This window comes from Magnolia sinica, chromosome 19, assembly GCF_029962835.1.
Source record: "Magnolia sinica isolate HGM2019 chromosome 19, MsV1, whole genome shotgun sequence".
Classification (NCBI taxonomy): Eukaryota; Viridiplantae; Streptophyta; class Magnoliopsida; order Magnoliales; family Magnoliaceae; genus Magnolia; species Magnolia sinica.
This window is the reverse complement of record NC_080591.1, coordinates 32,625,107-32,697,195: the sequence shown is the minus strand read 5'-3', so window position 1 is coordinate 32,697,195 and position 72,089 is coordinate 32,625,107. Positions and strand designations below refer to the sequence as shown.

Below are 72,089 nucleotides of genomic sequence, written 5' to 3'. Positions count from 1 at the left end.
CAACCTACGTATGACCCCATTCTTGACTCCCGGCAACCATATACCAGGATCCGATCCTGGAATCCTACATGGAGGATTTTCAATATAAATTTGTTTCATAATAAGCATAACCATAAGATAACCCACAAATAATAACAAGAACACAATCACAAATTCCACTATAATCAAAATCTTTAAGGTACAATGCATAAGGGAAATACAATGATAATATCGGGACTCCAAAAGCTTGGCTGCACGCTCCTACTCCTGCTCAGCTATATCCTAGTGTCCCCTACACACAACGGTTGTGCATAAGCTTATAGAAAGCTTAGCGAGTGGTGAAAGTGTGTGCGCAAGGTAGAAATGCAAGTTTGCAATATCAGAGTAATGTAGAATGCTGGTAAGTCCATGAATGCTATCAGGCGTACCGAGGCTATGCGATACAAGGCATGAATGTTATTGGCCATACTAAGGTCATGCGATGCGAGGCATATATGGCCATTATCATATGCGAGATGCAGCTCAAGCATGTCAGTCCTCAATTGAATCCACATACCAATACAGCTCATCTCTAGGATATCACTAGGGTCTAATACACTCTACATCAGATCGTTGCCCTAACTAAATGCGCAACCATGTAAGTGGAAGAGACATCACTACCTACCTAACTAGTAGTCTGATAATATCTACGTGGCACGTCGATAGCGGACCCATTTACGAGCTGGTCAGACTCAACCTAGCATTGCTCTCTACCCTCGAGCGGGTAAGGCCACACCTCCTTCCAACCGACCATGACACAGTGGGAGACGCGGCCTAATGGTATTCGACACTCGTGCGCTCTTACCTCCACTTTGTCTCGATGTTGGAGTATCTTATTGGTACCATAAGGGTTTGGAGACTTTCACCGTGGGACATCTATGGCACCCCCGTGCTTTAACAAGTATTTTTGGTATCTAATCCTGCCATCCATGCTATACCCGCAGAGGTTATAGCCCTGATGTCGCTCGGGCATATAGTAATCATAACACACAATGCAAGATGCATGACTCACACAATCCAGTCATGTATCAATCCCGCGCGTACCATGCGCTCATGTGGAACAACTCTGCCTATTAGGGAGTCTCATAAACAACCTGCCCAATGGTATAATGCTATGAACAGTCACTCCTCGTAACAAGCATGCAGATGATGCGTATGGGCATGTATCATGATGTTATGCTATCACATGCTGTAATGCCCCGATTTTTCAGGACCCAAGTATACGACCCATTTCCCAAAAATCCAAGTATTAATATATAAAGAGCCAAAATCCACCTATATATATTTTTCTTTCATCAGAGTTAACAGATTAGCGTATAATGGATAAATCATACATAATGAGAAATTTACATTTATATTTAGAATGTGCAAAAGATTGTTCATAATGACATAAACAAACAAATGTCCTAAACTTACAATTACAAAGTGAAATGATGTTACATATAAACAAGGCAATTTATAACAAATCTAGAACTGTAAACCACGTAGCAACACTTGACAATACAATCATGCATCTTTAACATGGTAACCTACACCTTATCAGTCTGAACTTGAAGATTAATTAAGCCACCTGTGCTACCTATACAGTTATATATTTGATGAATGAGTGGCCAACTCAGTGTGAATTCCCTCAAAATTACACAACACCGCATTAGGTAAGTATAGTTATAAAACAAAGCATACAAAACAATACATGAGACAAGTCTTATTAGATGCATGAATACGTGAATGCAATCATCGCCCCTGGGATGCTCATCCGTGCAGACAATGGGCTCATCACCCATGCAATCATCAACCTAGGAAAAACATCCAGTCGGACAAATACGTACATCACGTACGAAAGTAATAGATGCTAGTCTATGTCATGTATGCATGATTAGCCATCCCGTTATTAGTCCAATTACAACCAGCCAATTTAAATAAGCTCAAAGGTCACTACGGGTGCTTGTCACTAGCAAAGGCCGATAGCTCGGGCATAGGTCTCATACCACCATCCCCAGCTTATGAGACAACCATCTTAGGATGTTTAATGGAAACCCGTCGACTAATGGCTAATCACATTACAGTATATGGGGCTTACCACCACAGGGTTGTATAAAATAAAATGTCAAACCCATCTAGGGCAAGTACCAAAATAAAACCACGTAGGGCAAATATCAAAACTAAGCCACATAGGGCGATTAATAAAATTAAGCCATATAAGGCTAATATCAAAACCATGCAATAAGAAACCATCCTTAAAACCATTGGACACAATAACCCTGGATGGTAGGCTCACATCATTGATTAATTTAAACTACCACTCAATAACCATTAAGTCGAAGGCCCATTACAATCTCAATCAGCCGGGTTACATCCCAAGTATGGGTGTACATTTTTAAGTTGGAGTTTCCCACTAATGTACCAATTTAAGTTCCATTAGAAATCCACAAGTAATCCACAAGCATGAGATAATATGCAAGACAAATATTAAACAGAAAACCTAACAATTTGATTCCAATAATTACACATGTGATTATAAGATGGAAATATCAACTATCAATTAAAATTAAAATAGAAAACTATCACTTAAGCTAATGGGAAAGTGGAAAGCCTAAGGGGAAGAAATCATCACCTTACGACCTGGTCCACTAACTAATGTTGTTAGGGAGCGCGCACACCTTAAGAATCAAATCCTACCATGAATTGCAAATCGCATGGTTAGATCAAAGTTTACAAACTATCTATGATTACGTTCAACGTCAGGATCTTACTTATGCTACCTAGTGGACATTTACTTACCATTTAACCTAAGGTTTGGATTTCTTATTTTTAGGGTTTTGATGTACAACTAGGTTTTTATCCTAGAGTTAGTTAGTTACAATTCCACATTAATGATATAACTAATATTTGTGACCATGGTAATGGTTAGAATTACAATTGTAATAAAATAGTATAATCTATGATTAATGATAATATTTTCAAGTGATGGATACTATGCTAATATCATTAGTAGTAGTTTCATTTATAATACTCACATTAGCGTAACATGTTAATAGTAATCATTAATATTATGTTATACTATTATGATAATATTTAAGAATGACAAAGCAATACACTAGTATTTAATAACGATATCATTCTATTTTCTTGTCTATAATAACTATAGAGAATTTACTAATGGTTATGCATTTCTAATATTAACAATCCTACTAATAATAGAAATGGTAACAATCGTGATGGCAACGACTCATTTATTTACAAGCTTATTTCGGCTTATTCTATTCTAACTCTCAGATCCAATACAACCCGGTGGACTTGAGCACATACCTATCTAGGCCCGATTCAATTCGGGTTTTTCTTCCACCCAATGACGATGAAGCCTATTTTCATATGCCCCAAGTCACATGCATGACTATCATTGAGTGACCCACTATGTTTCTACACCACCACAAGTAGTTGGGGATTATAAGGACCCAAACAGTGGAAACTGGGCCCACACCTATCGTGATCCGGCCTAACAGTTGTGGCCCAACACTGACCCAAAACTGGGCCTGGTCCCAGCCCAGTTCAGCCCAGTACTTACTGCCCAACTGTGGTATAAAACTGGGCCTATGTTTGGCACAGTTTGCCCCCACAATGGTTGTCCCATGGTGGTCCAAAACTGCACCTGGACTCCATGCCTCTTGGCCCAACAGTTGTGGCCGGTTAACAGCCCAGACTAGCTATATATAGCTTAGGTGAGGTCCAACGTGATATGTGGTGTGGCCCACTGAGATTCGACTTAGGTGCACCCCATCAAGAAGGTGTCGTGGCTCGCCGAGATTTGCATCAGGCGGGCCCACTGTGATTTACGGTGTGGTGCTACCAAGCATCCAATGGACCAAAAACAAAAAGAGGACGACAGTAAAGAAAAAAAAAAAAAAAAGATCAAATATATACGGATAGAAATCTCCAGTCAAGGGGATTTTCTTTTTGTACACGGACGACCATCATCAGATCATGGGTCCCATTTGTGAATACCGTACAATCTCTCACTACAGAACATGGTATGATTCCAAAATCGCTCGCATCACACCCGAGATCCAGCAGCGTGGAATTTCAATCGAGGCGATTTACAGATCCAATCACCACCATCGGATCTGCCCAAGGAAAATGCGATCAATGAGAAGAAGAATCGCATACCTTGGATACGGACACAGAAAAACATGGATACCCGATCAGACGACGTTAGAGAAAGGAAGAAGATGGTGTCTGTTAATGGTATTTTCACCATTACTACATTTCCTTCCAATCTAACTTTTGCAGGAGGTCTGTGATGACCCTTGAGAGCTTGCAGATGAGTTTCTTCAAAGCTTGGAGAAGTTTTGGGTGGTGGGTTCGAGCGAAGGAGAAAACGGTTGCTATTGCATTGCCCTAACATTTTTAGACTGTCAGATGAAGATTAGAAGGCTAGGATTAAATCCTGTTGTTCGGTTTCGAGAAACCGCTGTGCAAAACAATGGTCTTAGAGCCGATTTTCTACAGGAACCCTAAACCAGGTGAGGGAGAATAGACGGCTGATATTTGTTCGTTTGGAGGGTCGAGATTTTGAGAGTCTCCTACGACGCGAATCGCCAAGCTGGAAAGAATTTTCTATTTTCAGCAAAACAGCCGCACGCAGCCCAGTTTGTGGCTGAGATTATGCGCACAACTGTGAGATCTAATGGATGGGATCGGGCAGGTTCTAGTCGTCCTAGGGTTCTATACAATATGGGCAGTTCAGATCGTCCAAAGGGACGATCATGGTGGGCCATGGTCGGTCGAAAACGGACACTATCCATCCGTTGTTTGAGATTTCAAATAAAGAAAAGGAGGGAAATCCCTACCTCTTTCAGTTTTTCACGGTCAAACTCGATTTGACCAGGTCTGGCCGTTCTGGTGAGACGCAGGAGTACGTAGGCAGTGTACTCTCTACTTAAATGTGGGGTCCACCTGGATGATCTCGATTGATCTACCCTGTCCATCAAGTTTTGTGGATCCTATCAGGACTTCCGGCCAAAGATAGGGCAGATCCAAAGCTTAGGTGGGACATACTTAGTGATAATTGGGTTTTCCCATTGATTCCAGTCAATCCAACGATCGGATTAGTTCCAATTTGACCATGAAAGGTCAAAATGTCCTAAAGGATCTTTTGTATGTGTCTAAGCATACCATCATATGTTATTATTTAAATAATATATAGATTTTTAATTTTTGATTTTAAACTCTTATTATTATTATTACATGTAAGTGTATATGTGTGTGTGTGTGTGTGTGTGTGTGTGTGTATCATAATCATGTTGTGGGCCCCATGGAGGTATTTCAACAAATCTAGTCTGTTCATTCATTTAGCAGTGTTAGTTAGGGTAGGGGATTTGAAGTGTGGTCGATCACTAAGTGGCCACACCACTGAATTCCAACTTAAACTATGAGTGTCCCTTGCTCCAACAGCTAATTCCTTTCTAATTCAAATTCATATTGGTCTTAAGGTCACCTATGGCTACCTGATTGAACTCATCAGTCAAATTCGTCAGCATGTGGCCTACAATGAAATTTAATGGTGGTCTGGCCTGACAGAGCTATGTAGACTTGATGTGCGATGGATCTTGTGACTTTGATCCCTAATATACTCTATTATAAACTATCTATTATTATCATTATTTCTTTTACTTTATTATTATTTTCATTATTATCCCCCTTACGTATGCACGCATTTATAATCATGTTGCGGGTCCCACTCCATAGGTTATTAGGACTATCTGTCTCAAAATTTTTACATTATTATTATTATTATATTACCTTTATATGAACATACATATATATATTGTATTCATTTATTGTTTATTAATGTTATTATTATTATCTTGTGTGACTTTCCTTTGAGTAGAGTTGTCAATGGATTGAATCATGTCCTAATGGCCATGGATCTAATACCACATGCAACCTTACAGTTGATTTTACAATCATATGGCCAATTAGGGAAAATCAATCATTACATTAATCAATGAAACGTTGCGATTGATCTACAGTTTACCTAGGGAGTCTTTATTGTAGTTGTATGGTCCGTCTTTAACTATTTAAGAGATTAATATCCTGAAATAAGTTCTGTAACTATGTGATCGCCCATCTTAAGGATCAATCTAATGGAGAGCTCGATTTATAGGTGAATCCCACTCCCAACGGTCAGGTGACCTAATATAGGGATGAAGATTGTACTAGTCGATCAGATGAGTAGATTGTGGGCCACTAGATGTGATGCATAAGGTGAGTCACGTACGTTTCCACACACATACGAACAAATCTAGATCTTCATGGTACCACCCGAGTATTGAAAAGTACAGGGTGTTACATACTACCCCCGTTAAGGAGAATTTTGCCCTTGAAATTCAGCACTTTCTCTATGAACATGAACAACAATCTACCTTATGGTGTCTGCATGCATCTACTAGTTCTACTCTAAGTTTGTCTATAAAAGCAAGTGCTCATGACTTACTACTAGAACAAGGGTCATTACAACCTACCCCCCTTAAAGAAAATTTTTACCCTTGAGACATGATGATGTACGCCCAACTACTAATATTTTAGTATTTACTAGGATTACAAGTTCATCTAAGTGGGGACTAGTAATATTGTATCCTTCTCTTTATTTTCTTTTACATTTAATGATAGTTCCCTATTGTCTAAGGTATGTTATGATTTTTCATTTTCAACGTTCGAGCTAACATGGACAGATGGTTACAGTAGGTTTGAGCCCGATACATCGATCCTTTGCCTACGTATAACAAAGGATTTGGGTATCAATTCTTAATCCTATTAAATCTCGATCCTTTCCTTGATCAGGGCATTGGAATCATGAGATTTGCTAGGATTTAAAGTTGAGTCCAACCGCGTAACCTCGCTTAAACAAGGTTCCATCAGTTCGTGATCCTGATTGTTCTAGACTCTTGGGAATTATCATGTGATCGTCTATTTTCATAACAGATAAGACTAGGTGGCTCATAACGCTTCTAATGTGCACTCTGATTATCTAAGTACTACTTGTAAATTTTAAGGCAAGGATTTCTACCTGAAACCTGGGTTTAAAAGTTTCAAAGTCCATTTAAGATTTCTAATCTAATTTCAATATGCTTAGCCCAGGGTTGAAATTTTACCTAAGATCATATAACTTCTCCTCTAATTAATTCTTACGTGCTACAATTTTTGGAAAATGTTATTTTTTAGTAAAAGATGTATTGAGAGATTCAAATGACAATTTCTAGCCTAATTCCTTAGATTTAGGAAGTGCTTATGTTCAATATAATGTATAACGTGGTGGATCCTACAAAGTCTAAGTTCAATCCATTTGATTGATTATTGTGATAGTGTTATCCCTAACCATGAAATGTTAGGAAAATTCATATCCTTAATTTCTAGAAAATTTTCATTTGGAAGTTAAGTATAACGAATGTCCTTGTTTAGCCTTACGTACATCATAGTAGGTATTTGTTTTTCAATGATGCCTAGGTTTAGTTTCCAAGTTCAATAACTAAACCTGAAATTTTCAAAGGAACCCAAGATCATTTCTAAGTCCAATCTTTTCGGGAGCCTGACAATTGAGTTTTCGTCTTCCCATTTCTTCCTAGTTCTAAGGGATTTCTACATAAGTTAAGGTCTGAAAGTCTAACCTAAAAATTCCAGGGGAGTCTAAAGTTTGAAGTATCTGTGTTCTCCAAATTCTCCAAGGGAACTTTTCATAAGTTCAAATAACTAAATGTTCAAAGGGGACTAACTTCGTTTCTAAGTTCTACGATCATCCAAACAATTATTTAGGGGGCCTAAGTTTGGGTTTCTACATCCTCGGATCTTCCTAAGTCTAAGGGAGGTTTACCTAAGTTCAAATTTCTAATTTCAAACAACCTAACTTAAGACATTTAAGGCTTCGATAAGATCACTTTCCAAGGCCAAGTTTGTCTACACTATGCTCTAATACCAACTATAATGCCCTAACTTTTCAAGACCCAAGTATATAACCTGTTTCCTAAAAACTCGAGTGTTAACCTATAAAGAGCTAAAATCCACCTATATTTTTTTCTTTCATCAGAGTTAGCAGATTAGCGTAGAATGGACAATCGTACATAATGAGAAATTTACATTTATATTTAGAATGTGCAAAAGATTGCCCATAATGACATATACAAACAATTGTCCCAAACTTACAATTACAAAGTGAAATAATGTTACATGTAAACAAGGCAATTTATAACAAATTTGGAACTATAAACCACGTAACAACTCTTAATAATACAATCATGCATCTTTAATAGTGGCACTCTACTCCTTATTAGTCTAAACCTGAAGATCAATTAACCAACCTGTAGGACCCGTATCCTAGCCCGTACCGTTCCGTATGCCTCTGTGATTCTCCCGATTAGATTTCGGTGGCACGTGATCTGTTATCAGCATTTGCACGTGATCCTAAGTCGTGTACCATATATCAGAGTCGGCTCGACTCAAAACTTATACCCTTGCGACCGCGCCATCTCCGCGGTTCCAACACCGCGTATTATGCGCTAAGGCAATACCCGGCCTAGGAGGTGTGGGCTTGCATTCAGTTCAAGAAAAACATCACGCGTTGCAAATACCAAGAGAATCTCTAATCAAATCAATCCCATCAATCACCACATCATGTTAAGTACAACACCATCCCCAAAGTTAACTCTCTCTTACACACCCTTACATGTCAAGTACACATCACTCACTCCATCACCCATCACTCAATCACCCATCACTCCATCACCCATCCCTCTCTCTCTCTTTACATCCCATCCTCTCTCTCTCTCTCTCATCTCTCTCTCTCATTTTTCCCAAGTAACCCAACGTCTAAACACTTTCCATGGGAGAGAGCTAGTGTGGCCCACCTTCCTACATCCCATCTCCACCATCCAAGCTTCATCTCGACTATTGAAATGCATTACATGGAGCTCTAGGACGCATCGATGGGAGAAGAAGTCCAAGGAGATCTTTAGGTGGGTGTTCTATAGGTTTAGATTCCATGTTTTGATCATGGGCCAAGTGGGGTCTACCGATTGATGGTATGGATCTCACTTTGGACCCTAGATGTGGCCGATGGCCCACTATGATTCTCATGATCATTCCATGATGGGGCCATTCTCCATGGACCCCATCATGATGTTTACTTTTTAGTTTGAAAGGGATCATCTAGACCTTTCATTTTGGTGGAAAATGAATCTCCACCGTTGATTTTGATTTGGTGGGGCCACATGTATTAAGACCCACTTGATGTATGATTGAATGCATGAAAGGGAGGGCCCATAGTGTCAAGGTCACTCCATCGCACGTGTCTCTTTTTCTCTCTCTCTCTCTCTTTCATTTTTGTGTGATAAAGTGGCTATGTGGCTTGCCCGGATGGACCCCACCATGAAGCATGTATTCTATCCAAGGCATTTAATAGGTGGGGCCCACCTTAAATATGTGTTGTATGGAAACCGTCCAGCATCCAAGGATGCTGGATGTGGCCACACAGTGAAGTGTGAACTAACAGTGTGGTGTACTGACGAGTAAACAATATATATATATATATATATATATATATATATATATATATATATATATATATATTAGCTTGGTTCAAAGCTTTAGGGTGGGCCGCTCATGTAGGCCCCACCTTGATGTATGAAGTTAATCCATGCCGTCCACCCTATTTCCCAACTCATTTTAGGCGTTGAGCCAAAAAATAAGGCTAATCTGATTTTCTATCGGGCCATAGCATAGGAAGCAGTGATTTCTACTATTCAAATATATTAGGGGCTACTTTAAATTTTCTACACACCAAAACATGCCGAATATTGGGATTGTTTAGTCCATCTTGAGTCCTAGGATCCAATGGATGGAGCGGATCCACCTGATTCGAGCCCCACCTAGGAAAATCCTCAAGAAAATAAAAAAATAATTAAATAATTAAATAAATGAGGTGCAGCAGGCACTGCTGCTGCTCATCCAGAGGGCGCTGCAGTAGGCGCTGCTGCTGCTCGTCCAAAGGATGCTGCAGCAGCGTCCTACTGTTGCGTTACTCAAAGGGGTTGGGATGTGGGTCCCAACCGTGGGCCCCACCGTGATGTGTGTAGAACATCAACACCATGCATTGATGGGGCCCCTTTTGTTGTGGGGCACCTTAGAAAAATTAGACGTATGCGAAAGTCAGGTGGACCACGCTGCAATCAATGGGTTTGAGCGTCTACCATTGAAACCCTGTTTGGGTCACAGAAGTTTTGGATCGTTATGAAATTTATTTTTCCTCTTTATTCAAGTCTCTGTGACCTTATTAACAGATTGGATGGAAGATCAACATTATGGTGGGCTCCACATGGGACCCACTGATGTAGTGTTTTACCCACACCGTCCCCACGTCTGGGAAGTGGGACGGCTGGTGTACCTCACTCCATCTATATAGCTGCTGTAGTGACGTCACAAGGTATGTGGGTCCCATCCGCCATCTATATGATCCATTTATATGGACGTTGGCTAGTGGGGCCAACCGTGATGCATGGGCTTCATCTGCACCATCCATGCAGAAGGCCATGTCAGGATATATGTGTTTCATCTATGTTGTCCATCCAACAGCAACATGGTTGTTGTCATGCCATCAGCAAGTTCTGGGGGCTTGTGGTATGTATTATAACCACAACCCATCTGTGTGGGATCCTCTATGATGTATGTGTTGTATCCAAACCGTCCATCCCATTGGCAAGCCCATCTTAGGCTTAAGACTAAAAATGAGGCAGATTTATCAGGTTAACCACACCACAGAAAACAGTGGAGAGATGAACGCCTACCATTGAAGTCCTTTTTGGACCACAACAGTCTTGGATTAAATTAATATTTGTTCATCCTCCCAACCGGGTCTTTGTGACCTTACTAATAGACTGGATGGAAAATAAATTTAATGGTGGGCCATGGAATTTTTAAGTGGTGAAAATCATTATCTCCACTGCTATTTGTGGTAGGGTCTAGATAATCTTTCCATTTGTTGTATACGTGGCCCAGATGAGAGGCCTATTATGATATATTTAAGGCCCACGGGATAAGGGCCACTACGATGTAATTGTGGCTCAGATATGAGGCCCATGGTGATATATTTTCGGCCCATGGGATATAGCCCATTGAGATTGTATATGGCCCATTGATGCAGCCCACTGGATGTATATGAGGCCCATTGGTGCGGCCCATGGACGCGGTCCACTTGATGTATATGAGGTCCACTGGTGCAGCCCATGTCATATGGCCGACTTGATATATATATGAGGCCCATTGGTGCGGCCCGTGGATGCGATCCACTTGATGTATTTGATGGCCCATGGGTTAAGGCCCAATGTGATGTATATAAGGGCCACGAGTGAGGCCCAATGAGACGTATGTGGGGCCTTTATATAGGGCCGAATGTGATGTATATGAGGTCCATTGCGATGTGTGATTACTCCATGATGTATGTAATGATGATTATGGTGGGTCATGCCTTAGGAGCAATGATGGTTTAATGTCCACATTGTCGATGCCAATTGTCGATGCCGATTATTGATACCGATTATGAATATGTGACAGCATAACATCATGATACATGCCCATACGCATCATCTGTATGTTTATTATTATATATGCCATAGTACAGATGGTTTATGGGACTCCCTGATAGGTGGAGTTATCCCACATGAGCGCACGGTATGTGTAGGATTGATGCATGATTGGACTACATGACTCATGCTTCTTACATTGTGTGATTGTGATTACTGTATGCCCTAGTAACATCAGGGTTATGACCTCCACAAGCATGTCGTGGATAGTTAGATGGGACACCAAAAATGTTTAGTTCGAGCATCTAAGCACTTTGGATGTCCGTGGGTGAAAGTCCCTAAACCTCCAAGGCCAGGAGACGCCCCAACGTCAAGACCAAGTGAATATATGAGCGCCCGAGTGCCAAATACTAGGAGGCTGCGTCTCCCACTGTGTCATAGTCGATTGGGAGGAGATGTGGCCTTATCCGCCTAAGTGAGGGGGTTGTAAGATAGGCTGAGTTTGACCAGCTCCCAAATGGGTCCGCTATCGTTGAGCCGGGTAGGCATTGGTATACTATTGGTAGGTGGGTAGTGAGGCCTTTTTCACTCGTTGGGCTATGCTGCCGGCTTGGGCGGGATCCAGCTTGGAGTGTACTAGACCCCGGTGATGATCCTAGAGATGTACAGTACTGATATGTGGACTTATTGAGTAGGAGTTGCATACTCATTCATTCGTTCATTCACTATCCACTCGGGCTGGTGGTGCGCAACTATTTGTTATGTATACCTTTGCAATGGCCGGGATTTTGGTTGGGGCACACGACTAACCTGAGATCAGGATTTTACCACATTAAGTTTGACTATCCAAATTTAAGTATGGGACTAGTTTAGATAGAAGTCCCTTGTGGTGGACCCCATAGCCTGCGATACTACGTACTATCACCCCAACTTCACACTCCAGTATGGTCATTCTATTCGCACCGCATATTGCATTGCATCCTTGGCATCTGATATTTGGCTCTTTATGACTCCTCATTTGCATAGTTGATCTGTATTTTTCTTACTCTGATATCATATGATTCATGATCTTACCAGTAATTCCGATATTGTATAATTATGGCATTGTATTGAATACTTGGCACTTACCTTGTACGCACACTTACACCACCCTTTAAGCTTTCTATAAGCTTATGCACGATAGATGTGTGCAGGTGGCATTAGGTTGCAACAGCAGCATACAACGGTCTTCTGGAGCTTTGATTTTTGACATATGTATTTCCCTTTCAGCATTGTATTCAAATGTTTATATTAGTGGATATGTGATGATGATATTGCCTTTGTGATTTGGGTATACTTGTGGTTATGCTTCTTATGAGACAAATGTACATTGAAAATCCTCCTTGTAGGATCCCAGGGTCGAAATCTGGCGTATGGCACTGGAAGCTAAAAATGGGGTTCTACGGAGGCTGTCAGCACCCTGTTCAGCGATCAGGAACTTTGTGGGCCCGGTTTTCGAGTTTGGGGTGTGACACAACCTGTGCTACCTATACAGTTATATATTTGATGGATGAGTGGCCAACTCAGTGTGAATTCCCCTCAAGATTACACACTGTCGCATTAGGTACGCATAGTTACAAAATGAAGCATACAAAATAATACATGATGCAGGTCTTATTAGATGTATGGATGTGTGAATGTAATCACCGCCCCGGGGAGGCTCATCCATGCGGATAGTGGGCTTGTCACCCATGCAATCATCGACCTGGGAAAAACATCCAGTCGGACAAATATATAAATCGCATATGATAGTAATAGATGTTTGTCTGTGCCATGTATACATGATTAGCCAACCCGTTATTAGTCCAATTATAACCAGCCAATTTAAATAAGCTCAAAGGTTACTACAAGTGCTTGTCACCAACCTAGGCCGACAGCTCAGGCATAAGTCTCATACCACCATCCCTGGCTCATGAGACTACCTTCTTAAGATGTTTAATGGAAACCCGTCGACTAATGGCCAATCACATTATAGTATATGGGGCGTACCACCGCAGGGTTGTATAGAATAAAATGTCAAACCCATCTAGGGCAAGTACCAAAATAAAATCACATAGGGCGAATATCAAAACTAAGCCACATAGGGTGATTAGTAAAATTAAGCCACGTAGGGCTAATATCGAAACCAGCGATAAGAAACCATCCTTAAAACCATTGGACACAATAACCCTGGATGGTAGGCCCACATCATTGTTCAATTTAAACTACCACTCAATAACCATTAAGTCGAAGGCCCATTACAATCACAATCAGTTAGGTTACATCCCAAGTATGGGTGTACATTTCTAAGTTGGAGTTTCCCACTAATGTACCAGTTTAAGTTGCATAAGAAATCCACAAGTAATCCACAAGCATGAGATAATATGCAGGATAAATATTAAGCATGAAACCTAATAATTTGATTCTAACAATTACACATGTGATTATAAGATGAAGATATTAATTATCAATTAAAATTAAAATAAAAAATTATCACCTAAGCTAATGGGAAAATGGAAAGTTCAAGGGGAAGAAATCATCACCTTACGACCCGGTCCGCTAACTAATATTGTTAGGGAGCGCCCACACCTTAAGAATCAAATCCTACCATGAATTGTAAACCGCATGGTTGGATCAAAGTTTACAAACTATCTACCATTACGTTCAACATCAAGATCTTACTTATGCTACCTAGTGGACATTTACCTACCATTAAACCTAAGGTTTGGATTTCTTATTTTTAGGGTTTTGATGTAGATTGCATTCCGAGTTGATTGTATTCTGAGGACATCAATAACTGGTGTCCGATCTCAACAAGGTGATCTCGATATATCGGAAAAGGCTGAAAACTTAGAGATTTTCCTGATTTACAAAATAGTTTTCATACTTTAATCTTATGTTGTTCTATTCATTTTTAAGGGTTTTATGTATACCTGGGTGTTTTGGGACATGGGATATGAGGTTGATTTTACCTTTGACGAGTTCGGGGCACACGTCTAGTTAAGGTAGACGCTTGAATGATCTTACTTAACTTGCTGACTCAACACTCACGCCAATTGACAAACTAGGGCACTTTCACCCAACTATAAATAGGAGTCCTTAAGATGTTCCTAGGCATCTTTTAGAGTTTAAGGAGTGGAGAAAAATGATGGAGAACCTTCCGCCAAGAGTTTTTTTTCTTCTTCCTTAGTTGTTTTCATGTTTTATTTAAGAGACTTTAGTTCAATCATGTCTATGGTTGGCTAAACCTCTTAGATAGGGCTAAGAGGTGAAGCTTGTAGCGTGATTGGGATGTTTTCTTTGCTTTGATTCATGTTTATGTTGAACTTCATGGATTTTAGTTTGATTTTTAAGGAATACTTTTAGTTTTAATGGTTTGTCATAACTTGAATTACAATAGATCTGCATTGGCTTTAAGTATCTTCTTCTTCCTATTTTGAGAATATGGGATTAGTAAATCTTGTTGTTTGTCATCGTCTCCTGGGCATGGTTTGGTGATGGAATCCCTTCGAACCTTCACAATTCTCCTCCATTGAGAATTAGGTCAATGAAAGTTTAAATTTGATTTGATTGCTTTATCTTCCAATTGGATAGGATAGGACTCCAATTCCAATTGTGCTTTTTGAATAAAAGTAAGTTAGAATCCCAAGAGCAACAAGTGGTTCCTTGGAACACTAGTTCCCATCTTTAAATTTACAAGTTTTAATTACTTTAATTACAATTACTCTCTCAATTACTTTAGAATTAGATTCACATCTTCTCCTAGTTTTAGGTCTAGTTAAATTCAAAAGCATACAGGTTCAGTCTTTATAGATTCGACATCGATCTCACCGAGATTATTACTACATCGCGACCCTACACTTGGGGTTGTGAACAAGTTTTGAGTGACGTTGCCAAGGACTAATGGTTGCGTTTTTCTGAGAGTAACTAGTTTTTGAATTAGGTTAAGATTATGGTATATTTACTTTCTATTTTTAGGTTAGGGTTTTTCTAATTTATTTTTAGAAGCTAACTTACTTTCTATTTCTAAGTTAGAAACTTTTCTTTTTTTTTTTTTTAGAAACTAATTTGTTTTCCTGTTTTTGCAAGATCTTAATATAAAAACTTCTAATTTGGTAACTTCTTTTTAATTCTCTCTTTCTTTTTAGGTTTAGGTTATATTCTGAAATTGAGGGCTTAAATTGTTTTTATGTCCAAGTGAGTCCATGATAACACTTGACATCTCTTGAGTGAAGGAGGATTGGTTGAGGGGTTATCTACCCATTACAGCATTAGACACCATTTGAGATCCACAGAGTTAACTGAAGTTATGGTTGCCTATCAACTAGCCAATCAACCTCAAAATCCTCCTCAACCTCGGGTTGAGGAAATCTAAGATGAAAATGAGGTGCATCAAGCACCCCCGCCTCATACTTTATGAGATTACTTGCAACCGGCAGGGGTGAACACCCCTTCATGTATGGTCTTTTCAGAAAATACAAGAAATATGGATATCAAGCTAGGAGTGATCCAACTCCTTTGAAAGTTCCTTAAACTTGAATCTAAAAGTCCATATCTATACTTAAAAGAGTTTGACGAGATTATAGCCACTTTATACTTTCCTAACGTGTCTGAGGACATGGTCAGGCTAAAACTCTTTCCTTTTTCCTTGAAGAAGACTTGGTTGCACTCACTACGTTCACGATCTATTGGCACATAGAATGACATGATAAGGGATTTCATAAAGAAATTTTTTTCAATATCATAAGACGAACACCATTAGGAATTCAATCATGAACTTCACCTAAAAGGAAGATGAAACATTCTTCCAATATTGGGAGTGGTTCAAGGATCTCGTCAGTTCATGCCCACAATAAGGTTTTGAAATGTGGCGCATGACAATTTTTTTCTATGAAGGACTGACACCTTCCATGCGCCAATTCGTCGAGACGATGTGCAATGGGGAATTCATGAACAAAAATGTCAATGACGTGTGGGATTACTTTGACAAACTTGATGAAACCGCGCAATCATGTGACATCTTCCCAAGACCTAGCACCACATCTAAGCCTATTCAACCAAGGGAGAGGGGTGAAATATATTTGTTGAAAGAGGATGATGATATAAATGCTAAAGTGGCCGGTCTCACAAGGAAGCTCAAGGCCATTGAACTTAAGAAGGATAAGGCTAAGGAAGTTGTTTGCAGTATTTGTGCTTGCAATATATAGACAACTAAAAATTTCCCAACGATACCTGCTTTTTAAGAAGTATTGAATGAGTAATCAAATGTTGTAAATAACTACCAGAGGCCTTTCAAAGGAACCTCCTCTAATACATACAACTCCAACTGGAGAAATCATCCAAATTTCAGTTGGAGGAATGGACAAACTGTTATTCCTCAAGGGATCCTTAACCAATTTGTGGGACAAAGGAAACCTCGAGAGGACCCAAACATATTTAAGACCAAGTGCTATTCAATCAGGACATCAAATCTGCATTGGGAACACTTACGTCTTCCATTCAAAAGATAGAGTAACACTTAGCGATTAGGGAGAAAGTGACACTTCCAGCCCAACCTCTCCCTAATCCAAAACCATAATATGAGATTAGTGGCTCAAGCTCTTCAAATCAATTGGAACAAGCCAAGTCTATCACCACTCTTTAGGAGTGGGAAAACAATTGAAAAATCTATTATGGTAAGGGCTGATAAGCCTAAGGACCCATAAGTGGATGAGACAGATAGAATAAACAATGCTCCACATGAGTTAGAACCGAAACTTCAAAATAAACCAATTGTACCATTCCCCCAACGGTTGATAGCACCAAAACCTCTCTCTAACTCTTAGGACATTCTAGAAGTCCTAAAGCAAGTAAAGGTCAACATTCCTTTATTGGATGTTGTAAAACAGATTCCTTCATATGCCAAATTTCTGAAAGATCTATGACAAAACATCTAAAAGAAATTATTTTTAACAGAAAAAGTGAGTGCCAGCTTAAAGTAAGATGTTCCATAGAAATATAAAGATCCCAGTAACCCAACCATCGCTTATGTAATTGGGAATTACCGGATTAAGCATGCACTTCTTGACTTAGGAGTGAGCGTAAATCTGATCCCTTACTCGGTCTACAAACAACTGGGTCTAGGTGAATTTAAACCCACCCGGACTACATTACAACTTGTCGATCGCTTAGTTCGTGTACCAAGAGGGATAATTAAGGATGTGTTAGTCCAAGTTGACAAGTTCTACCACCCAGTGGGTTTTATTATCCTAGATACTCAACCCATTGTGGACATGAGCACTCAAATTCCCATCATCCTTGGTCACCCATTCCTTGCTACATCAAATGTAATCATTATTTGTAAGAATGGAGTCATGAATCAATCTTTCGAAAATATGACATTGGAGCTCAGTATCTTTTTCCATATGAGCAAACAAGCAGAGGATGATGACAATACCCACGATATTAACATGATTAATTCTTTTGTGGAGGATAAAACTCTGATAACCTTATCCTTTGACCGTCTAGAGACATGCTTGGCCTACTCCCATGATCTATAGGATGATATGATTAGGGAGACGGGTGCCATACTTGATACTGTGCCGGTACTTGAAGTTAACCAGTGGAGGCCACAATTTGAAGTATTACCCCAAACCACTACAAGAAATTAGCCTTTTACCAACGAACTTATTTCCGACGAAATTGATTTTGTCGGTAAACATGACTTTCCCCGACGAAATCATATGTCAATGGCAAAATATTCTCGCCACAACCAAATACGTTCCCACCACCATTTACAACAATGGCTTGGAAACTTTTCCCGACGATTATTTCATCAGTAAATTTAATTTTTCCCAACAAACCAAATAGTTAATCGGCAAAAGGTCCTTTGGTGTCCTTGGTGATGATGGAGAGGGTATTTTTACCGATGTTATACAATATCATCGGTAAAAAGTCTTTTACCTACAAAATAGATACATCCTCAGATAAAATGAATGGTGGACATATTATTTTACTTTGTGTGGTTGATCATGGATGTTGATTTATAATTTTTATTTTTGGTGTAGCTAAAAGTATATTTTAAAAATATGTACGAAGTGGATGGGGCTGATAGAGCACGAGTGGGCCCAAATATTTTTGAATCTTTTTACCGATGAATTGTTACAACTATCACCGACGAAAATATTCATCGGTAATAATGTTATGTTTTAAGTCGAAACGACTCCAATGCCCATCCCTCACTGTCGCTCTCTCTCTCTCCTGATGTTACTGCCGTCCAATTGTCACTGCCTTACGCCATTCGGCCACCACCCAAGTCAAGTCTGGCCGTCACTGCCTTACGTTGCACGCCGCATGTCCAGCCGTCAGCACCTCCGATAACCCCCCTCCCCTTTCTCTCTCTCTCTCTTCGTTCTCCCTCTATTCTCTCTCTCTCTTGTTGTCCATTGCTTGTGGGGCCCATTGCTGAAATCCATTACCTGTGTGTCCCACCATCACTGTCCATTGCTTATGGGGCCTACCATCGATGTCTAACACTTATGGGGCCCACTATTGATATACAGTACTAGTGGGGCCCACCGTAGCTGTCCACTATTTGGTGGGGCCAACTGATTTAGTAAATTGTTAATTAGGGATTTTAAAATTAAAATCCTTAACTAGGGATTTTAATTTGGGATTTTCAATTTAAAGGGCTAAAATACCTAATTGTGAGGTCCACCGTTGTTGTCCACTACCTGTGGGACCCACCGTTGATGTCCACTGCTTGTGGGGCCCACCGTCGATGTCCACTGTTTGGTGGGGCCCACTGTTTTATAAATTCCTAATTAGGGGTTTCAAATTTTTAGAAATTAAAATCCATAATTTAGAATTTTCAATTAAAATCCTTAATTGTGGGGCCCACCGTCGATGTACACTGCTTGTGGGGCCCCCCATCGCTGTCCAATGTTTGGTAGGGCCCAGTGTTTTGTAAATCCCTAATTAAGGGTTTCCAATTATTTGAAATTAAATTCTCTAATTTCAAATTTTCAATTAAAATCACTAATTGTGAGGCCCACCATTGTTGTCCATTGTGTGTGGGGCCCACAGATGTTCACTGCTTGTGGGGTCCACCGTCGATGTCCACATTTTGGTGGGGCCCACTATTTTAGTTAATTTGTGGGTTGTACAATGATGTATGTATGTGTTGTACTCCTTCCATCCACTTTACCATCTCGTTACAGGGCATGAGCCATGATGGGGTGCACAAAACAATCCGAATTCATCCATCCATTTTGACAGATCATTTTAGGTCATGGTCCCAAAACTTAAGTAGATCCACATCTTAGGTAGTGTACTATACCACAAAAAACAGAGGTTATTGACCATTAAAAACTTCTTGTGGGCCACTAAATTTTTGGATCAATTTGATATTTGTTTAGTCCCTTCATCTAGGTATTAACAAGTTGGATGGTAAATAAACATTCCTGTGGACCCCAAGGAGTTTTTAATGGCGAGTTTTCAATCACCACTGGTTCTTGTGGTGTGGTCCACCTAAGATTTAGATATGCTTCATTTTTTGGGACCATGACCTACAATGAGCTATTGAAACGGGCATGGATGTAAGGAAAATACATCATGGTGGGCCCCACACTTAATTGTTCACAATATAGTTTCTCAAGTTTACAAACATCTAATTAGGTAAGTGATTAGACTTAATTCATGATCTTGATGATTCTTCCATTTTCATGTGCTTGTGTATTTAGAATTGTCAGAGCAAACCCGGATGTGCGTTGGAGCTATCTGTGGTTAATTTCTGTGGATGTGTGTGGATGTATGTGGATGTATGTGTGGATGTTGAGCGGGGGTCCTAGAAGGTGGGAACTACTATTATGACCACGATGAAGTTGTCCATTTCCTATGGACAGCAATATGGGTGCCCTGGCTATTTGGATAGGCCTATATTTATGTATTAGCTCAAAATTGATGGAGCAGACCTGGATGTGCGTCGGAGCTATCTGGATGTTGAAGGGGGTCCTTGGAAGGTGAGAACCGCTGATATTTATTTTTTCCCTTCATCAATGTCTGTGTGATCTTGTGAACAGGTTGGATGATAAATAAACATCACTACATTGGATGATAAATAAACATCACTATAGGCCCTAGAAAGGTTTCAATGATGGAAATCATTATACCCATTGTTTCTTGTGGTATGGTCCACCTGAGTTTTGGATATGATTCAATTTTGGTTTCAACCCCTTAAATGATCTGGAAACGCAGATGGACGGTGTAGATAAACTACGTATATTTACATTGGACCCAACTGAGCGTATTGAGTAACTCAAGATGCAATCTGATTTCAAGCATAACTAGCTTAGTGGGTTAGGCCTTGACTGTGGGACCCAACTCAATCTATGTGTTGGACATCTACGTCATCTATCTGCATTTGCAGCAACTCATTTTAGAGGATGTCTCAAATTGAGGCACATCCAAATATCAAGTGTGGATCACACCACAGGAAAACAATGGTGATTGAATGCCCAGTGTTAAAAACTTCATCGGGCCCACTATAATGTTTATTTGGAATTAAACATGTTGATAAGGTTAAACAGATCCCTAACCTAAACCTAAACTTGATCCCGAACCCGAACCCGAATTCATAAACCTAAACCTAAACCGAAACTCAAATCCCTAAACCTAAACCTAAACCTATAATCCTAACCTAAACCTAAACCTAATCCCGAACCTGAACCCGAATTCCTAAACCTAAACCTAAACCGAAACTCAAATCCCTAAACCTAAAACTACACCTAAACCTAAACCTATAACCTAACCTAAACCTAAACCTAAACTCGAAAACCTAAACCTAAACCCGGTCCTGAACCCGAATTCCTAAACCTAAACCTAAACCAAAACTCAAATCCCTAAACTTAAACCTATACCTAATCCTAATCTCAACACCCTAACCTAAACCTAAACCTAAACCCGATCCCGAACCTGAATCCGAAAACCTAAACCTAAACCTATTCTCAAATCCCTAAATCTAAACCTACACCTAAACCTAAACTCGAAAACGTAAACCTAAACCCAATCTCGAACCTAAATTCCTAAACCTAAACCTAAACCTAATCTCAAATCCCTAAACCTAAACCTACACCTAAACTTAAACCTATAACCTTAACCTTAACCTAAACCTAAACTTAATTCACTTAACTTAAACCTAAACCTAAACCCAAACCTATAACCCTAACCTAAACCCGATCTTGAACCCGGACTTGAATCTGAATCCCTAAACCCTAAGCCTAAACCTAAACCTAAACCTATTCTCAAATCCCTAAACCTAAACCTACACCTAAACCTAAACCTAAACTTGAACCCAATCCCGAACCCGAACCCAAATTCCTAAACCTACACCTAGACTTAAACCTATAACCCTAACCTAAACCTAAACCTATTCTCAAATTCCTAAACCAAAACCTAAACCTAAACCTATTCTTAAATTCCTAAACCTAAACCTAAAACCTAAACCTAAACTTAATTCACTTAACTCAAATCTACACTTAAACCCAAACCTATAACCCTAACCTAAACCTAAACCTAAACTTGAAAACCTAAACCGAAACCCGATCCCGAACCTGAACCCGAATCCGAATCCCTAAACCCTAAGCCTAAACCTAAACCTAAACCTATTCTCAAATCCCTAAACCTAAACTTACACCTAAACCTAAACCTATAACCTAAACATAAACCCAAACTCGAAAACTTAAACCTAAACCTAATCCCAAACTCGAACCCAAACCCGAATTCCTAAACCTAAACCTAAACCTAACCTCAAATCCCTAAACCTAAACCTATTACCCTAAACTAAACCTAAACCTATTCTCAAATCCCTAAACCTAAACCTATAACCTTAACCTAAACCTAAACATTAACTTAATTCACTTAACTTAAACCTACACCTAAACCCAAACCTATAACCCTAACCTAAACCTAAACCTAAACCCGAAATCGAGCCTGAATTCCTAAACCTAAATTTAAACCTAAACCTAAACTTAAATCTCTAAACCTTAACCTACACCTAATCCTAAACATATAACCCTAACCTAAACCTAAAACTAAATTTAAAAACCTAATCCTAAACCCGATCCCTAACCCGAAACCGAACCTGAATCCCTAAGCCTAAACTTAAACCTAAACATAAACCTACACCTAATCCTAAACCTATAACCTTGACCTAATCTTAAACCTATTTTCATAAACTGACTCTAATCTTTTCATTATAGAGATGGATAAGAGTTGGATGCAAGCTAAAAATAGGTTTGGCCCAGAGTATAAATAAGGGGTTCAAGAGTTCATGGAATTTGCACGATATCGAGTAGATTTAGGCAATAGGATTAGGTGTCCATGTCGAAAATGTAAGAACATGGTTCATAAGACTTTAGACAAAGTAGAAGACAATTTGTTCATAGTTGGGATTGACCAGGGTTACACTTGGTGGATCTATCATGGTGAAGAGTTCCACCAAAAAGTTGAGGCCACTTAAATCCTTGGTGACCCAATTGTACCAGATGACGAGGATAAAGACGTTAACAAAATGCAAGATATCATAGGGGATGTGTCCAGGGGAACAATTGCGGATAATGATTTTGCAGCAACAAGTAGTAGCCAGGATATTCCTCCTATGGGTGATGTTGAATTAGAAAAGTTTAGCAGGTTGTTGAGGGATGTATAACGTCCACTTTATCCGGGGTGTGAGAACTTCTCCAAGTTGAATTTTCTTACAAGGTTACTTCATTTGAATACAATAAATCATTGGAGTAATAAATCATTTGACATATTTCTTGACTTGTTGAAAGAAGCGTTACCGGACAGTGAGACATTGCCTAAGTCTCATTACGAGGCAAAAACTTTGATGCGAGACTTGAGCCTTGGTTATATCTCATACATACATGTATAAATGATTGTGTATTGTATTGGAAAGAGCATGAAAATGTTGAAGAGTATCCAGAATGTGGAGAGTCTGGGTGAAAGTATGACGAAGCTAAGAGTAAAAAAATTCCACAAAAGGTGTTAAAGTACTTCCCATTGAAACCCATATTGCAAAGATTGTTTACGTCTAGCAAGACAGCTGAAGATATGAGGTGACATAAGTAGAAACGCGTTTATGATGATAGTACACTAAGGCACTCTGGACTTTGAAGCCTGGAAAAATTTTGATAAGCAATATGACTGGTTTATAAAGGATTCTCGCAATGTCTGACTAGATCTTGCAAGTGATGATTTTAATCCATTTGGTAATATGAGTAGCTCATACAGTATGTGGCCAGTGGTACTTATGCCTTACAATTTACCTCCTTGGTTGTGTATGAAGGAGTCATTTTTCATGACGTCATTGCTTATTTCTAGACCCAGGTCACCTAGGAATGACATTGATGTGTATTTGTGACCATTAGTAGATGAGTTAAATGAGTTGTGAAGTCAAGGTGTGCAGACGTATGACACATTTATAGGACAGACATTTTGATTGCAAGCAACGGTCTTGTGGACAATAAATAACTTCCCCGCGTATGGGAATTTGTCTGGGTAGAGCACAAAGGGAAAGTTGGCTTGTCCTACATGGTAATAAGCATGTTTCTAAGAAATTCTTATAAAAGAATTCATATCTAAATAAATAAAAATAAAAATTTATTCACCAAATAAGTTAAAATTATCATTAATTAAGGCGAGATACATATATCAAACAACATAATGGATGGTCAGATAACATGTCAAAAATAGAAAAAATTAATGGTTAGTATTCTGACCATGTATGTAAGTGGATGTACGGTCAGTTTTGTAAATGAATGAGCACAAAGTGGGTTTTTGGAGTGATTAAGAAGTAGAACATATGTACTGTTAGATTCAAGTGACTTATTCACATATCTAAGTTCCTCCGATTGTAGTTTTAATGGTGGGTTAAGCATATTTATAAGTCGTGAACAAGATGAATAGATCAACATCTCGATTCGATACATGTTAAGCAGATGTAGAGATCACGTAGTTAGTTTACTATGATCGGCTGGTACAAACTCAAAGTAGACAGTCAGATATTTTATATAGATGATGATCTTGTCTTAAAAATTAACAGTCGGGTGACTTAATCTATGTATGAAGATTATTCCCAACGGTCAGATTCAGGATAGAGAATAGATGTAAAGTTAGGATATGATAAATTGGTGACATACAGATGTATATACTAAAATAAATTTCATGGTAACACTTGAGTATTGAAAAGATCGATGTGTTACAATTGCTGTCGAATTGTGCACTCTACTTTTTCTTTTTCTTTTTTTAAGAAATAACTTTTTTCCATTAATCAATATCATATACAACCATTCGGGTGGGTCCCTACAAAAAGGAAGAGGACCACACCTATCGTGTAACCACAGACAGAAAAACCAAAAAAGAAGGCAAAAGGTCCCCTCATGGGACGTGGCACAATGCTATGCAACACAGACCCTCAGCTTCGAAAGAGGAAAAGGGCCACGGGAGTCTAACGGCGCCCAATCTCGTGTTGTCCAGCAAGAGTTGTCCTCTTACAAGCCTCAGGAGAGAGGAACGGCTTGTGTAGATTTGATCCAGGCACTCGTCACTTTCCAATCTAACTAAAGCATCTGCCATTGAGTTCCCCTCACGGAAGATATGTGAGAAATGCAGATTGAGGCTTCATCTTTTTGTCTGATTGCACCTATAATATACCAAACTTTCCAGGGAATAGAAGTTGTGAGATCCTCCGCTGCTTCGACAGTAACTTTGGAATCTAATTCAACGAAGATGTTGGCGAGCCCCATGTTGGAGCAAATGATCAAACCATCAAGCATGGCTTGGGCTTCTGCTACCGTGTTAGAGACGGTCCCGTAGTATCTATGAAAAGCGAAAATAAGCTTTCCAGAGCTGTCCCGACACACACCTTCCCCTCCGCTCTCCCCTAGATTGTTTCTCGACGATCCGTCTATATTGAGTTTTAGCCAGTCCTTTGGGGGTTTTGGCCATCGAACAATGACTGGTTTACCAAGCTAAGAAGGAGAGGGGTTGGAAATTTGCAAGGCGCTGAGATAGCCATGGATTGCCTGTCTGAGGTTGGGATGTTCGAGGTAATCTCTCGCAGCTAGCGGGAGACCCTGGTGATGATGGATTTTTCTGACATGTTGTGGCCTTCGAATCTTACTACGTTTCTGCTTAACCACAGCTCCCAGATGAAAATGCAGGGAAGGATGCCAGTTAGGATGGCAAAGCAAGATTTTTGGCTGGCTAAAGAAGTCCAAAGTTGGATACGTTGAAGAATTGTTTGGCCTTGGATATAAGGAATGTCAAATAGCCTGCTGAAGAATCCCTGGGCCCTCCTAGCAATACGACCATGAGAGAAGAGGTGATCTAGAGTCTCCATCGCGCCCTGCTAACTGTCAACGTCCCAAACATGCTGCTGGTTGCTGGGAAGCAGAGTATCAGTGCAGTTGCTGTCAATTGGTGGAGGAGCGTGAGGATGTGGCTAAACAGGGAGCTGTCCGTTATGGGCCAGACTCGTAGAAGATGAACCTGCCGAGTGAGGAAACCTGCAGCATTTACATTTTAATACAATAGAGACACCAAATCTTTGTAACGCTGAATCAATTGGGACCGCCCTGTGAATCGTTTTCCACACAAAAATCGCTAATTTAGGCAGAAGGTGTTTATTCCAAATCCATGTGGTCCATGGAATCTGGGATTGGTGCCTTCTGATGTCATTCCATGTTGTTTTAAGGGAGAAGACTCTAAAAGAAGATAAGTCCCATATTAATTTATCAGGGCGGTCAGAAATAGCTACCTCAGAAGCTAAGATTGTCTGCATCGCTGAAGGGGTTATAATATCTTGGATATCAGAAAATTTCCATGAACCTGAAATGGGATTGAAGTCGCTGACTGAGGCATTGAGTAATTGATTTGGGATGGTTGTCACTACAGCTCCAGCCAGAATCTCGTTTCCCGACCAGTTGTGGAACTAAAAAATGATGTTCCCTGCTCTAAGAAGCCATCTAGAATGAGAGAGGGTGAATGGTAATACCCTTTTAAGCTCCTTCCATATCGAAGATGTGGCAGAGTCCACCCGCCCATAGTTGGAAAAGAATTTCCACAGATATCTGGCTGAGAAAAATTTAGCCCAAAGGGACGTGCCTTTCAACAGATTCCAGGCCATTTTAATTCTAAGAGCTCTCATAACTTCCTCTACTCTCCTGATTCAAGCCGCCTTCTTATAGAGGAGCACAGAGTTTCTCCCATCTGACCTAGTGCCGCTTGTTACCTTCCTCTGAACTACCCCAAAAGAAGTTAACAAAAGCTCTGTTTAGTGATTTACTTACTGCCTTTGGGATATTGGTTGTTGACAGGAGGTGAATGAGGACGCTTGAAAGAACATGTTTGATGAGAACCTCTCTAGTAGCGGGATTGAGGAGTTTTGCTTTCCACCCATCGATCTTGTTAGTGATCTTCTAGACGATATGCTGCAGAAGTTGAGACGTGATTTTTTCCTTTGAATAGTGGAACGCCCAGGTAAACTGTTGGGAAGAAAGCTTCACTGAAGCCCATCAGGTTGCACAATCATTGGGATTTTCTTCGAGACGTCTTCTTTGGTGCAATGAAGGAGGTTTTAGCCGCATTGACCTTCTGGCCTGATACACTTTCGTATTCTCGAATAAATCTGAGGAGAGTTCTCACGTTAGGAAGCCTGCCATTAAGATATAGAATAGCATCATCAGTGAAAGAAAGGTGTGTGATTGGGGAAGGTGGTAAGGTTGACAGCTTCCGAAGGAAAAGAGATTTGTGATGCCTCTGCTAAATGCTTCTACTGCTAGGATGAAGATGGATGGAGAGCGAGTCCCCTTGCCTTAGGCCTCTACTGGACTTTAAAAAGCCAAAACTCCTACCATTAATGAGAGTAGAAAACCAGACGTCTTTCCAGCAGTGTTGTAATTGGGCAATGCAGCGGGAATTGAACCCAAATTTCTAAAGCAGTTGCAAAATGAAGTCCCATTCCAAGCGATCATAAGCTTTTTCCATATCTAGTTTGATAATGAGATTACCTCCATACACTTTTCGGTCTATCTCATGCGCCATCTCTCTAGCTATGGAGATGTTTTCAGCTATCGATCTTCCCTTAACAAATGCTCCTTCCTCTTTGGATATTAGCATGGGACGAATGCGAGCCAGCCTTGAAGCCAGAAGCATCGAGAAAATCTTCATAATGCAGTTGCATAAGCTGATCAGTCTAAAGTCTGTGACATATTTTGGGTTTTTCTTCTTCGGGATGAGACAAATCTAGGTGCATTGGAAAAATTTATGAATCGGGCCTCCTTGGAGGAAATCTTTGGCTACATCGAGAATGTCGTTGCCTATCACTTCCCAGCATGAAGTATAGAAGGCCCCTCCAAATCCATCAGGCCCGGGACCACTGTCAATTAGGATGGAATGGGTTACAGCTTTGACTTCTTCCAGAGTCAGCTATCGAGTGAGCCATTCATTCATGCGGTCATCCACCAGACTTAAGATACAGCTAAGAATTTGGGTTGAAGAATTGCTGCCTTCTGAAGAAAAGAGCGCTTGGAAATAGTTAGTGGCTTCTTCTCCAATGGCAACCGTGTCCTCAATAATTTCACCTGTAGGTTTCTTGAGGTGGTTGATCGACGATCTGTTATGATTGTCAATGACTGATTTATGGAAAAATTTTGTGTTTCTGTTTCCTTCTTCCAACCATGTGATCCTCGATTTTTGCTTCTAGAAGATTTCCTCTTTCAAGTAAGCCTTCTTCAGTTTCGCCTGAGCAAGATTGAGATTAATGAGATCATTATGAGTGTGAGAATTAAGGAGTAGAAGCTCCGCCTTGTTAACCTCGTTCTCAGCCTCCTGGATGTTTCTAGCCACGTTGCTGAAGACCTCATTGTTCCAAATTTTCAACCTTGATTTTAGGATTTTCATATTTATATGGAGCTTATAAATAGGACTGGCGACTATCTCATTGTTCCAACCATCTTTTACTAGCCGCATGAAATCGTCATGGACAGTCCACATTCTTTGGAATTTGAATGGTTGGGGGAAGTTTGTAGACTCATCTTAGATGCTGAGGAGAATTGGAGATTAATCTGAGTAAGCTCCTGTGAGATGGTCAACCTTGAAGCAAGGGAACATTGATAACCACTCAACGTTGGTAAGCATTCTGTTCAGTCTGGCCCATCTTCAACCTCTTCCCATTCGATTGTTAAACCATGTGAACGAGGAGCCTGAGTAACCAGCATCGATCAGGCCGGTATCATTGAGAACTTCCTAGAAGTCAGTCATGGAACCAGTCATCTGCAGTTGGCCACCAAGATGATCGTCGGGTGAGGTTGTGACGTTGAAGTCACCGCATACCAGCCAAGGGCCCCTTGTGGCTCTGAAAGTCCCTTTAAGCTCTTCCCAAAGATGATTTCTATGATTCTTGGAGCAACTAGCGTAGACGTTGGTGATGGTTGCTAAAAGGGGGCGAATTCTTAGATTTTGCTTCGAAGGTGATGCATTATCTAAAGGATCGAACTGACTGGAAGTGAATGTGACTCTTCCCTAGAATCCAGATTTTATTCTCAACTGCGTCATCAGAAATCTGATTGGTGAACCCCAACTTCATAGCCACTGCTGCTTTCATGGATTCCCTGATCATTGGCTCCTGCAACAAAAGGATTTCAATTTTGTATTTTCTGATCAATCTTTTCAGATAACGGGTAGCATGAGCATTGCCTACCCCCCTCACATTCCAGGATGAGATACTAATCATCAGTCACCCATCCTTTTTGCATAGCCCATTTCTATTTGTTCTTCACCCTCTGGCTTTTCCTACTAAAGAGGGTTAGTTTCGGCAAATTTTTCATTTTCTTTTTCTTACTTAAATCATATTCTTGTACCTAAGATCCACTGTTGGAACTTGAGCTAGACACTACCATGTTGCTGGATTTGGCTTGTAAATCAACCCAAAGGTTCAGCTCCTCATTTGCCTTATCTTGTTGAGTCTTTCCTGAAGGGTCCGTGGTTTGTTCATTCGCTGCTGCGTTCTTTAGGCTTTCCTCTTGTACATCAATAGTCCCTCCATCAGGTTCATCATCATTTCTAGTCAACAGGTTCTTGTAAGACCTCACATTGCAATCTGCGCCAGTTCCGTTTAGGCTCGGAGAAAAGATCGTCAGCGGCCTGACTGGGCTATCCTTGGACATTTCTTTCACTCTAGAATGCCACTTCTCTCACACCTCTAGAATGTCCGGTTGAGGCTGGATCCATGGGGCTGGAGTGGAAGGGTAGTGTTGGGTCACCTGGTTTATGAATTGGGCTAGGATCTGCATGTTAGTATTAGTTAACATGAGTTCACTACTTATAGGTGAGTTGCTAATTTGAGGGACCGCTGATGTGGCTGGGTCATTGGTCTTAAGCTGCACGACTGATAAAGTATTCACTGTTGGAGGCAGTAAATCAAGAGTTTGGTAGTTGAGCAGGGGAGAGAAGGCATCGGCAGCTGTAGTTCGAGTATCCAGATTAGAGTTGGTCCCAGCAATCTGAAGTTCTTCAATGTTCGAATAACTCAGGTTGGCATTTTGACGAACAGGTTGAGGGTTCCCTTGTTGCTGAGATTGCTCCCCTTCCTCGGGAGGAATTTGGTTCCCGCCTTTCTCTATTTAATCTTGCTGATTACTTGTGAACGTTCTGACGACCTAACGTTTCATTCCTTCTCTCGCAGATGGAGTTGGGGCTGCAATGTTCCTTATCTTTGCTCCTAGATGGGAGTAGGTTTCAATGTAAACGGTGATGTAATAAGCTCTTCCCTCCACCAAGAGAGTGGTTTTCTTAAGGCAAGTGATGTCATGGTGATGGTTGATTTTGGCCCTAGCAAGCCAACGGTTTGGACCCTCAATCGATTACCTGTCCAATTCAATAAGCGATCCCATATCTTCTACAATTTGTCCTATGGTGTGCTCGCTCCAATCATGAATGGGGATACCCTCAATTCTGATCCATGTTCCCTTGCCAGGAATCAACATGGATGGACTCCACGTGCGAGTATTTTTTAGCGCCATTTTGAGGTGAAGAGGTCAATCTTTTAAGAAGGCTAGGACTTCTTCCCTTGAATCAAATCTGAAGATGTAGGCAGTTTCTGAGATTCGGAATATGAGAATGTGATTATTGAGAAATGAGGAAGATTGTAAAGCCTCATAAAGATCGTTTGTGGCATCGTTGGGGCTGAGCACTTCTCCCACAAGGGAGTAGTTCATGTTCTCCTTTCCTTTGTCCGATATCCATTTAGGGACGATGATTGATTTGGAGGTGGCCGGTGGTTTGGGAGGATTGAGGACGTTCACATAAGTTCGATTAGTGGATACGCCAAGGGAAATCTATTCTCTACCTCTTCTGTCCCTGGTAGATTTCTCTATAGGATTGGGGATCCAGCTGTCTTACTTTTGATTGTTAGATGCAGATCTGGGTTCCGGTCTTTGCTTGGGGGTGGGGTTGGGGGTTGTCCTTTGGACAGCATCGTTGACATACATTCTTCGTCTGCCCAAGAATCAGTCATTGAGCATTCTTTCACTATTAGGGCTTCCCCTTTTCGTTGAAATCGCACTAATGCATATCCTCGATTCCTTCCAAACTGTGTTGCATTTGGAATGTAGACATCGGATAGATCCCCAAACTGGCCAAACCTCTTTCGCAAGTCATCTTCAGTTATGTCGAATCCCAGGTTTCCCACAAAGAGACTCCATTCACCGACCTTGTGGCGTTTATTTCTGACCGTTTTCCATTCGCCTTCCTTAGGGGCCTTTTCAGCCCCTCTTTGCTGCTCCGGAAGCATCTCTAATTCATTATGTTCATTTGAAATCGTGAAAAAGGGAGCCCTAGAATTAGTAGAAAGCCGTTGCCCTTATAAAGTAAGATTCAAAGGCAAGAATATGGCAGCAAGATGGGATGATACAGAAGAGTCTTAATCTGTTTCAAAAGACTCCTCTAGTTTTGAAGACCTTAGTCACGTGTTTTAATGACCTACACCATGGTATCCCTCCCTGGAGACTTGTAAGACCATAATACTATTGATAGGTGACCTCAGAAGGTCCCTTTGGGCTGAATAGAAAATTAGAAGATTTTATTCTCAATCTTGTGCTCTATAATTAAATCATAGGATTAAGTCCCATTAGTGAACACCATATGAAAATCTGAGAGAATCCTCATCTTGTGTTGAATGGTAAAATTCAAATATTTTAGCCTTATTTATATTTTATAGTTTTAGTTTTAAAGTTACTTAATTTTGAGTATCATATGTTTATTACTAGACTATCATTGGTGATTCCTAATTTGATTGGTATATCTATTGAATGACTATAGTAAGCATGCTCCATGTTTGTAATGATTATATGCATTCTTTAATCTCTTATTAATATGAGTCTTATAATTGGTATATCCATGACCGATAAAGTTTTTTGAGATTGTGCTTTTATTGGTATATCTATGGAACTAACTCTTTAACAAATATTGAAAAAAGTGGGGAGAAAGATCAAGTTCCACTAAAACAACAAATTCTGTTTTGCAGGATTTATTTGTTTTATACAGGATTGATGAAGATTGAGGGGGGGGGGGGGGGGGGGATGGACATGTAATATGTCGAGTTGTTTTGATATATCATTGGTATGGATTATGACATTGTCTAGGTTAGGTTTTTATCACATAATTGATAAAGGGGGAGATTGTTTGTGCATTGATTTTTTTCATCTTATTTGTCAAAACATAATTCCATGTGCCATGTAGTCAGTTGAGCCATTGGAAGTCAAAGACCAAAGACACACGAGGACATGAGCATAAAGGAGAAAAGAATAGATAAATGAGGTGCCTTGGTAACTCTAACCCTTTATATAAAACAACCCCTTGAACCTCTAGTTGATCATGGCTTAATAGGTAAACCTTGTTGATCATCCCTTATCCTTAGTATCCTAATTGGAAAACATGATAAGTAAGGCTAGTAGATGTGTATAGCTATTGTAAACGTACATGTCCAAAACAACAATTTTCGTGTGCTCTTCGATCCCATCGATAGATTGTCGATAAGACTCGTTCTAATCGAAGGTCCACTCGATCAAATCGAATAATGAGTTCAGCAACCATCAAAGAAATTCCTAAATTTTCTCAATGGGATCGAAACACTATTCAATCCCATCGGCTGTCCTTCGATCCCATCAAATGGCCCATTCGATCCAATCAAAAGAGTTGTTAAATAACCATTTTATAGACGTTACAAATCGATTTCTTATAAAAGAACATTTAGTTATTAGGCATATAGATGGATTTTTAGTGTAATAGAAGCTTAGGTGATTTCATAATCATATTTTCATCCCAAGCCTCTAAGTCCATGAAATCTAAGTTATCTTCCTTGTGATTCATTACTCGAAAGAGAATTCTAACATCAATATTGAAGATGAATTTGAGCTTCCCATTGTTCTAGAGATTAGACTTGAATTATTAGTCAATTATTTGTCTAAACCCTCTAGAATATCCATCTAGGTAAATCTTATAGGATTACAACATTCCATTAGTTGAAAGAGATTCACCTTACCTTTCATCACCTTAGTCACTTTAAAAGAGCACTTTATGTAAGATGTTTGATCTTGGAGCTGAAACATTAGCAAAGTATCAACATCAATGATTGAGGGTGTGATAGAAGAGCTTATTGAAGAACGAAAGAGCATCGATCAAGCAACTTAAGGTGGTGCATCAGCGGGTCTCAATTTGATAAGTAAGGTTGTCATTTTTATCATTCATGTACACTCTTTCCTTGTGTAGGATTGAGTGTAAGAGTTTGATTGCCAAACTCTATTAGATTTTTGTATAGGACCTTGATTCTTGTGTATGACATAAATCCGGTACTTGTATAAGGCACCAACACGGGTGTGTACGTGTAGGTTCTTATGTAAGACCGAAGTTCATGGAGAGCATATAGAAAATCACATACGTCTCTAAGGGAGTAAGTACTTGTGTATGATTGTAAATCATAGATGTGAATCTAATTTAAAACCTCAGATACTGAACTCCAGTATACTCATGGGTTGAGTGCATCTGCTGGGAGTAGAGTGAGGAAATCAAACTACTATACATGCTTGTGTTTAGGATTATTATTTGAGCACTTATTTAATTATGTTTATGTGCCTAATTGATTAATTATATGTATGCACGATTACATGAATGTTAAGATTGGATAGTAACCACATCCCCCCCCCCCCCATGTATGCTTTCATATTTATAAAATAGTTGCTTCATAGGAATATGATTTCTAGTATATATATAATTGATCCTCTATTAGCCTGGAAGCCTTAGAGTTAATTGTCTTAGTTTAATTTACATATTAATTTAAATTAGGCAATCGTGTTTTAATTAACTAAAATTTTATTTAGTCATAATCACCTCCCTCTAAGACATAACCTTCATTCTATAGCTCCACCAAGCTTTAGCATATAGGTCCACTACCATGTGCAATTTCAGTTTCTATCTCTATTACGTTGATTGTAAATCGAAAAATCAGTACCATATCAATGTGGAGAAGATCACTAGAGGAAGATGAGCGCACTAAACTCACAGAACCCTCCCAAGCCTCTTGAAAAATTTCTTTAAACTCACTCATTAGCAAGGTAAGAGCTCTCCTCTCAAATACAACTCGTTTGAGCTGTCAGTAGTTACTCATGGTTACTTCCCCCTTATTCAAAGGGTTCTTTTTCTTCTTCTTTTTCTTTTTCAATGAGGGAGGTTAGCTCAATATTTATAGACATGATAAGAGGGAATTGGATTCCCATCGGGTGCTAACGCAGCAAATCTGCACGTTTTAAAGATGCTTGGGTGATAGAAGCTTGATCAGCTACTAAGAGGCTTCTTCATGGCTAGTAAGAATTGGATTTTCGTTGATCATATTTCATGAATTTCGAGGCATTTTAGGTAACTCAGCAAGAATCGGACCCCATCTGTTGGCCCGAGTCACTGCCACATGGCTTGTGGGAATTGAATTCCTATTGGTCACGTTTAACCAATCGAGATTGTCACTTGGTTCTGGATGGGCCTGGAGAACCCTCTGGTGCACTTTGTTTCCTCTTGCGATGTTTTGTTGAGTCAATCTAATGCCGTTTTCATGAGAAATTTCTGTGATTGTGTGAAGTATTATCTTCAATTTTAGGTGGAGTATTTATATGTACATATAAAGGTTTCTTTGAGTATCAAGTTGATAAGAGATGTTTTCAAAACAACTCTTTCTTAAAAGGCATTTAGCATGTGGACCAAGTGGGAGAATGTTGACATATCTTTTATATAATGGCTCACATGCATGGACATGCATGTGCACACACTTGTGTACAACTTCTTTGGCCTTTGGTATTTTTCAAGAAACTTGGGTTCTAAGTTCTAATGGCTAGCCAAAAGAGAAAACTTCACATTAGGGCTAGCTAATATGTACAATGAAGAAGAGTCCATGTATGACTTGTTTTTATGATTTGATAGAGAATTTAAGTCTATAAATAAGAGTGCCTCTACCCAGCTTGGCGAAGGTGGCAAGCGAGACTCAGGTGAAAAAATGTCATGACCATTTTGACTCTCTACCTAGAAAACTAAGGGTCTCGTCTTTCTTGATAAGGTCGGTCTTGGTTTGATTCGAACCATCGCTTACCCCTCCAGATCCTGAGCCCAGTGTTTTACATTTTCGTGATTTTGTTGTACAGTGGTCGAATACGATAGGTGGACCGCCCCCTTTTCTTGTTGGGTCCACCCGAAGATGTACATTGTTCCCTATTTCCTATTGATTTAATGAAGTTCTCTTTTTTGAAAAAAAAAAAATGCCTCTTAGTCCCTCTTCCTCCAAACCCAAATATGCATGGGGATATCCATTTCTAAGCACACACTTGAGGAAGAATTGGGGAAAAGGTGAGCCAAAGGTGTCTACAGTGAAAGGTGCAGGCTTTTGTGTGTGTGTGTGTGTATTTCACAATCTTAGCTATGAAATGGTGGTGGATTAGATTCCATGAAAGATTACAAAATATACTTGGCATCCACAGATGCATCCAACCAGTGCATCATCTGGTCCACTCCCGAAATGACCTCACATGAAATCTATCTAATCAGTTCATCAAGCGGCCATACACATTTATGAAACAGTCAAATGTTTGAAATATTTGGCAACATTCCACAATCCACATTCAATACACACATCTAGCCTGCCTAATGAATGGGCGTGTTTTATTTTGTGCCAAGCTGTCTTCACAACGGGCCCACCTTACACAAATTATGGATGGGAATGGGTGTGTCACTGTGTCTTTCATGCCTCTGCTTTTAGGTTGACACAGTAGAGTTGCGTGATAGCGTGAGGGTCTGTTGAACCTAAAGAAATAAAGACCATGGTTAGAGCTTCTCTCTTGATGGTGGAGATGGAAGCAAGGTGCGGTTGGTCCTTATAGGTTGTGTGAGGGGGAATTTGGTCCCTTTCCCTATTTGTTATTGTGCAACCCTAATTAGGGTTACAGTTTGTTTCGTCTCTTAAACAACCCAAGATCCCGCGTCCCCATCTGTTGAGATGGCCTGATGATTAGTACTGTCCATATTCTCATTACTACAGTAAATGAACTAGTATTTCATATTCAAACTTCATTCATGATCCTACCTTTGATCTCCATAATTGAATGCGAAAATTTTCGTTTTGTTATTCAAAAGTCATATATATAGATAGTAGTAACAATTATATATTCCGGATAAGTTTCTTAAGGTAGCCCTAATGGATAGAGTTGACGACAAGGACAATCCAGGTCATTGGACCGCTTAACATGTGGACCCCGGTGGTAGGCCACGCATGCCAGATACGGGGTTGTGACAGAGGAAAAACGAACTCTCAGGCAAAAACACGTCATGTCCAATACAGTTCCTTGGGTCTTGTTACTTCTTTCCTCTGCATATACTTCCTGCTTCTGTGAGAGAGAGAGAGAGAGAGAGAGAGAGAGAGAGAGAGAGGATATACACCAGCATGATACTCTCATACCTCGGCTTACACCTGGGATCCAATCTTACCACAGGCGTTCGGCAGGCAGTAGCCCAGACGCAGAGAAATAAAGAGATGAATGAATGGCTGTAAATATGTGGTTTAACTAATGCTAATTAAGGAAAATAATGTCTCTCCTTTTTTTTAGTTTTTTTTTTCTTTTTTCTTTTTTCTTTTTTCCATCATGTTCTTCTTTTTGAACTCCATATTGAGAAATTATTCATGTCATTGAATAAATCAGGGAAGACTGCAACACAAAGTATGACTCTCTTTTGCTGTTTTATTCCCCATTTTCGTTTTAAGTGATTTGAATACAATCAAGGGGAGAAAAAAACGTTCTGAAGAGTACTATCAAATTTGCCTTCTGAAACAGTACCTATGATGATGACAATTAGGTGGTATGATTTTGATTATTAATGCATTTCCTTTCTTGTAGTAATAAAAAGAAAAGAAAAGAGGTTTAACTAATGTGAAATGCTCCAATGCTCAAAGCACCAAGGGCCTGTTTTTGCTCCAAAAAAAAATGTGTTTTTTTTTTTTTTTTTTGGGACTTTCTTCTGAAAATATTTTTTTTAGAAATTTAATTGTGTTTGGTTAACCACTTAATTAATCAATTTTATAAAAATAATTTCCTAATTTTTGCTTTTCCTGGAGTGCCTAGCTCTCCATTTGCTACAATCATTTCTCCTTCTACAAACATCTGAAAAGTACTCATAAAATTGAAGATTTCTCTCAATAGTTGGAAGGTTTGTCAGTTTACACCACACGTGCCATGCTGGCATGTAGATCCAAGATCAAATCAATCCACGAATTAGTCCCATCATGTTTTCCCTAAAAAGTAATCCAGTCTACTTAGAAGGTGGTTAGAAACCTTTAATCAAGTGATTTACAGCTGTACATTTATTCTGTAAATTATCGTCTCCTGACGAAGGGATCAACCTAATTCTTGGGATGGATTGGATCTTGGACCCGTGTCATGAGGGCAAACGTATGGCAGTGATGACCATGCGACAACCACTCCATTCCTTTCTTTCACTGTATCATGTTAGGGTATGACTCACAAAATGGGGTAGATAAAGACTTAAAAGGGTCACAACATAAGAAACAATGGGGAAATTGTTTTAGTCATGCACTTTTTCATATAGGCAAGGGTTCTCTAGAATCAATTCTGCAGTTGTTTGAAGCGATGCCAAACAGGCCCGAAGTTATAGTGCTCCTAATCGCACTGGGACACTTATTTAAAAATTAAAAAAAATAAAAAATAAAAAATAAAAAACTTATTGGAATCCATTGATCTAGACTGTGCATTAGGTTCTTCTCACAATGCATGGGTTAACATGCAAATATATTCGCCCAATCCAACAAATATTAACCATTTAATAATTGCTTGTTAATATGGACTGCTAGGATTGTTCACACAAAAATGGGTCCAAACCTCAATTTGATGGAAGTCTTAGTTAGGGCACATCATGGATTCCTTATGATTCTAAACACTCAATTTTGTTAGGAAATTCTTATCATCCCATCCATTGATTGAAAAATGGATGACTGTAGAAAAATAAGGCCAAATCAAAGATGTACTAGGAGTACTTGTTCATGCTGCCCATGAAATGTGTTTCGTACTTTTGGGATCGACTGATTAAACTGTCCAAGTGACTTGTAGTGCTGCGAGAGCATTGGAGCATTCTCTTAATTAATATTAGTTAAAAATAAATAAATAAATAAATAAAACACTATTTTTTAAAGCCAGACATTTATACATGATGCATGCAATTGAATAATTAAGGGAAGACTTCCAAGAAAAAGTAGGATTCCTTTTGGTTATTTTATTGACCTTTTAGTTTAAGTACCATCATGTAACCACCACACAAGAGGCCACTATCTCATGGGATTCAAATTTCAAACTGACATATATTGAAATTGCAATTACCTCCTTCAAAGATATGAGAGCCTTTGCAAGAATTTAGCTATGATGTCTATCGTTTTCAAGCCTTCTTTTTATGTAAAACCCTAACAACTGTGGATGGGATTGCAAACCACATGTGAAGCCGTCCATCAAGTGATCCACATAGCAGATCTTTCTAATCATCACGGGCTACACCACAAGATAGAAAGGATCAGAGGGCACAAAAAAAGACCAATACCACATTACAAGTATGACCCCACCTCATGATTGGAGTGCCTAATTTCCAGGCCAGAACATCCACACCGAAGGGCCCGCCTGATGGACGGCTACACACACACCTCACATGTGGGATTAAGTACAAACCAGATCTGTGGGGTTAAGTAAAACCCAGATCCTGGTTTGTTGCTGGAATGTGTGTGATTTGCATGCATATCTTGCATCCATCTAAACCTACATTCTAATTTATGTAACACATCCTCAATCTACCCTCTCAAACACAAATCTCTCAAGAGAATACATTTCAATTAAAGCTCATCTCCTCACCTGAAATTTTAACTGTCTCAAACTGTCATTCCTTCTTTCAATCACTTACTGCTCTTCCCCTTTGTTGATCTTCGCACAGTAACTTTCCCACAAGCTATCCCCTCCATCCATCAGAAATCGCAAGCAGCTATCATTCCCAGGCACACCCATATTAGAATTCGAAGGTGACGGGCCGTCGTGAGGCCCATGGCCCACCGTCTCATGCACTTGATCATCATTGCCATGGGTGCAAATTGCTCCATGGCTATATGGAGAATCAAGATGGTGGAAGTAAGGGCAGGTTCTTGAATTCTCTTTGCGTTTTTTGTTGCGCTCTCTCTCTCTCAGGAAGTACTTGTTGATGCTCTCCCATTTCTCTTTGCACATCTTTGCACTCCGTTCATAGCCCAAACAGCCCATTTTCTCTGATATCTCTTCCCATAAGGCCCTTTTGGATGGCCCGCATTCAGCAAACCTCGACTCCATTCCACTTCTCAGCTTTATTAGGGTTGAAATCGCCGATTCGGGCCATGTCCTATTTATCATATTCTCAAGCATTTCATTCTCATTTCCATTCACATTTCCATTTCCATTCTCGATATCCTCATGAATCTCCATGTCTGTCAAGTTGTCGGGTGATGGAACCTTCAACTGCCGCCCGCTGATCTTTTGCAATGCTGCCATCAATGTGGCATCCCGTGCTTCAATCCAGGCCCGTTCATTGGCCCAAAACTCATGTTCTCGATCAAACCTAGCGGATTCTTGCTTCCTCCATGCTTCTTCCCTAGACATCCTCTCTTGTTCTTTATGTTCTAGGGTTTTTAGCATCTTCTCCAACCAGGCCTCTTGCACCTCTATAAGCTTCTTCATCTGCCCGTCAATGAATTCTTTTATCTTTGACTTCCATCCCTTCCGGCCCCGTTTAAGGCTCTTCCCCTCTCTCTTCTTGCATATTGAGATAAGATCATCCTCACCGTTATTGTTCTCTTCAGAAGATGACGTGTCGAATTCAGAGGAGTTTGAGAAGCTGAGGCTCTCACAGAGCTTTTGAGATTGCAATACTTCTTGATTTGGTTTGGAATTTAAAGGGTTTGTGATTTGGAGAGACGGGTTGTTTTCTACATTGACGTTGGTGTTTTCTCCATAGAGCGCTTCTAGCTGCCTGAAAAACCTGTAGTGCTTGCCATCTTGTCTTCCTACCTTCCCTTCTTTGGTCTTTTTGTAGTACTTGTACAAGTTTTCTAGCTTCTCTCTGCATTTCTTTCCACTCCTTTGGTACCCATGTTCCTCTGCCATTATCCTGTAAAAACAAAATAGTCTGATTCTTACTTTCTAGAAAGTATTTAGAATAATCACAAACAGAACTTAATTTTCTTTGGCAAGGTTTTTATTAGGGTGGCCAACCCACAAAATAGAAATGGCTGCTTGATAGTGCCCTTGTGGCACACATATATGGCGATTGGAACTGTTGATTTCTTGTGCAACAACATGGACATGCCATTGCGCAAAAATCATAGATTATGGTGATATCCCATCCACTGCATCTATTATGCGCAAATGGGTGCGTGGCTAACAAATATTGGACCAAATCATGATTTACGTGCCAGCAACTTCGCAATAATAGGACATGTAGGATTGTTGGATCACTGTGAGTATTAGGAAATGCCATGTCATTCCCCTCTATTAAATAGAATACAATCAATAACAACCTAATTACAACAATTTCCTATTAATTATATTTAATACAATCTAATCTCTATTAACACAGGCTACTGTATTTTTCACTTAGCCATATCTATTTAATACAATCTAATCTCTATTAACACAAGCTAATGTATTTTTCACTTAGCCATATTTCCCAAGAGAGCAACTAGAAAGTAAACTTCAAGAGGTATCGTTTGTCTAACAGAAAGGAGGTAAAGAGGCAAAAAAAAGAAGAAGAAGACATGGACGATCTCAACGCAAACTTCAATTCTATGTCATTCTCCAAACACAACAAGCAAAAGCAAACACATGAGTCTCTTTGTTAATTTCAAAAGGCTAAAATCTTCAAGCCCAAAACTAGCAAAAGAAAAGGAAAAAAAAGGGAAGGGTTTTTTCATAAACACAAAACCAGTAAAATAAACAGACAGTACTCTGCCAAAGTATAAGAGGCTGTCATTTTTCTAACAGTAAATAAGTAAAACACACACCCACCCACACACACACACACAAACGTGGCCCTGCTCAACTACAAGTAAGTGTCATATTTCTAACACAAAACTAGCGAAAAACTAATACACGTGTCGATGCAGATATAGAACGGCTTTCATATTTCTAATCAAACTTCAAGAGGGAGTGCCATATTTCTAACAACACCCCTAGCAAAACAAAGATATGGGCCTCGTAGTAAATTTCAAGTGACTGTCATCATTTCTAATAGAAAACTAGCATAACAAAAACATAGGACCTTAATCAAACTTCAAAGGGGATGTCATCTTTCTAACACAAAACTATCAAAACAAAGGCACAGGCCCCTAAACTTCAAAGGGCAGTGTCACATTTCTACAACAAAACTGACAAAAGAAACATGTAGTTCTCAAAGTAAACTTCATGTGGCCGTGGCATTTGATATTTTTCTGGTAAAAGGACCACCATAAGAAAGGCATAGGACCCTAATCAATCTTCCAAGAGGCTTATCATGTTTCTAAGACCGAACTAGCAAAACAAAGACATGGGTCTCTAAGTAAACTTCAATGTGACTGTTACGTTTAATATTTTTCTTATACAAAACCAGCAAAACAAAGACAGATCCCTAATTAAAAGTTTTTATTTTTATTTTTTAAGGAGTGTCATATTTCTAACATAAAACTACCAAAAACAAAGAAGTAGCTGTGACATTTAACATTTTTTAATACTAAAACCAGGAAGACGAGGACATAGGACCCTCATCAAACTTCATAGAAGGGGTGTATTATTATTATTGTTTTTTAAAAGGGGTGTTTTATTTCTAACACAAACTTGCAGTCTCATTTGATTTTATTTTATTTTTCAAATTCAAAAGCGGAAAAATAATGACATGGGTCCCTAATAGAATTTAAGGGGATGTCATACTTCTAACACAAAAGAAGCCCAAAAAAAAAAAAAAAAAGGCCGTCGCAAAGTAAACTTCCAGCAGCTGTTACATTTGATATTTTGCAACACAAATAATAAAAATTTTAAAAAATAAAAAATAAAATAAAATAAAATAAAAAGAGGAAAAAGAAGGAAAAAAAGAAAAAAAGAAAAAAAAAGAAGAAGAAGTAGAAAAAGGACATGGGTGACGGTGTCATATTTCTAACATAAATCTGGCAAAAGAAAGAGTACGCGGGTGACTAATCAGACTTCAAGTGGTTGTCATGTTTCTAACACAAATCCAGCAAAACCAAAGACATGTCTATCAAAGTAAGACTTCAAGTGTTTGTCACATTTTATGGTTTTTTTTTTTTTTTTCCTAACCCAAAAACTGAAAAACTAGAATATGTGTCTTCAAGTAAAAAATGGCTCTTGAAGTGTTGCCTGGTAGTCTAACACAAAACCCACAAAACACATTTTTAAAGTCCAAATAAACCTTAATTGCTTGTCATTTTCCAAAAAAAAATAATAATAATAATAATAACACAGAAAAAACACAAAATGGAAATCATTTCCTTCACATAGAGAGGGAGAGAGGGAGGTATAACACGTACAAATATGATAATATCTAAACCGAACATAAGGCCACGTCCTTCTTTGAGAGAGAGAGAGAGAGAGAGAGAGAGAGAGAGATTGTTGAATCAAGTACCTAGAGACCTCATCCCACAAGGGTCCCTTGTGGTTAGCTTCCCTGAACTTGGAATCCAAGCGAGATCTGACCTCAAGGAGTGTAAGTGTCTCTTGCCTGGGCCATCTTCCATTCCCTCCATCTCCAACCACACATACTCCCCCCTCTTCAAATCCACTCACAGAAGATGAGTCTGACCGAAATTCCACCCTCTGAGGTGGAGGCAACATCTCTCCGCCCCCACCCAACATCACCATCTCGTAATGCTGCCCGGAAGTCAGATTCCGGTGTCCGGAGAACGCCTCTCCAACGTGTGGCATCGCCTGGAACTGGGTCCTTGTCGCCATAAGCTGCCGGAGATCCTGCAGTCCGTACTGTTCCCCCATCTCCATCAACAGAGAGAGAGAGAGAGAGAGAGAGAGAGAGAGAGAGAGACAGGCAGAGAGAGAGAGAGAGAGCGTCAGACTCGGATCGTGTCGTCCACGAAAAGCACGAACTTATGCACGAGCCGTTGGTCCCATGTCTCTGAGTTAGAAAGTAGGCTATGTGGCGATTTTGCCACCGTTTTATGGACGGAACTGACCCATCAACCCATGTTATGCTGATATTCAATCCTGACCGTCTAAAATGTTGGTTCCCTTGTCGTTTGATGGCAGGAGGATCACACTCGCCGTATGAGCTTTCTCTTTCCGACGGTCCCTGCCAAGTGCACAATAAACACAGCCACATGTGTGCAACATCCAAGCCGCTCATTAGGCTAGTCTAATCGTGAGGTGGGCCACGTGTGTATACAGGAAAAGGATGATTACAAAGAAATTCACCAACCACCGACACTGAAGCTGGCTACTTTTCCACCAAGGGAATCTACACGGTGGGGCCCCACCTGATGAGGGGCTCGGATCGAGCAGGCGGTGTACTAGAGAATGCACTTGAGTTAGTTTACAAGTAGGGGCCACGAGCAAAATCAAACGGTCAGCATTATCTCCCCAGTGAGGAATGGTTAGTGACCAATACGCTCATCAAATGTGCGTTTGGCTCTACATCTGGCTAATATGTTCATGTAGGTGCCATAGACTTGAATATTTATGGGAAATTGACCGTACTACCCTCTATGTATGGTCAAATTTCCTAAAGAGATTCCCCCATTCAAATATTTCAACGGTGGCCTTCCGAGAAGCTTTCAAAAATTACTTGGACTAAAATGCCCTTTGTCCTCGGTTCAATAGTTGTACAATTTTTCAGTGAATAAGAAGTTATGTCGTATTTAATGACGTGTATGGAAACCTTTTTTTGGCATGAGCAAGGCCCAACTCGTGAGGCCCACACTGATGTATGTGTATAATCCATGCCACACATCCTTCTTGTCATGTCATTTTAGGGCTAAGGCCCAAATATTAGCCTGATTTGGTGCTTTTGTGGGCCAAAAAATAGAAAATAATGATGACTGTTGAAACTTTCCAGGCTTATTGTGATGTTTGTTAGAAGTGTTCACTACCCATGTCAAGACTTTTTGGGCCCACGACGAGCTGGCTAACAAAGTGGATGGATCGGATTATCCCATTGTGGGCCTTAAGCTATGGTACTAATGGTTTGGTAGAAGAGGAAGTAAACATGTGGATACCACGATCCATACAACATGACAACCATGACCCATATAACATGACAACTACAACCCATATAAACAACGACCCATATGGGCCCACATTGATATATGTGTATAATCCATGTCGCCCATCCTTTTTGTCGTATCGATAGGGCCCAAATATCAGCCTGATCCGGTGCTCGTGTAGGCCAGAAAATAGAAAATAATGGTGACTATTGAAACTTTCTAGGCTCACTATGATGCTTGTTAGAAGTGGATACTGCCCAAGTTAGGACTTTTTGAGCCACGGTTTGCTGACCGACAAGGTGGATGGATCGGATCACCCCGTTGTAGGGCCTTAAGTTATGGTACCAATAGTTTGGTATAAAAGGAAGTAAATACGTGGAAAGCACGATGCATGTAACATGACAGCTATGACCCATATAATACGACAACTACGACCCATATGGGCCCACATTGATATATGTGTACAATCCATGTTGTCCATCCTTTTTGTCGTGTCATTTTAGGGGTAGGGCCCAAATATCGGCCTAATCCAGCACTCGTATGGGCCAGAAAATAGAAAATAAAGTTGACAGTTGAAACTTTCCAAGCTCACTATGATGTTTGTTAGAAGTGGACACTACTCAAGTAAGGACTTTTTAGGCCCACAACAAGCTGGCCGACAAGGTGGATAGATCGGATCACCCTATCATAGGCCTTAAGCTATGGTACTAACGGTTTAGTAGAAAAGGAAGTGAACACGTTACAAACCATGATCCATGCAACATGATAACCAGGACCTATATAACATGGCAACTACGACCCATGCAAACCACAACCCAAATGGGCCCACATTGATGTATGTGTATAATCCATGCCTCCTACATTGATGTATGTGTATAATCCATGGGCCCATTGTGACGTTTGTTAAAAGTGGACATTGCCCAAGTCAAAAAAATTTGGCCCCAAAGCGAGCTGGCTGACAAGGTGGACGGAACAGATCACCCCATGGTGGGCCTGAACTCCTATTATTTAAAAATAGACAAGTGGATGACAATCACGATTCATTCCAAGGGTTGTGGTTCACATGCACTATGAATCATTGTTGTCAACCATGACCCGTTTGGATGAAAACTACAATCTATTGTGCATGTAAACCACGACCCTTCAAATGGATTGTGGTTGTCATGTAGCAAGGGTCAAGGTTGTTATGTTATATATGTCATGGTTGTCAAGTTATATGAGTCGAGGTTTTCATGGGTCGTGGTCGTCATGTTATATCGGTCATGGTTGTCATGGGTCGTAGTTGTCATGTTATATGGGTCATGGTTGTCATGTTATATGCGTCATGATTGTCATCTGGGTCATGGTTGTCATGGGTCGTAGTTATCATATTATGTGGGTCGTGGTTGTCATATTATATGAGTCGTGGTTGTCATATTATATGAATCATAGTTATCATGTTTTATGGGTCGAGGTTGTTACGTGACGTATACGGTTTGTGGTTATAATGTAATAAGGGTCGATGTTGTCATGTTATAAGGATTGTGGATCCTGTCATGATTTATGTGTCGAATCCAATTCGTTCATTGGATTTAGAATTTTATTTAATGTCATGGGCAAAAAATGAGTTACATCCAAAATATTTATGCCCCAAAAGGTTTTCAATGGTAGGCTTTCAATTTCATTGCTTTCTATGGTGTGGTCCACATGAGCCTCTGATTTGCCTCATTTCTGAGCTCATCCCTTGAAATGATCTTTCAAAATGAATGGACAGCATGGATAAAATATATATATCACAATGGGCCTAATAAGACCATTCATCTCTACATATATAGGGCCGCGTAAGTCGAGTAACCTGACTTACTAAAATAACCCTCCCGGGAGTTCGGACTCCTCCAGCTAACATGACTTACTAAAATGAGATCAAAGTTACATGAGTCCCGTAATGATGTATTTATTATTTCCAAACCGTTCATCAATTTTTAGAGATTATTTTAGAGCATTAGTCAAAAAAATGAATCATATCCAAAGCTCAAGTGGACCACACTAAGAACAGCAGAGGGATAATGATTTTCATCGTTAAAAAATTTGTAGGGCCCACCATAACATTAATTTTCCATCCAATCTGTTCTTAAGGTCACAAATACCCGTATGAAGAGGAAAAACAAATTTCATGTTAATCCAAAACTTCTGTGACCCCCAAAAGGGTTTCAATTGTAGATGTTAAATCCCTAGCTGCTTTTTGCAGTGTGGTCCACTTTATCTTTAGATTTGTCTTATTTTTAGTCTTAAGCCTTAGGACGAGCTCATCAAATGGATGGACGGTTTGGATATAACACATCCATCATGATGGGACCCGTAGAACTTGTTGATGTCAATACAACAGCTATATAGCTATATGGTACACTAGCCAATCAGCTTTCGTGTCCTAGATACGAACGCCGATTAGATAAGACACTGATTAGCTACTAATAGGTTGAGTAGCAAGACTGGCTACTAAAATGACATCACCAAGTTTTGTGGGCCCCACCATGATGTATGTTTTGTATCCACACCGTCCATCCATTTTTAGAGATCATATTAGGGAATTAACCAAAGAATGACTCAGATCCAAATCTCGAGTGGACCCCACCACAAAAAACAGTGGGGAGAGTAACGCCCACCATTAAAAACTTCTAAGGGCGACATAATTTTTCGATCAAGCTGATATTTGTATTTTCCCTTATTGGATCTACCTGATTCTTTAGATAATACCCTAAATTGCTCCCTCCGAATGGAAGGATGGTGTGGATATAACACATACATCATTGTGGCTCCCACAAAACTTAGTGACGTCACTTCAGTAGCAAGTCTCCTTGCTCAACCTATCAATAGCTAATCCGCACCCGATTAGATGGGAAACAGATTGGCTACTCCCCCTGCCACCAGCCGGTGCTTTTTGGGCCTCAACATGACTTATGTGTATCATCCATGCCGTCCATCTATTTTTATAGATAATTTTATGGTATTACACAAAAAATGAGACATATCCCAATCTCAAGTGGACCACATTAAAGGAAACAATGTTTAATGAACATCAACCATTAAAAGCTTTTAAGGGGCCATAAAAGTTTTGGATCATGTTGATATTTGTGTTTTCCCTTCATCTGGGTTTGTATGACCTAATCAACAGATTGGATGTCAAATAAATAGTACAGTGGGCCTTAGGAGGATTATAACGGTTAATATATATCCGATCAATATTGTTTTCCTGTGGTGTGGTCAACCTGAGATTTATATCACTCGCATTTTTAGTATAAATCCCTAAAAGGATCTGTAAAAATGTATGACAAAATGGATGACATGGTGTGGCCCACATAGCACCGACCACCAGCCACGGGGCTGGTGGTAAGGGGAGTAGCCAATCCATTCACGATTAGATACAGACAGGTTGAGTAGCGAGTCTCGATACTCAACCTGTTAGTAGCAATCCATGTAGGTTGAGTAGCGAGTCTGGATACTTAACCTGTCAGTAGCAATCTGAGCCCCTTTTTCTTTCCCTCAGGCAAGCTTTTTCCCAACGTAAGTTACGCTCGAGAGAGGAAATCGGATTGAGTGCTCGGCTGGGCCACCTTGAATGTATGTGGTCTATCCATGCCGTCCATCCATTTTTCCATCTAATTTAAGGGGTTGAGCCCAAAATTGAAGCATATCCAAAGATCAATTAGATTATACCACGGCCTTAATCTGTAGCCTTTGATTTATTTACACTATCAAAAATGGATCGTGGTTGTCATGTTATATGGGTCGTGGTTGTCATGTTATATGGGTCGTGGTTGTTATGTTGTATGGGTTGTGATTGTCATGGGTCGTGATTGTCATATTATATAGGTCGTGATTGTCATATTATATGGGTTGTGGTTGTAATGTGGTAAGGGTCATAGTTATCATGTTATATGGGTTGTGTTTGTCATGGGTCGTAGTTATCATGTTATATGGGTTATGGTTCTCATGTGATATGGGTCGCGATTGTTACATATTCACTTCCTCTACTACTAAATGAAAGGATAGTCATTGGTACTATAGCCTAAGGCCCACAATGGGGTGATCTGATCCATCTACTTTGTTAGCCAACTCGCTGTGGGCCCAAAAAGTCATGACTTGGGTAATGTCCACTTCTAATAAACCTCACAGTGAGCCTGGAAAGTTTGAAGAGTGGGCGCCACAGTCACCATTATTTTCTATTATGTGGCCCACACGAGCACTGGATCAATCTGATATTTGGGCCCTAGCCTTAAAATGACATGTCAAAAAGGATGGGCAGCATGGATTGTACGCATACATCAATGTGGGCCCATATGGGTCGTAGTTTGCATGGGTCGTAGTTGTCATGTTATCTGGGTCGTACTTGTCATGTTATATGGATCGTGGTTTTCACGTTTTCACTTCTTTTACTACCTATCCATTGATACCATAGCCTAAGGCCTACAATGGGATGATTCGATTCATCCACCTTGTCGGCCAGCTCACCGTGGGCCCAAAAAGTCATGACTTGGGTAGTGTCCACTTCTAACAAACATCATAGTGAGCTTGTAAAGTTTCAACAGTCACCATTATTTTCTATTATGTGGCCCGCATGAGCACTGGATCAGGCTGATATTCGGGTCTTAGCCCTAAAATGACATGGCAAAAAGGATGGGCGGCATAGATTATACACATACATCAATGTGGGCCTCGATGTATGGTCAAATTCCCTGGTTGTGGTTGTAATGTAGTACGGGTCGTGGTTGTAATGTGGTAAAGGTCGTAGTTTTGTTGGGTAGTGGTTGTTACATTATATGGGTTGTGGTTGTCATTTTATATCGGTCGTGGTTGTCATGGATCATAGTTATCATGTTATATGAGTCGTGGTTCTCAAGTTATATGGGTCGTGGTTCTCATTTTAGGGCCAATGCCTATAAAATGAAGACTATGACCCATGTAGCATGACAACCATGACCCATATATATCATGACAACTACAACCTGTGACAACTACGACCCATGACAACTACGACTCTTACCACATTACAACAATGACCCTTACTGTATTACAAACACCTGATGCAACTTATGCTACTATACAGATATCGTTTACATGACTATGGCGTGACTTGCACTAACTTGTTCACTACATATGATAAACATACATAAGATCCTTACCATCCATCGGATGAAACGGTCTATTTACACTGTGGATACTAAATTTCATTCAGATATAAATCTTAAATGGACCATAACATAGAGAATGGAGTAGAATTCTGAGTAAAATTTTCAATCTCAATTGTTTTTTTTTTTGTATTTCTTCATCTTTTTCTCTTCATTCTTCCTTCAATTCTTTTTTCTCCTTCATAATTCTCATGAATTTATACTGTACAAAGTTAGAAAAGTAACGTGCCCATTTGTACTAAAGCTAGCCTGACGTTTTTTGAATATGAGATGATTATTGATAGACTGCAGGAGCAGGAAATGTAGGTTATACGGGTCATGGTTGTCATATTATATGGGTCGTGGTTGTCATGTTATATGGGTCGTGGTTGTCACATGGTAAGGGTCATAATTGACATGGGTCATGATTGTCAAGTTATATGGGTCGTGGTTGTCATGTTATATGGTCATGATTGTCATGAGTTGTAGTTATCATGTTATATGAGTCGTGGTTCTCATGTGATATGGGTCGCGGTTGTTAAATATTCACTTCATTTATTGCCAAATGAAAGGATAACCATTGGTACAATAACTTAAGGCCCACAATGGGGTGATCCATTCTATCCACCTTGTCGACTTGCTCGTCATGGGCCCAAAAAGTCCTGACTTGGGCAGTGTTCACTTCTAATAAACATCACATTGAGCCTAGAATGTTTCAAGAGTGGGTTCTATTGTCACCATTGCTTTCTATTATGTGGCCCACACGAGTTCTGGATAAGGCTGATATTTGGGCCATAGCCCTAAAATGACATGGCAAAAAGGATGAGCGACATGAATTATACACATACATCAATGTAGGCCCCGCTAGTTTAGTCCTTGCTCATGCGCAAAAAAGGGTTTCGTACACATCACTTTCTTGACATTAAATACGACGTAACTTCTAATTTCTTAAAAAACGTACAACTATTGAAACATGGACAAGGGCATTTTGGTCCAAGTAATTTACAGAAGCTTGTCCGAAAGCCATCCTCGAAATATTTGAAAGGTTGAATCTCCTTAGGAAATTTGACCATACATTGAGGCCAGTACAATCATTTTCCCAATATTTATCACTAGTCAACCCTCCATTCCTCATGAGAGGGTGGGCCCACCTTATGGTCAAAAGCCGCTTCATCTTTGGGGCATGCGGTTCGGCCAGTCACCCGGACACCAGCTAGATAGCTGTTCTCAAAGCTCTCTTGGCCAAGCTGTCTAGGACCCACCATAATGTATGTGTGTTATCTACTCCATCCATCCATTTTTTCAGCTTCTTAGGTGGACCACATCACAGGAAAAAAGTGTTGATTGAACGTCCACCATTAAAAACTTCCTAAAGCCCATTGTGATGTTTATTTTCTATCTTATTGATAAAGTCACTTAGATTTGAATAAAGGAAAACAAAAATATAAGCTTAATCCAAAACTACGGTGGCTCTTAAAAAGTTCTCTAACATAAGAATCCAAATCCCACTGTTTCATGTGGTGTCATCCACGTGAGATTTGGATCTGCCTCTTTTCTAGGCTTATGCCTTAAATTAAAGATGAAAAATGATGGATGGCATGGATAATAAAACACATACAACAGTCGGGCACACAGAGCTTTGACAGCAGCTAGCGGGCGGGTGCTGAGGTCACTAGCCAAACCGAGTCCGGCCACCAGGCAGGTCGACGGTGGAGCCCACCTACCTACCGGGAGTCTTGAATGTTTACACGTGCAACATGTCTGGTGCATTTTGGTTCGATTTGGGCGATCCGTACCGATCCACCTGTATTCACACCTACAGTCCGATGGTTCTCCAGAGTAGCTGATACATTGGCAGAGTGCAAGTTCTACACATCCTCTCAGATATTGTACGTGTGGCATGCATGTACCGAAATCCGAACTGTCCAAACTGTCCACCGATCAGCTGTTCAGGATCATCCGTTGAAACTAATGTTTGAGCCAGGACGAGGGTCCACGACACGGAAAGTGAAATTGAGTTCCATTTGCCACGTGTGCAGGGACTTAGGGACGCGGATTGCGTACTACCCCCGCCCGGCCCTAGCTCCGAACGGACAGTTCTATTGGTGGGTCCACTGTGATGTATCTGTACATTCAAGCCGTCAATTCGTTTTTTCAAATTATTTTAAGGCATGAGCACAAAAATGCGGCAGATCCAACACTCAAGTGGACCACACCAAATAATAATCTTGGTTGCATTAAAATGCATGAAGCATTAAATGTCAGCAACATTAAATGCAAAAGTCATCTGTGGTGTGATCCACTTAACCATTGGATCTGTTTCATTTTTACTGTGATAAATTAAAATAATCTGAGAAAAAAGATTGACGGTTTGGATGTACAGATAAATCACGGTGGACCCGCCCACAGAACTGCCCGTTCGTACCTAGGGACGGGCGGGGGTAGCACGCAATCCGCGTCCGGGACTTAGCGCGTGTTTTAATCATCATCAAACCATTGTAAACGCAGGCTACGTAACAAAGGATTTGTATCAAACGCTAATCGCAACTCTATACCGTACGCAAGTGATTTAAATTCGAACAATTAAAGAAAATGATTTAATAATCCATACCATTATCTTAGTGGACCGTTAAACAAAAATTTTCGGTAAAAAAGTATTAACTGTTTTTTTTTTTTTTTTTTTTTTTCTTTCTACATATAGATGGTAAAGAATAATATAAATGACTGTCCGCAATCTAATGAAATCGTATGCTATAATTTCTATTTAAGATTTTTCTTCTCAAATTACTTTATTTATTAAGCTTCCAGTTGGAAAGTAATAGTGAACGGTCCAGATTACGGGATCATGTGGCCCATTTCTCAAAGAAATAAACGCGTGTATAGAGTACAATGGTGCTCGCCACGTATTAGAATTCCTTTTACGTAATATTCTCTCCAATGGGGAAAGACCACGCGTCGAGAGAGAAAGCAACGGATGGAAATCCAAGGCAGGCCCTGGAAAGCTGACGCGTGTACAGTGCCTAGGATCCCGCCTTTTTGACCGATCCTCTCTCCACTCGCCGGCTGGGCGAGTCGCTTACGAGCTGACACGCTCTCTCGCACGTGACTGCTTTTCTTGTGTCCGCAGACGTCGGGTGAACGATGGCGATGCCCACTCAGCCGTCACACTTTGATCAAATGACTCATTTGCCCTCACATTGAGGTACATCAAGGCGTGACGTTGGAAATTCCATTAGGGTCAAATCAGTCAAGTTTCATATTAGTAGGATCGTCTTCTACGGGAAAGTGATATCGGTGCACCTGGTGGAATCAAAGAAGTTCTGCACCGCTTTACTCACGTGCCTGTGGAAAACACGTTTGATGATTTGGACTGTTGATCTGGTCGGTCCCCACATCAGTGGGCTGTAGCTGATTGGAAAGCCCTTACCTCCAGATGTTGTGAGTTTTAGCCGTTAATGGTTCAATCCTAACCCTAGTCAACGCTATAATGGTTCAATCCTTCTGATCTTAATTAGAACATGACCGATCAAAACTATGGCCTATATGATCAACGTCTCAAGTTCCATTTGCCACATGCGTTTTCCACGTGTGCAGCTGATAAAGGCCCCAAAATTCATCTAAATATGCGTTCGGGTGGCGCAGAAAGCAAAATCCACATAAGCGGACCTTTTTTTTTTTTCCAACATTTGGAGCCCCACATCAAGACTCCCAGAACCTGAACAAATTGACATTTTGTTTTGGTCGTGGCAAGCATATGGCCCATCACTTGAGAAGGAGAAAATTGAAGGTTGAAATTAAAAGATGAATGCAGTACACGTTGGAAGTTATGATTGTATCATTTTCAGGGAAATGATTTCCTTAGAACGAAAGAATAGGTTTTTTTTGCCTAGCCGTAACATGTGCTAACATGTTAAGCTGTGATATAATATGAACCGTTCATTAAGGTAGGTCACAGGGAAGCTACTCTTTTTCTGTAGTTCGGAGCCAGGGACTGGCGGGGGTAGTATGCGATCCATGTATGCTATATATATATATATATATATATATATATATATATATATATATATATATATATATATATATATATATATATAATGCTTATTTTATATTGTTAATTATGATTGAGATGGATCTATTTGGGAGATTTCAACCAGATTTTTGTATCCTGAAATAGGATAAGTTTATATGAAATCCACCGTGCACCCTAACTTGTCAAAGTTCTTCTTAGTCCTAGAACATTGTATGGTTATTTCGGGATGGCTTAATCCATGTTCCATCAATATACGGTGTGCCTTTCATACATATGGCAAGTTTATACCACGAGACATTGTCTCCATGCGTGTGTAGTGTGTTGTTGGAATTTATAGCCCACTCAAGGCATTGGTTATTGGGGCAACAGAATGGATGTGTTGGATCGTTTTGATGTGTTTCAGGTGAGGTCCATAAGTGTGGCGCGTACTCTTAACTTCTACACCCCATGGAATATCATAGAGATGTTTTTTCTTTTGCTTGAATTTCTCTCCTTCCCATGAGAGAGGCGTCGAGCAAAGGGAAATGGCGGAAAATCCGTCAATGGATAGGACTTGCCCCCGACATCAAGCTATACAAAGAGGAGGCTCGTTCCATGACTCTCCTCTAATATTTTTCTTCTCAACAAAGAAAGAATTCCCATTGATAGAGAGGGAGAGAGAGAAGTAAAATCTGGAGTTGTCTGTCATCTTCTCTGGCAACCTTACTCACCTACGTTAATGGTTGCTGACTCGCATGAACGAGATAAGTTTCAAAACCCCCTCATCCTCGGTGCACAACAACATATAGATAACATGTGGTACTGGAGCATGCTCTCTCTGCACACCAAGTTTTTTTTTTTTTAATAATGGTAATGCGTGGTGTTTACCACCATTAAATTGGCATTCAAGCTTCTGCCATAAAGGGTGGATACGGCCATTGTTGTATGGAGAAACCTTATGCCAAAGAGAGATTTATGCATGTCTTTGTTTATGCATCTTGTTTTCTTGCCATCTCCTTCCATAGCCCTCACTCTTGTTTGGTGAGGCGTCTGCATGTAAAACATTGGTGGTACCCATGGTTTATATACTTAGTGACTTAAAAACGGCTTCTTTTTTCTTTTTTTTTTCCAGTTCCAAGTCAAGTTTTTTACACATTTTGTAATCATCTGAACTTTTCAATACTCAAGTATTGAAAGTTCTCGGGTCTTACTATGAAATTTAATTTAGTATATACATGTATATGTCACCCATTTATCCTATTATAGCTTTACATCTATTCTCTAATCTGAATATGACCAATTGTAATATCCCAGATATTACCGTTTTAGCCCAGGTTAATCATGTTGCATGATATATATATATATGCGGAAACGCTCACTTGCGAACCAGTTCGTACGTACTACATACGAACTTTTTTAAGAACCCATCACACGTGATGTGGATCCAAAATCTGAACCGTTCATGTGAAGCAGCACCTCGTGAAACCCCCGAGACCAAGTTTTACTTTGATATAAAGCTTTGATGGGCCATGAAAAAAGAAAACAGTTTCCTCCCTTGATTTGCATTTCTCTTTGCTAAGGCCCACCAGAATTTTAGATTAGGGTGAAAATTTGTCACATGGGGTTTCATGGGATTCCGCATCACATGGACCGTTTAGATTAGACACCCATGACACGTGTGCAAAGGTGTGCACATGCGCAGGGGAGCATGACTCTATATATATGTTTCCTTAATTAATGAGAATTTTAACTTATTTGGTGAATAATTCTTTATCTGTAATGATTTAGATATGTGTACTTTTGTAAGAATTTCCTATAAACTTGACTATAACCATGTAGAATAATTAAATATCTCAAAACTCTCAGCTCAATAATAATAACAAAAAAGTCATTAACTTAAACCCTTGATTTCTAATTCACATGGTTCTCATAATCCGTTTGATGTGAAATTTTATACTATGACTCTGTATCATAAATTAACTAGACATGTCGAATTTTGGCCCTTAAATCATTGTAAAAGTAGCCTAATTGACAAATCAACTCTTTAACCATTGATTTTGGTGTCCATTGAGTGAGGAAAGCTCGTAGATAGTTGTAGTAGGATATTTCCCTTCATATGAAGTACTTAGATTTCCCATCATATGAATCTAGTATGAAATATGAGAACCCCACATTGGTAGGCTTTTCCTTAAGCGCGAAGTTAGTCACTTTAAGCTTATCAACTCTTTCTAAATCTAGACTTTTAAATTGACCCACTATATACCGTCAATCGCAATTTAAATTCGAACCGCACTTTGACATCATACAACTATGAAATTATACAAAATTTACATCCAGATCTATGATCTTACATCGTTGAATGATGATCGCCTTAAAACCAATTCCTTTATTTTATTGCAATAAGTGAAATTTTAAATTTAGGTCTTTTCCACCATCGATCAACCATCAAATTTTATCCAATCATTTGTCTATCTTGAATACACATTTATCCTAAATTTGGATCCTGATCATTAAGCATTGACTGTTAATTAAGGTTAAGTGCATTCTGTTAGGAGAATTTTCAAAATAGGCCAATTTAAATTTTAGATCACCAAGAAAATCATATATCATGGCCCTATTCGATAATACCGATGGCGTGAATGAATTAAATTTAAAGAAAGATCGTCAGAAAAGATAAATTTGATAAACCCAATACAAGTAGGATATAATACACCCCATCTCATGCCTACTCCATCACAAAAAAGCGGGGCGTGCGCCCCTCCACTAAAAAACCCATGCATACCACCTTCTCACATCCAAGGAAGAGAGAGAGAGAGAGAGAGAGAGAGAGAGAGAGAGAGAGAGAGAGAGAGGATTCCAAGCCTAGACACTCATCCATCATTTTCCTTCTTCACATGTGTGGTGTCTCCTTCTTACTCAAGCAACATCGTGGTTCATATAGAAGCCCTCTTACATCAATATATACCTAGGATTTATATCTAAGTCTAAGGTGAGGGATTCCTTAAGCTTACACTAATTTAAGTTCAATTTATACGTAGTTCTCTTATTTTTGCGTTAAAGTTGTGTATAGTTTGATTTTTAATGTGATTTCTATGTTAATAAATTATTAGATAATTATGAATTATTTATCCATGTTGAAATTATGTTTGATATATGATTTTAATCATGTTAGACATATTTTGTGGGTCGGATCACAAAACTATGCCTTAAATCATGAAACTACATGAGTTGGGTCCCGAACTATGCATAATTTGCACATCCAATGAACAAGATAGTTATGTTAGGTAATTTTATGATTTTACTGATATTAAACTAACATAACATCCATATTTTAAACTTTAGGCCAGTAGGACTCACTTTTGGAGTAATTTGGACTCATCGGGTGACGTTTTTAACTCGAAATCACACTATTGTGTCTATGAATTCACTTTGAAGTGTGTGGACTATTTTCTACTATATTGAGGTTTTCTTATTATAAATTCAAATTAATTAGTTCATGAAAACATCGCTGGACTTTTTATAGATTCATGTGGAATGATAGATACAAGCCTTTCCTTTCACCGATTTGGAGAGAGACGCGTGTTTCCACTCTTTATAAGTTAGCTTTTGCTCCTTTCTCCTTATTTTTTGTTGAGTTGGCCTAATGCTACTCTTCTCTTATATGGAGTTAGCTTATTGTTACTTTGTTTTACATTATTGGGTTGGCCTTGTGTTGCTTTTCTTATGTTATGACTTGGGTATATGTCTTGGAGTTCTAAAACTCTCATGGATCGATTTAATTCTCTATTTATACAAGTGATTTGTTGAAGGATTCACAGCTAGTGGATTGTATGCTTTTATCGTGGATGTAATGCATTATGGGTACTGACCCTCTTGGTCGATGCGTAAATCCTTGGATTTGGGTAGCAGTGCATGTATCGATGTATGTAATCCGTAATGTGTGTTACATAACCTTTCTGTGATTGGATGTCATAATTAGTCATTTTAAAAACAAATCATGTTACGTAATTCATCCAATCCATTTGTTGTATCATCTTGACGTATTAAGTAAATCCACAGTACTGTTGGACATGTCGATGAATCTCTGTAGTTATGGGATGCAGAGCGAGTTGATTTTATTTTTTTTAATTATATTCCACAAGGTGGTAGTCACTTGTATGATGAGCCGCACACACTATCCTAGGCATGCATTCATGTGGATTGGTTATGCATAACGATACCACTCATAATGGTGGAATACAAAGTGTATCGGAACCATTACATTGTTATTATAATGAATCACTTGAATTATTGTTAATCTTAAATGACAACAATCACTACAAGTTAGGCGTTGACCCTCTCCAACCATACAGATGATGCAAGTGATGCACATGTTGAAGATACTGGAGATATGTGATCTCCCTATGAAAGACTATGAGTGATGTGGGAATTTAGCTTTATTTACATTTCATGCTGCGAATTTTGATATTTGTAATAAGCTCCCACCTGAGTGAGCATTAAATGATTAGTTGAACTTTTATATTTAAATGGAATAAGATTTATAATATGGTTGGTTTTATTCTCATGAATGGGTACTTTCATTAATGCGATATGATTTTTTTTTTATTTAAAAAGGTGCAATCATTAAGTATTCATTCATTCATTTGACTAACACTCGGAATTCTCAGGCATGAGTATATACTCAGGCCTCAAAAAATCGGGGCATTATAGTTTGTATCAGAGCATGAGAATGAGATTAACTGGGCTTGAATGCAGGGACCATTATAAGATTTACGTGACTAGGATAGGATCATGAATTAGATACCTATAATTAGGTTAATTCCCTAAGGAAATAAGAATTTAAGGAATTAGAAACCCATATTAAGATTTCCCATTAAAATTGTTAAGTTAGACATGGAATTTAGAGAATGAATCTAGGTATCATCAGAATAAAATTCCAAACTAACAAATAAATTTATTGTAGACTGAAATTTGTCCTTAAATGGAGTTCCAAACAAGAAAAACAAGTTTCCCAAATCAAAATTGAAGAATTTTCAAGTTTCCAAAATTTTTTTGTTGTTTCGGCAAAACTAAGACATTAGGGTTCACTGGTTTTAGTAGGTGGACTTATCAAAAAATTCTGAAACTTTTTTGCTAGGTCACTTTGGTCTCTAGAAACCTCCCTCTAAAATATCATCTCAATTTAATATGTAAATAATTCTATAAAAGAATAGTATAAAAAATTTTCAAAATATGCTTCTAGGCAGCAAGCCTTTTTTCATCTTACAGGGATTAAACACCTACCAAACTGTAGATTTTAACTTTGAAAATTTTTTTTTTTAGAGTCTCATAAATAAGTCAGGAACCTAAGTTTTAAATTTCAAATAATTTGGATATATGGTTTAGAAATTAAAATTTTGGGAGTGAATGACTTTCATAATAAAATATTTTTGAGAACTTATAGCATTTCACATAAATGATAATACTAAAGCTTAGGTTCAATAAGAGATGGACTTTTTGGAACTATCCTTTGTGAAACCTATGGTAATTTTATGGTGGAATGAAAAAGTATATAATATTCCCCAAGGATATAAAACAATCAGGACTTGTGTATAAAACCAATTGACTTATCATGATTTATGTATGTTAGATTGATATGTGCTTATGACAATGTACATGATAATATGTAACTGAAGTGTTGTGGATCAAGCTCTGAAAATCATTTTAACAGTCGTCTGCCTACGTAAGCTTATTCAGTCAGTTAAGGAAAAACACTGTCGACCGACAGTAGTTAGGGCTACACGAGTTATTCTACATCCAATGCCGATTTATAGCTGAAATAAATAACAACCTCAAATGCATTAGTATTGAAAGGTTGATACAAGCATTGTTCAAAGGACAACCTTACACCAAAAGTCAAGGTTTATGGTAGGACAACCTGATTTCTTGAACGCAGTAAGGATCAAATACTCAAAAAAATGCAAGGAGCAACAGAAATAAATCTACCTATTACAACATTCATCACAAATACATGAAATAAATACAAGCATTCACCACATACAAACCACATACATCATCACCATCCAAACTCTAAGAATTATAGTGGTTCGGTGTGTACACCAACTGTTCTAAAACAGCCACACCTACTCCACTCCCAATAATCACAACCCACATGATATTAGTTTTTACTATGAAAGAAGGTTTTTCAAGGTTCACCTTAAAACCTTTACAATTGCGTTTTCAATGGGCTACCACAATTAAAAATCCCATGTTGAGATTTTCTAGTTATCTCAATCAAAACCACAATAGAGATTTACTGGCAATCACAAAAACCAAAGGCTGTAATTGAAAATACTTATTTGTAGATTCTCTTTAAATGTAGCTTGGAAGAACCGTTTCTTGATGATGAAGATGTCCAATGTTCAATCACTTAAATGGAAGGGTTCTAGGTCTAAATGATTTTTAAATTAAATCAACTTTGGGATAATTTGATTCAATTTCTTGGATCTCAAAAAGGGTAGAACAAAATTCCCTTTTATCAATTTAGAATGAATTAGCAAGAGATCAAGAAATTAGAAATAAAAAAGCTATAAAAAGAATCTTAAATTACCGTATAATAGCTTAATAATCACAGGGACTTATCTCTCAGAGTGGTGGCTTGAATTGACTTGGAATGAGTGAAAAAAGTTGAGAAAAGTCCTCTATTTATAGGCTGAAAAATAGTTCCCTTGACTAGTCTAAGGTCAGCCTCGATTGGTCTTGGGAGCAACCATATTTCAAAAATTCTGGCATGATCAGATAAAACTAACTCTTGACTGGTCGAGTGGGGCTTAAAATAGTTTGCTGGAGTTCGAGTCGAGCATGGCTCGACTGGTTGAGCCAGTCTCCACGACCGATCGAGGACCCACCAGAAAAATTCAAAAATTTGAATTTAAACCTGGACTAGTCGAGAAAAACCACGGACTGGTCTAGCCAGTGCCTGGACTAGTTGAGAAAAACCACGGACTGGTCTAGCCAGTGCCTGGACTAGTCGAGAAAAACCATGGACTGGTCTAGCTAGTGCCTGGACTAGTCGAACATTGATTAGGACTAGTCGAAGTAAAGCCTATAGAAAGCAAAATGACCCATTTTAAATATGCAATATGAATGACCTAATCCTAAGGTCTTTCTAGGGTCATTTATACCTCAAATGTTGAACATTGAACTTGTCGCTTTGGTAGATCCGGTAGATCTTCTTCCTGAAGTACTTGAAACTTGATCTTGTATACTTGAAACTTGAACATTTTCTTGACCATGAAGTGTACTTGAACTTGATCTTGAACTTGAAGTACCACTCGAACTTGGTCTTGAACCTAATCATGTACTTGAGCTTGGTCTTTGAACTTGAATATGAACTTTAACTTGACCTATGAGCTTGATGAAGCACTTGAAGTTGATGTAGGACTTGAAGGTGAACTTTCCATCACTTGAAGAAGTCCATCATACCTAAGTGGTTTGTCACTACAAAATTTGACAATACAGGGTATTAGACATACAACATAGCACTTACAATCTCTCCCTTTGTCAAATTTGTGATAAAACAACTTAGAAGATTGCATAACACCACTTTATAACATGATACTCTTGCAACAAAAATACTCCCCCTCAATCTACTCTTCGTGCTCCCCCTCAATCTGAGCTTGGTGATTTGTAGAGTACCTGTATTAACAAATATATACATATTTTAAAAAAATGCTTCTCTACACACCATACACAATGACAGAACTACAAAATTCTCCCACTTTTTGTCACAACTTGACAAAGGAAGAAAAGTAATTGAACGCAAATATAGCAGTGATTATGATAAATAACAGAGAGTAGTAGATAAAGAGGCACAGTTAAGAGCATGATTTAGCAAAGTATCAACATTAGTAAGTTATACATAACAAGTCCAAAAAGCTAAGGTTAAAGGGAAACACTAATATATGTCTAAATGTCACGCCCCAAACTTGGAAACCGGGCTCATAAAATTTCCAATTGTTGAATCCAGCGCCGATAGCCTCCATAGTACCTTATTCTCGGCTCCTGCCACTCATATACCAAGTTTCGATCCTAAGATCATACAAGGAGGATTTTTCATCATGAATTTATTTCATAACAAGCATAACCATAAGCATAACCCATGAACAATAACTAAGACACCATCACAAAATCCACTATGATCAAAAGCTTTAAGGTACAATGCGCATAAAGGAAAATACAATGATAATAGTAACGGAAACTCCTAAAGCTCGACTGTATGCTCCTACGCCTACTAAGCTACGGTTGTGTCTTGGTGTCACCTACACGCATCAATCATGCATAAGCTTATAGAAAGTTTAAAGGGTGGCGAGAGTGTGTACACAATATAAACATGCTCAGAATGCAATATCAGAGTAATGCGGAATATGCTGAGAAGCTATGAATACTATCAACCGTATCAAGGCTATGCGATACAAGGCATGAATGTTATCGACCATATCAAGGCCATGTGATGCAAGGCATGAATGCTATCGGCCATATCAAGGCCATGTGATGCAAGGCGTGAATGATGTTGGCCATACTAAGGCCATGCGATGCGAGATGCAACTTAAGCATACCAATTCTCATCCGAATCCATATATCAATGTAGCTCATTACTAGAGCATCAAATATCAGTACAGTTCTCACGCTGGACAATCACCGGAGTCTAGTACACTTTACGCTAGCTGGACAATCACCGGAGTCTAGTACACTTTACGCTAGCTTGCCAATATCAGGCCTGACTCATTGATAGTGGACTCATTCCTCAAGCTGGTCAAACTCAACCTAGATATTTCCCCCTCACTTAGGCGGGTAAGGTCACACCCATTTCCAACCGACCACAACTTAGTAGGAGACGCGGCTTACTGCGATACGGCCATCGTGTGCTCATGTATTGAAATGGCCAAGCTATATGTCCTAGAGGGGGGGTGAATAGGACTATGCCAAATTAAATTTAAATACTGCGAAATATGAAATAAAAAATAGATAGCACTATACACCAATCACAGTATAGGAATGGAAAGCAACCTAAAATAGAGAAATAGAAACAAAAATTGTTCTAAGGACAACCTTACACCAAAAACTAAAGTTTATGGTAGGACAACCTTATTTCTAGAACAAATAGAGAAACTGAAGCTCAACGTAATAAAGAGATAACAAAAATATAATGCTGAAATGTAAATCTAAATTATTATAACATTCCCCACTGTGCTTGAAATGTAAAATTTACAACATTCACATCCACACATACATTCCACAATTTTGAATGAAAAAAGATAGGAAATATAAATCACACATCCACAACACAAAGAATTATAGTGGTTCGCCTGTGTGTTCACCAACTGTTAAATAACAGCCACACAGAATGCTACTCAACTCCTAATATCCTCACATAGGGGATATTATCGTTCACTATCAAATAGATTTTCACAGGTTCACCCAAACCTTCACAACTGTGTCTTTTTCAAAGGGCTTACACAATTCAAAAGCCCTCACTTCTGAGTTTTCTGGCTTTCCTCAGATAACCAACAACTTTGAGATTTTTCTGGCTTAACTTCAAATAAAACCAAATAATGTAAATTACACAAATTGTAAAATACCTGATTTTCTCCTTCGTTGTAGTAACCCAGAAGAACCAAGTTGGAGTAGATATTTGAATGTCAAAGTTTAATGTCCAATACTCACTTTTTAATGGTTCTAGGTTCTAATAGATTTTAAATTAAAACACAAGGGCTAGCTCTAATTGATTTTGATTCCAGAAAAAGGAAAACAACAATTCCTCTTTTCAGATTAGATTGGAATACAAGAAACAAAATTAATTAACAAAGCTAAAGAAAGAATATTAAATATGCACACTTAACTTAAATAGGGCACCGACTTATCTCTCAGAAGACTGAATTAAATTAACTTGAATTGCTTTATTTATTTTGAGATTCGTGCTCTATTTATAGGTGAACAAATCACGTCTTCGACTGGTCTAAGGACCTCTACGACTGATTGTAGAACCAATAGATATTTGAAAATTCGTGCGCGATAAGATTTGGCAGTTTCACGACTGGTCGTAGGTCTCCTTCGACTGGTCGTAGGATCCCTTTGACTGGTCGTAGGCAGCCGAATTTCAACGCTGTTCTTTGAGTCGTAGGTCTACGACTGGTCGAAGATGCAGTCGACACTGTTCCTAAGACTGGTCAAACAGTCCCCAGGACTAGTCGAAGCATAATAGAAAATTTTTTATTTTTGTAACAAACTTACAACTGATCCAGGAAATGTTTAGACAGGTCGAAGCAGTGCTAGGACTAGTCTTAGAACAGACAAAACTCACTTATATAAAACATATGAATTATGTATCCAAAATGGCCTACTCTAAAGGTTAACCTAAGGTCAGTCATATCTCAATAGTGAAGTAAGGACATTGAAACTTTAGAGACGAGTGACCTTTGAAAGTAATGGAGCTTGAAGTCTTGCTGTCGTTTAAACTTGAGAGCTTTTTGAGATCTTGAGATTGAACTTGAAAGCTTCTTGAGATCTTGAGGTTGAACTTGAAAGCTTCTTGAGATTCTTGACTTGTGAACAGTGCTTGTCAACCTAAGTTGATCTTGAGTAGAGCATTATTCTTCACAGATGCAAGCTTCATAACAGTGTCTTTGGCACCACAAATTTGACAACACAAAGGGCTATAAACTATAGCACTTATAATCTCCTCCTTTGTCAAATTAGTGACAAAACACACTTTCAAGATATGTTACATAACACAGAATATCTGATTAAAGAATCATGCACTAGTTGTTATCAACCGGCATCCTGCAGACTTGTAAACCAATATTCAGTCCACCTCTGCACACCTCTGCACATACTCCCCCTGAGTAACATACTCATAAAACACCATACAATACAATGCTACTCCCTCTTCATGACAACATCCATATCCATATACATATCCATAACATATCCATACTCCCCCTTTTTGTCACAATAGGACAAAGGAAGCACAGAACAGATGGCTGAGGAGAAATAATATGAGAGGTAACTAGTCAATATATGAGAACATAGCATAAGCAACACACATAATTTATAGACTAAGCTAAGTTAAAGAAAGTGACAAACTCAAAAACTAGTTAGGAGTAATAAAGTTATTACAGACCAGTAAACTTAAAAAAACTAATCTGACCTAGATGAAGGAGCAGGAATGGAAGGATCAAGTTGATGCAAGCCTTTGTTCAAGCGCCTAAGATATTTGCGCATATATTTGAACTGTAAATCATGGGCAACAGACATGTTTTCCATCTTAACATTTAAATTCTCAACTTTATCTTCCAATGCACTCAGACGTGCATCAAATGAAGAAGGCTCATAATTTGTATCATTTGTAGAATCGGACTCAAGTTCTTTAAAAATATTATCCATGTTAATATCATTAGGAGGAAGATCACCAGCTTCTTCCTCATGTTCAGCTTCAGCATTGCCAACATCATCACCTTGGCCAGGAAGGAAATCCAGCTTCATCTTATTGATATTGGAATTGTTAAATATTAGATGATGGATAGGGGCCTCTCCAATCGGCATGTCGATTGACATATGTGTAGCCAACAAAGTCATCAAATATCCAAATGGAATGTCACTGTGATCAGGATGGAGTCGAAACTGAATGATGAAATGACAAATCAAGGATGGTAAACAAATGTTAACACCACTGACAATAGAATGAAGAATACAAACCATGAAAGACATCAATTCAGATTTATTACCCGACCGAGGATACAAATTAGACACAAAGATTTTGTGAAGAATTTTGTATTTGGGTAATAGATATTTTGAAGGAAGCGCATTCCCTTTATGTGTCCATTATACATCCAAATTGCATAAGTCCTTAGTCAGCATACGTTTTTCAGTGACAGAGGGTTTATCAGATAAAGTATGGATGGGAATACCCTCACCATTCATTGGAATATCCATAAGGGCTGAAATCAAATGACGATCAATTTCAAATGGCCCTTCTCTTGTAGAGATAGAAAAAGTTAAATTTTTCAGTGAGAAACCACATATGCATGCAAACATGGATAGGGCAATGGACCGGTATGCTGGCCCATCCCAAAGCAATAAGTTATTCCAACCTACAGATTGGAGCATAGGAAAAATATCAAAAGGAGCAACATGATTAATATCTACTGGATGCTCAACAATGACATTACGCAATCTGATGTCCCGAACATAAGATGGATCGTCCTCAGGAGCCCTAAGATGACGCTTAATGATAGGGGCCGATCTAGAAGAGGAATACGGACCACGGGACGTTAGTTTTCTTCCTTTAGAAGCCATATGCAACAAAGATTTCAAGAATATAAAGAGTTGCAAAGGATTGAGAAAAGTGTTTTCTCAAATCAGATTTTTCGAAAGAAAAACCCCAAATCTCAACTAAATTCGAAATAGACAACTCCAAGAGAGAAATAGAAGCAATCTAGACACAAATCTACAAGCAAAATGTAAATGGAGCACTAACCTTGAAGATTTTGAAAGATGGGTTCGACTAGTCGTGTGTCGGCTCGTTGGAGAGTGAAGTTAAAATGAAGAAGAAGATGATTTTCCTCAAATTTTAAGTGAATCCACGTGATTCACGACTGGTCGTGGGTATACACGACTAGTCGTAGCACGACTGGTCGTGGATACTCACGACTGGTCGAGTACAGGCCAAAAAAACCTAATTTTTACATATTTTTCAAGATTTGAAAAATAAATTAGCAAATATATACACTATGATACAAATAAACATAATTAATCATTTTAAAATGCACATGCCGAGATCAAATTTCATTTTGTTAAACCTACTTTTGTCGAGTGGTTTAGTGAAAATATCAACACGTTGATTCTCGGTAGGGATATATTCCAAAGATATAACTTTTTCTTCAACTAATTCCCAAATATAATGAAATCTAATATCAATATGCTTAGTATGAGAATGCTGAATTGGATTTTTCAAAATATTTATGGCATTGGAAGTATCACAATATAATAACATAGAATCCTGTTTAAATCAATAATCACTTAGCATACGTTTCATCCAAACAAGATGTGTACACACATTACCAGATGCGATATATTCAACTTCAGCTGTTGAAAGTGATATAAAACTTTGTTTCTTACTAAACCAAGAAACTAAACAGTTTTCGATATAAAAACAACCACCATTGGTTGATTTTCGATCATTAAGATTACCAGCCCAGTCAGCATCCGAGTACCCAGCTAATTGAATACTAGTCTCATGAGGATACCAGAGATCGAGATTAACAGTACTTATGACATATCGTATAATTCGCTTGACAGCAGTCAAGTGCAACTCTTTAGGTTCAGACCGATATCTAGCGCAAATACCAACACTTAGAGCAATATCGAGTCTACTAGCAGTTAAATACAATAAACTAATAATCATACTCCGATATAATTTCGAATCCACATTTTTATCTGCAGAATCTTTTGAGAGTTTCAAGGTTGTACTCATAGGAGTATCAAAGTTCTTACCATTCTCAAATCTAAATCTCTTAATCAAGTTATAGCATATTTAGATTAAGAAATGAACATTCTATCAGGTTTTTGTTTTACTTGCAACCCGAGGAAATAATTCAATTCCCCAACCAAGCTCATTTCAAATTGAGATTTCATCAAATCTGCAAACTCAATAGTCATGTCAGTACAGGTAGATCCATAAATGATATCATCAACATAGATTTGTACTAATAAGATGTGATCTTTATGTTTTTTAATAAATAGAGTTTTATCAATACATCCCATTTGAAAATTATGGCTTAATAGAAACTTTGTTAGTTTCTCGTACCATGCCCTAGGAGCTTGTTTTAAACCATAGAGTGCCTTTTTAAGACGATACACATGATCAACATTTTTGGGATCTTCAAAACCCATCGGTTGTTCAACATAAACTTCTTCGTGTAGATCGCCATTTAAAAATGCACTTTTCACATCCATTTGGTAAATCTTAAACTTTCTAAAACACGCAATGGATATAAAGAGTCTGATTGATTCAAGACATGTTGCATGATTGATTCAAGACGTGTTGCTGGTGAAAGGTTTCATCATAGTCAATACCTGAGTGTAACCTTGTACCACTAGTCTAGCCTTGTTTCTAATTATATTACCAAGTTCGTGAGACTTATTTTTGAAAATCCATTTGGTTCCAATGATGTGTTTAGCTTTAGGTCTAGGTACGAGATACCAAACATCATTTCTCACAAATTGGTTAAGTTCTTCTTGCATCGCAACAATCCAGTTTTCATCAGCAAGAGCTTCTTTTACGTTAGATGGTTCTATCTGGGATATAAAACATATGTAATTGCATATATCCTCAAGTTGTCTACGGGTACAAACACCAGTGAGAGGGTTTCCAAGAATGTGTGGTTGGATGATCTTTAACAGTCCTCAGTTCAGAATCAGTCTGATTAGATGAAATATCAGATTTATCAATTACTAGTACTTCATCACTATCTGAATTTGAGACTGGTGTGTTTAAGTGATCATCAATGACCACATTGATGGATTCCTTAATCACACTGGTCCTTTTGTTCAGAATCCTATAAGCTCTACTATTTAAAGAGTATCCTAAAAAGATCCCTTCATCACTCTTCGTATCAAACTTTCCCAGATGTTCACGATCTCGTAAAATATAGCACTTGCTGCCAAAAACTCGAAAGTATTTAACAGTAGGCTTTTTATCAAACCACATTTCGTAAGCCGTTTTATTATTACCTTTACTAGTGTAAACCTGATTAATAATATAACAAGCTGTATTGACTACTTCAGCCCAAAGATTCTTAGAGAGCTTCATACTATTCAACATGAAATTAGTCATTTCTTGAAGCACTCTATTTTTCCTTTCAACTATACCATTTTGTTGTGGAGTTTTGGGCACTGAGAATTCATGTAATATTCCATGGTCAGTACAGAATTTCTCAAAACCGCTATTCTCAAATTCAGATCCATGATCACTACGAATCTTACTAACTTGAGAACCTTTTTCAGTTTGAATCCTTTTGAGAACCTTTTTTACTTATTCAAGGGTTTCTGATTTGTCCCTTAAGAAGACATCCCATGTATATCTAGTAAAGTCATCTACTATTATCAAAATATATCTTTTGCCACCTCGACTTTCCATCCTGGTAGGTCCTACTAGATCCATATGGAGAAGCTTGAGAGGTCTTGATGTGGTATTGGAATTCACCTTTTTGTGTGAGTTCCTTATTTGTTTGCCAATCTGGCATTCACCACATATTTTATCTATTTTTTGTAGTTTGGGTAGACCTCTTATAAGTTCCCTTTTGCTCAATCTATGTAAATTTCGGTAGTGTACATGTCCAAGACGTTTGTGCCACAAATCAGTCTCTTCTGTTTGGACCATGTAACATGATTGATTAGATGAGCTGGATTCGCTAACAATATAGCAGTTTTCAGATGTTCTACGTCCAGTTAGTATTACTGAACCATTGCTGTTTAGAATCTCACAGCTTTGATTAGAAAACCGTACACTATGGTTATTATCACAAATCTGAGATATGCTTAGAAGATTATGTTTCAGTCCTTCAACATACAACACATTTTTAATCAAAGGAAGGTTATAGAGCAGAATCGTACCTTGGCCCATAATCTTGCAGTTGCTGCTGCCATCTCCAAATGTGACTGAACTGTCAATCATGTCTTTAAGATCGGTGAATAAAGCCTTGTCATCTGTCATATGCTTGGAGCATCCACCGTCTAGGTACCACTTAGAATGGCTCGTTGCTTTGAAAGCGGTGTGGGCAACTAAACAAGTAACCTTTGGAACCCATTTCATAACCATTTTGGGTTTAGGAGGATGGTAGGTCTTCTTTCGATTGTAAGAGTTAATAGTATGACCTAATGAGTTAGACTTTAGAAGCTCCTTAAGTAGATCAACTATCTTTTCTGCCAAAGGACTTTGGTTTTGCTTTTTATAGTTGATATGTCTTTTAGGTTTTTAAAAAAATTTAAAATTTTTAGAAAACATTTGATCTTTCCCTTTTGAGTTTAAGATCTCTCCCTTTACAAACGTGGGAGAAGTATTCTTCGATTTAGGAGGAACACTCTTGTCATAGCCCAGACCAGATCGATCGCCACATTTTCTCGATCCAGATAAGAGTTTTTCTAATTTAGGATCACCTTGGGTATATTTTCAAGTTTCGTTTAAACTCAAGAGAGAAGAGACTTCATGTTTTAGTTGTTCGTTTTCAGATTTAAGATTTTCAAACTGGGAGGTTTTAAAATCTAAATCGCATTTTGTCTTTTCAAAATAATTTGAAATATGAGACTTTTCTAAAACAAGAGATTCATAACTTTCTTTGAGTTTAGAAAATTTCTCTTTTTGAAGTTTCAATTTCACAGCAATTTTACAACTTTCCTTGTATAGGGCATTGTAAGGATCTTGAATATCATCTTCATTTTCATATTCACTATTTAGATTTTCTTCATTAGTCGAGTCATCATTATTTGAAAAAGTGAATTTGGCTAGAGTCATAAAGGCCTTAACATCACACCCTGACTCAGTTTCAGAATCTTCTGATTCAGAAGAGACTTCGGAATCAAAGGACTCATCCTAAGTAGCCATCATACTTTTCTTTTTTGACTTGCCCTTATTAGGACATTTGTTAGCCAAATGCCCATACTCGTGGCAGTTGTAACATTGACTGTCTTTTAAAGATTTTCTAGTTTTAGGTTTAGGTTTCTTTTTATCAAATGCTTTTTGAAAATCAACCCTCTTTTTACTTTTAAAAATTTTATAAAATCTCTTTGCTAAAAGAGCCATATCATCATCAGAGTTTAAATCATTTTCATGAAAACTATTTTTAGAAGTTTTTAAAGCAATAGATTTACCTTTTGGAGCTTTAAAGGTTAACTCATAAGTCTGTAATGAGCTAACTAATTCCTCAACTCTCATATTGTCCGTATCACGAAGTTCCTGGATTGCGGTTACTTTAGAATTGAACCGTTCAGGAAGTGAGCGTAGTATTTTAGCACATATCTTGCTTTTAGGAATTTTATCGCCTAGACCCCACATAGAGTTTACAATGTCATTTAATCTGGTATAGAAGTCTATGAACATTTCATTTTCTTCCATACGTATTTCCTCAAATTTAGTTGTGAGGATTTGTATCTTACATTTCTTGACAATTGAAGTACCCTCGTGTGTCATTTCCAATATATCCCAAGCATGTTTTACAGAATCACAGGATATAATTCTTTTGAATTCATCCGATGTAGTGCACAAGTAATTACATTTAGTGTTTTAGCATTTGCACTACTCTCAGTTTTCTGAAGTGTGGTCCAAGAGAAATACGGTGTAATTTTCATAGATTTTGAACCATCAATCCTGTTTACTTCAGTGGTAGGAGGGGTCCATTTATTCACTGTGGATAGCCATACACTTTCATCCATGGATTTGAGGAAGATCCTTATCCTAGCTTTCCAATAGGCATAGTTGAAGCCATCAAAGGGTGGAGGCTTAGTGACTGATAGGCTATCAAAATTTGACATCTTGTATAGAGCTTAGATCGCTAGCTCAGGAATTAAATCCAAATAAAAAGCAATAAGAGCGAGCTATTAGGCTCTAATACCACTTGAAATGGCCAAACTATATGTCCTAGAGAGGGGGGGGGGGAGGGAGGGGTGAATAGGACTATGCCAAATTAAATTTAAATACTACAGAATATGAAACAAAGAATAGATAGCACTATACACCAATCACAGTATAGGAATGGAAAGCAACCTAAAATAGAGAAATAGAAACAAAAATTGTTTTAAGGATAACCTTATACCAAAAACGAAAGTTTATGGTAGGACAACCTTATTTCTAGAACAAATAGAGAAACTGAAGCTCAACGTAATAAAGAGATAGCAAAAACATAATGCTGAAATGTAAATCTAAATTATTATAACATTCCCCACTGTGCTTGAAATGTAAAATTTACAACATTCACATCCACACATACATTCCACAATTCTGAATGATAAAAGATAGGAAATATAAATCACACATCCATAACACAAAGAATTATAGTGGTTCGCCTGTGTGTTCACCAACTGTTAAACAACAGCCACACAGAATGCTACTCCACTCCTAATACCCTCACACAGGGGATATTAGCGTTCACTATCAAATAGGTTTTCACGGGTTCACCCAAAACCTTCACAATTGTGTCTTTTTCAAAGGGCTTACACAATTCAAAAGCCCTCACTTCTGAGTTTTCTGGCTCTCCTCAGATAACCAACAACTTTGAGATTTATCTGGCTTAACCTCAAATAAAACTAAACAATGTAAATTACACAAACTGTAAAATACCTAATTTTCTCCTTCGTTGTAGCAGCCTAAAAGAACTAAGTCAGAGTAGAGATTTGAATGTCAAAGATCAATGTCCAATACTCACTTTATAATGGTTCTAGGTTCTAATAAA

The 72,089-nt window shown here is 38.8% G+C and overlaps 2 protein-coding genes across 2 annotated transcripts; both read right to left on the bottom strand.

Moving 5' to 3' along the window:
• Positions 1 to 29,836: 29,836 nt before the first annotated feature.
• LOC131234583 (uncharacterized) lies at positions 29,837 to 31,434 on the bottom strand. Its single transcript, XM_058231515.1, has 2 exons — positions 31,044 to 31,434; positions 29,837 to 30,261 (listed from the first exon to the last, which is right to left on the bottom strand). Exons 1-2 carry the CDS (start codon positions 31,432 to 31,434, stop codon positions 29,837 to 29,839), a joined length of 816 nt encoding a protein of 271 aa, XP_058087498.1.
• Positions 31,435 to 39,042: 7,608 nt separating this feature from the next.
• On the bottom strand, positions 39,043 to 43,293 carry LOC131235318 (trihelix transcription factor PTL). Its single transcript, XM_058232459.1, has 2 exons — positions 42,864 to 43,293; positions 39,043 to 40,361 (listed from the first exon to the last, which is right to left on the bottom strand). Exons 1-2 carry the CDS (start codon positions 43,232 to 43,234, stop codon positions 39,128 to 39,130), a joined length of 1,605 nt encoding a protein of 534 aa, XP_058088442.1. The 5' UTR covers positions 43,235 to 43,293; the 3' UTR covers positions 39,043 to 39,127.
• Between the last annotated feature and the right edge of the window lie 28,796 nt (positions 43,294 to 72,089).

Excerpts from the sequence above, each read along its gene's own strand:
- LOC131234583 (XM_058231515.1), bottom strand. The coding sequence starts at position 31,434 with ATGCTTCCGGAGCAGCAAAGAGGGGCTGAAAAGGCCCCTAAGGAAGGC. Across the intron at positions 30,262-31,043 it reads TCTGCATCTAACAATCAAAA|AGAAAGGCGGGAACCAAATT; the intron begins GTAAGACAGCTG and ends AAGATTAAATAG.
- LOC131235318 (XM_058232459.1), bottom strand. The coding sequence starts at position 43,234 with ATGGAGATGGGGGAACAGTACGGACTGCAGGATCTCCGGCAGCTTATG. Across the intron at positions 40,362-42,863 it reads TTGTGGGATGAGGTCTCTAG|GATAATGGCAGAGGAACATG; the intron begins GTACTTGATTCA and ends TTGTTTTTACAG.